At 42.8% G+C, this 72,089-nt stretch overlaps 1 protein-coding gene across 1 annotated transcript; it reads right to left on the bottom strand.

Annotated features, from left to right (window-relative positions):
- Positions 1-29,867: 29,867 nt before the first annotated feature.
- Positions 29,868-68,567, bottom strand: LOC119967409 (transcription factor GATA-4-like). The gene is made up of 6 exons (XM_038799930.1): positions 67,384-68,567; positions 54,604-54,770; positions 50,488-50,613; positions 37,036-37,123; positions 32,019-32,143; positions 29,868-30,498 (listed from the first exon to the last, which is right to left on the bottom strand). Exons 1-6 carry the CDS (start codon positions 67,892-67,894, stop codon positions 30,361-30,363), a joined length of 1,155 nt encoding a protein of 384 aa, XP_038655858.1. The 5' UTR covers positions 67,895-68,567; the 3' UTR covers positions 29,868-30,360.
- Between the last annotated feature and the right edge of the window lie 3,522 nt (positions 68,568-72,089).

Genomic DNA, 72,089 nt, shown 5'->3' with positions numbered 1-72,089 from the left:
GCTGGTGGTGTTGGTGTTGGCGGTGTTGGTGCTGGCCAGTAGCTGGATGACTCCGGGAGCGTGCCAAAATCTTCCTCGTCATCTAGCGGGGGCAGGGGAAGGAGGGATAGACCTGGTGGGGCTGGTGTTGGGAGCGCAGGTGGCACGTGGGTGGGGAGGTGTGTGGGAGTGGAATTGGCACCCGAGGGAGCCAGGTCCCTGAGCGAGACCGTATCCTGGCGGCCGTCGGGGAACTCCACGTAGGCATACTGGGGGTTTGCGTGGAGCAGGCGTACCCTGTCCACCACCGCCTTGTGGAGTCGGACATGCCTACGCAGTAGAACCGGTCCTGGAGCTGCGAGCCAAGTCGGGGGCGACGCCCCGGATGTGAACTTCCTACGGAAGGTAAAAACACGTTCATGGGGTGTGTTATTCGTGGCAGTGCACAGTAGAGACCGGATGGAGTGCAATGCATCCGGGAGGACCTGCTGCCAGTGAGCAGCTGGGAGATTCCTGGACCGTAGGGCCAGCTGGACGGCCCTCCATACCGTCCTGTTCTCCCTCTCTACCTGCCCGTTTCCCCGGGGGTTGTAGCTGGTCGTCCTGCTAGAGGCGATACCCCTGCTGAGCAGGAACTGACGCAGCTCATCACTCATGAACGAGGATCCTCTGTCACTGTGGATGTAGTCGGGGAAACCGAACAGAGCGAATATGGAATCGAGGGCTTTGATGACGGTGGCAGACGTCATATCCGGGCATGGGATGACGAATGGGAACCTAAAGAATTCATCGACCACACTAAGGATATATGTGTTGCCAGTGGAGGGGAGGGGCCCTTTGAAATCCACACTGAGGCGTTCAAAGGGGCGGGGCGCTTTCACCATCCGCGCACGGTCTGGCCGGAAGAAGTGCGGCTTGCACTCCGCACAGACCTGGCAGTCTCTGGTTACTGTCCGTACTTCCTCGACGGAGTAGGGCAGATTGCGGGCTTTGATGAGGTGGTACAACCGAGTGACCCCCGGGTGGAAAAGGCTGTCGTGCAGGGCACGAAGCTGGTTTACTTGTACGCTGGCACATGTACCTCGAGAGAGGGCATCTGGGGGCTCGTTGAGTTTGCCGGGGCGATACAAAATCTCGTAGTTATAGGTGGAGAGCTCGATTCTCCAGCTCAAGATTTTATCATTTTTGATCTTGCCCCGCTGCGTGTTGTTGAACATGAAGGCTACCGACCATTGATCAGTGAGGAGTGTGAATCTCCTGCCGGCCAGGTAATGCCTCCAGTGCCGCACCGCTTCAACGATCGCCTGGGCCTCCTTTTCTACAGACGAATGTTGAATTTCGGAGGCATGGGGGGTGCAGGAAAAGAATGCCACGGGTCTGTCTGCCTGGTTTAGAGTAGCGGCAAGGGCGACATCTGAAGCGTCGCTCTCTACTTGGAAGGGCAGTGTCTCGTCCACTGCGTGCATCCCGGCCTTGGCTATGTCAAAGTGAATACGGGCGAAGGCTTGTTGTGCCTCGGCCGTGAGGGGAAATTGCGTGGACTGGATCAGTGGGTGGGCCTTGTCCGCATATTGTGGGACCCACTGGGCGTAGTAGGAGAAGAACCCCAAGCATCGTTTGAGGGCCTTGGGGTAGTGGGGAAGGGGTAGCTCCATGAGGGGATGCATGCGGTCGGAATCGGGCCCCAGGAGTCCGTTTTGGACTTCGTAGCCGAGGATGGCCAAGCGGTTAGTGCTGAACACGCACTTCTCCTTGTTGTAAGTGAGGTTGAGGAGAGATGCGGTGTGGAGAAATTTGGCAAGGTTGGCATCGTGGTCCTGCTGGTCATGGCCGCAGATGGTGACATTATCTAAGTACGGAAATGTGGCCCGCAGTCCGTACCGGTCAACCATTCGGTCCATTTCTCTTTGGAATGCCGAGACACCGTTAGTGACGCCGAAGGGAACCCTAAGAAATTGATAGAGGCGACCGTCCGCCTCGAAGGCAGTGTAGGGACGGTCCGATTTACAGATGGGGAGCTGGTGGTAGGCGGATTTAAGGTCAATCATCGAGAAGACCCGGGGTACTGTGCAATCTGATTGACCATCTCAGATATGCGAAGGAGAGGGTACGCGTTGAGCTGCGTGTACCGATTGATGGTCTGACTGTAGTCCACGACTATCCTGTGTTTCTCCCCAGTTTTAACCACTACCACTTGGGCTCTCCAGGGGCTATTGCTGCCTCGATAATACCCTCCCGAAGCAGCCGCTGGACCTCGGACCTGATGAAGGTCCTGTCCTGGGTGCTGTACCGTCTGCTCCTGGTGGCGACGGGCTTGCAATCTGCAGTCAGATTGGCAAAGAGGGATGGAGGGTCAACCTTGAGGGTCGTGAGGCCGCAAACGGTGAGGAGGGGTAGGGGCCTGCCGAATTTGAGGGTGAGGCTCTGAAGGTTACATTGAAAATCCAGGCCCAGTAATAGTGTAGCACAGAGATTGGGGAGAACGTACAGGCAGAAACCACTGAATTCAATGCCTTGCACGGTGAGGTTGACCACACAGAAACCCCGGATCGGGACAGAGTGGGATCCGGAGGCCAGGGAGATCCGCTGGTTGGCGGGATGGACCGCGAGGGAGCAGCGCCTTACCGTGTCCGGGTGGATGAAGCTATTGGTGCTCCCGGAGTTCGCAGGAGGTCGCGTGGCCGTTGATTAGCACCGTCGTCGAAGCGGTAGCCAGGTTGTGAGGACGGGACTGGTCCAGCCTCATGGAGGCGAGCAGCGGGCGATCGTCCGAGGAGTCCGATGAGGAGTGGCAGCGACCCGGGTCCAGCGATCCAGTCCTGAGGGGGGGACAAAATGGCATTGTCTGCAGGACCTGTGGGGGAGAAGATGGCGGCGCCCATGCAGTGCACGTTGCGGGCGCGGGGCAAGATGGCGGCGCCCATGGTGCGCACGTTGTGGGGGGGGCGGGGCAAGATGGTGGTGCCCACTGGCTGCACGTGGACCTGGGGGGTGAAGATGGCGCCGCTCATGGTGCGCACGTTGTGGGGGCGGCGCAAAATGGCGGCGCCCACGGGCCGCACGTGGACCTGGGGGGAAAAGATGGCGGCGCCCACAGGTCGCACACGGTCCCGGAAGCAAAGAATTGCGGCGCCCATTGTGCGATCGGCTGAGGGAAGGGAGAGTAATCGGGCGCGATAGCGGCAACTGCGCGGGCCTGGCACACCGCCGCAAAGCGGCCCTTCTTGCCGCAGGATTTGCAGGTGGCGGCGCAGGCTGGGCAGAGCTGGCGGGGGTGCTTCTGTTGGTCGCAGAAGTAGCTGCGGGGACCCCAGAGTGCACGGTGTGGCGGGCAGCGCCGGCATATTGTGCAGGAGCGGCCCCAGTCGGGGGGGTCGGTTGCGGGGTCCACGAGGGGTAGGATGGGCGGGCCGTGTGGCGAGTGGGGTAGGACTGTACATTACAAGAAGCGACCGTCATTGAGACCATCATGTATACCTTTAAGGGCCCCGACCTCACCTTCAGGGGCTAGGCCCGCGCCGGAGTGGTTCCCGTCCTGCTAGCTGGCGTGAAAGGCCTTTGGCGCCACGCCAGCCGGGGCCGAAGGGACTTCGCTGGCCGGCGGAAGTCCGCGCATGCGCCGGAGCGTCAGCAGCTGCTGACGTCATCCCCGCGCATGCGCAGGGGAGGGGATCACTTCCGCCTCCGCCATGGTGAAGACCATGGCGACGGCGGAAGGAGAAGAGTGCCCCCATGGCATAGGCCCGCCCGACGATTGGTGGGCCCCGAGTTTGGGCCAGGCCACCGTAGGGGCACGCCCCGGGGCCAGATCGCCCCGCGCCCCCCCCAGGACCCTGGAGCCCGCCCGCGCCGCCTGCTCCCGCCGGTAAGGTAGGTGGTTTGATCCACGCCAGTGGGAGAGAGTTGACAGCGGCGGGACTTCGGCCCATCGAGGGCCGGAGAATCGCCGGGGGGTGGGGCCTGCCGACTGGCGCGGTGTGATTCCCACCCCCGCCGAATCTCTGGTGGCGAAGAATGCGGGACACGGCGGGGACGGGATTGACGCCGGCCCCCAGTGATTCTCCGACCCGGCGGGGGGTCTGAGAATCCCGCCCACTATCCTGGAATCCCAGTGGCGGTAGCCCAGGAAAAGACAGCACTTCTCTCCTCACAAAATCCTGAACCTGCAGGTACATAAAACCGTTCCCCCTGGGCAACTCAAACCTTTCCCCAGGTCCTCCAACTTCACAAAACTGCCCCTATAAACAGGTCTCTGAATCGCTCGCTCCCTGCCCGCCGTCACTCCCGTAACCTCGCATCCAGCCCCCTCACGGTGAAACCTATGGTTGTGACAAATTGGTGCTCGCACTGAGGCACCCTCCAGTCCCAAATATGCCTCCACTGCCCCCACACCCTCAAGGCCGACACCACCTCTGGGCTCATGGAGTACCTGGCCAGTGAGGATGGCAGAGGTGCTGGGAACAGCGCCCCTGAGCTCATTCCCCTACAAAAAGCCGCCTCCAAGCCGACCCCTCCCCCACTACCCCACTACCCATTTCCTAACCATGGCAATGTTCGCCACCCAGGAGTAGTTCATGACACCCCCCCCCCATCGCCTCCCGCTCCACAAAAGCCCTCCTGACTCGCGGGGTCTCACCCTCCCACTCAAACCCAGAAATCAGCACATTGAACTTTTTAAAGAGCGCCTTCGGGACAAAGATTGGGAGGTTCCGAAATACGAACAGAAACCTTGACAGTACCGTCATTTACTGTTTCCACCTGTCCTGCCAGGGTCAATGCATGCACGTCCCACCTCTTAAAGTCCCCCTTCCTCTGCTCCACCAACCAGGTCGAATTCAACTTGTGCAACTTCACCCAACCTCACGTCACCTGCATGGCCACGTATCTAAAGCTCATCCCCACTACCTTAAACATCAGTTCCTCTCCTGCCATCTAGCCTCAATCAGGAACACCTCCCTCTTTCCCATGTGCAACTTGTACCCAGAGAATCAAAATCCCCTAAAATCCCCATAATGCCCCAATACAACCCAGTGGGTCTGAAATGTATAACAGTAGGTCATCCGGGTACAGCGAGACCCTGTGCTCGCCCCCCCTCCCCAACCCCGCACAATCCCTCTCCAAGCCCTCGACGCCTTAAGCACCATTGTCAGCGGCTCTATTGCCAAGGCAAGGAGCAACGGGGAGAGCGGGCACCCCTGCCTAGTCCCCCGATGCAGCCCAAAATATCCTGAACTCACTCAGTTACTCCTTACCGCCAACAATCCCACATCCAACCTCCACTGTGGGCACTGAGACCACCCCCGGTACACTCACAGATCCACCCAATGCGGCCCGTGTTCTGAAACCACGATTGCCGAATACACCGAACCAACCACCCACACCTTATCGAGCACAAAAAGGCGTTCCGGGAGTACACCTGGCGCACATGGGTGAAGTATGATAAGTCCTTCGCCCTCCCAAACCTACAAGGATCCAACCCCCCCCCCCCCCCCCCCACCAATGTGCTCCATGAATCCCTTCAGCTCCTATGCTGCTGCCAACACCTTCATCGACCTTGGGGTCGACCTGCCAAACTCGGCTCCATAATCGTGTTAAAATCACCTCCCCATGATCAATCGGTGCGAGTCCAGGTGAGGGATCTTCCCCAGCACCCACCTCGTGAAATCGACATCAACCCAGTGTGAGACATAAACGTTTACCAGGACCACCGGCATCCCCTCCAGCTTCCCACTAACCAACACAAACCTCCCCCCCCCCCCCCCCCCCCCCCCCCGCATCTGCCATAATGTTCCCCACCTTGAACGCCACCCACTTATTCACCAGCTGCTCCATTGACCAAGGGCGGGCTTTTTCCACCCCCTTTAAATCAAAGGGCTCTGGCACAATAAAAAGTATAACATTAAAAATAAGTTAACAGTAACAGCCAATACGTCAGACGCTTCGGAGGCCATCGTTCTCTGTGTGGTTGTCGGCGAACCTCAGACCTTTTAGTGCTTGCTGTAACCTGTGGTATCTTTGGCTTGGTTTGGACGTCGTCCGGGGTTGCCTTAACTGGAGTCATCGCAGTGTTCTGAGGTTGACTCGGTGTCTGGTTCTCAAGGAGGTACTGCTTTCCCCAAATAGTTCAATGGATGGCAGGTTCTCAGAAGGCCCAGGTCGTCTCTTGGCACAGCTTGATTTGGACTCTGTCAGTTCTGTCTCTAGCAGATTGGTTCTTATCGGCAAATGTTGATCTGCATGTCTTCTCCATATTATTTCATCTCAGCTTCGAATGGTGTAGATCGGAGATAAGTCCTGTCCATGCTAAAATGGCGGCAGGTATCCACTTTTCACTTGTTGTATCGCTCCTTACCAGAACTTCTTGACCCTGGCGAAAAGCACAACTGGCGCTATTCTCCCGAAAGGGAACAAAGTCCCTGAGCAAATGCGTTTAGCCACGTGTTTCCCGGTGCTCGCAGTGCTGAGAAACACATGGCTATTCAACGTGATTGGCGTTGTATAAGGGGTCTGAGCAGGGAACGTACGGCCAAGGCCGCACACAGCCCTGTTTTGTACAGTGCAGAGTTCTGTGGAACTTTATTAGAAGATTTACTACATGCTGTAATGTTAGACTGCCCATTTTCCCACGCAAATGACCGATGATGACATTTGCTTGATCGGTCCCTTAAAGTGCCCCTGTTCCATTGCAAGACCGCTAGTTAGGAAACACTAGAAATGCCATCAAAACACCATCCTTTATGAAAAACGTAAGAATACTTTTTTATAATAAATTTAGAGTACCCAATTATTTTTTTCCAATTAAGGGGCAATTTAGCGTGGCCAATTCACCTACCCTGCACATCTTTGGGTTGTGGGGTGAAACCCGCGCAGACACGGGGAGAATGTGCAAACTCCACACGGACAGTGACCCGGGGCCGACGATCGCCATAGGCAGTGGTGCTAACCACTGTGCCACCGTGCTGCCCAAAACGTAACAATACTGCAGTAAATATTCCAATTCCTGTCAGAATTAAACCTCCGGGCCGTCTAAAATTTGTGTGGGTTTTTGGCAATACGGCAGGATTTTTACAGTAGAGGTTAGGATCATACTGGGCAATGCACATTTAATATTGACAGTAGAACCTCATCTTTCTTCATTTTAGAGAGCTTGAGTCACTCATGTTAAGAGCCTAAAACAGAGATCAGCTCCTCATTGAAATGCTGATCCTTTATTTATTTATATGTTTTCATATTCTGTTATCAGTGCTACTGTAGGACATTGAATGAATAGTGTACTTTTTGCTAACTAGCATTAACACCTTTTTGTAAAGCAGCCCCAGGACCTCAATTTGCACAGATTACTTCTTCATTGGCTTGTTGATCTTCCATATTTGTACAGCTAACAGTTTTATACTCTCTCATTACTTGTTACACTAAAGACTGGGAAATAAGAAATGTGTTAGTTTATCTAAGGAGCTCTCAGCTAACAGCTGCTGCTGGGAATTGATCTTATTCTCACGGCCTGGTGACTTAGATTGGGCCCAGGCCTCGTATCTAGTCAGGTTTCAATTCAATCTTCAATGAATGTTCCAGGCATTCCTGCTGGCAATTGGAAGGATTACTCACTAATTCCTCATTGGAGTTCTGCTGCTGCTGCTGTACGATAAATGAAATGAAAACATAGCGCTTGGATGTTGTAATGTGGTTTTTTTGTGGATATTTCTTTCTTTTTGTAAAATAGATCAGTGTGAGCCTTTCAGCCATTAGTGTGTTCACTGCCGTAGAATGTGAGACTGAAAATAATCTCATCCTCTGGAATTTATGGAAAATTACAAATAGATTTCTTTCTCCACACTTTGTACCCTCCGTTTATAGATATCTTTATCTGTGTGCTCCTATGAGTGGAAAGCTACCAAATTGTTGTGTATAAAATTATGCGGTTCTTGAACTTGAGTTTTGATGATTCAGGAGCTCTTTCACGGCGAAGGAAGATGATGCAGTTGCTGATGCAGAAGACAAGGTGATTCTGGTTTTACAACATTTACTGATGTGGCTTCTCCTTGAGCTCTACTCAAATGGTCCCTATTAAGAGGAAGAACATCAAATAATGGAAGGAGGTGGAGGACATGTTTGACTGAAATCACTAACCGAAGAGGAAGGAAAATCATATCCACTCTGTGACGGGAGGGTGGAGGATACAGAGAGTATTATCTTGGCCTTACTGATTGCGAAAGGCTGAATTCAGGGCAGTAATTGAAGGTGATGTGCATACCATGTACTTAATGTTAAATACCAGTTACATACATTAGTGATGATATTTTACTTCATAGACTGTTCCTCAGTAGTTTTTAGTTGCATTATTTAAAATAACTTTGCTAAGTCAGATTTCCGAGATGCTTTTCCAGACTTTACCATGCAGATGAATACATTTTAAACGAGAGCTGATTTGATGCCTGGTAATGAATGATATTGAAAGCTAAATACAGATAGGGAAGCCTTGTGGAACGTTAATGTTGCTGAAGTGCTGCAGTCTTGGCACTGTCATAACAAGGAAGGCAATGGCCAACACTGAACACTGTAATGTGTAAAGTTAGTTGTGCTGGAATTTTGCTTGATATCTATTTGGAAATGGATTTTATAACAAGAATAATTGTTCATGATCTCTGGTGAGACAGGCTTGATTTTCTGCTTTCTTTTCTTGCTAAATACTAGGGAGTTATGGTTTCAGCATTTTTCTCACAATTTCTTCCTGCTGCACTAATAGACCTACTAGATCAGATATGACCATTCATTGGAAATGGCTGTCTTAAGTCCACTGCATTACATGAAGGCCATTTTCTGTTCATACCAAGGATCACTACACAGACTTCATCAATGGTAACGTTGTCTGAATTTCCCTTCTTTTACCAGAACATTAAGGCCAAATGCAGTGCCCATACGACAGTGTGGTGAGGAAGTTAATGCAGAGGCATCTAGTTTATGATTACCTGAGATCTCCTGTGATATGAAGGACAGGGGTTTGCGCACTGAGAACATTTCTTAATAGACAATACGCATTTCCAATAAATATCCATCAGGAAGTTATTTTAATCTTCTGTTGATGGTTTAGAGGGTAATCCTAATTTGTTACAGGTAATCCTAATTTGTTAGTCCAGATAATTCTGGATTATCTCTGGTTGAAAACAAAATAAGAAAGACTTTTTTATTCATTCATGGGATGCAGACATCACTGGCTGGGCCAGCAGAGATTGCCTCTCCCTAACTGGGCTGAACTGAGTAACTTACTAGGCCATTTAAGAGTCAACCATATTGCTGTGTATTTGGGGTCACATGTAGAATAGGTAAGGACGGCAGATTTCCTTCCCTGAAGGACATTAGCGAACCAGATGGGTTTTTAATGACAATCGGCAATGGTTTCATGGTTACCATTAGAATTCCAGGTTTTTATTGAATTCAAATTTCAAATCTGCCGCCGTGGGATTCGAACCCAGAGCATTACTGTGGGTCACTGGATTACTAGTCCAGTGACAATACCACCACACCATTGCCTCCCCAAAAATCACATTTACACAAAACCCTTCATGGTCTCAGCACATCTCAAAGTGTTTTACAGAGAATGAAGTGCTTTTGAAATGTAGTCACTGTTGTTAAGCAGATCTTGAGGGATCCTTGCTTTTCAAGAGGGCTAGTTGTTCATTAGATCTATTTTAGTTCAGGCTATAACCAAGGTCTTTACAATTTTTGCCTGTATTGAATGATAGTCTGAGTTGCATGAATACAGTTGAAATGAAGAAATAGCTTGAGCTGAAGATCTCCCGTTAGTCATCGGCAATTATACTCGAAGAGACCCATTCTTAGAATTGCCTCCAGATCAGCTGCTGGCACTTCACAATGTTTACCATGTTGTAAAGAGTCAATGATGTTTCTGCAGTCATGGCCAGGTTTAGTTTTTCAAAAGTTTGAATCAAATTGATACACTCACTGAAAACCGCATGACTCCACTGCCTGTCATTTTTTTCTGTGATTTGTCACTATTTTAAGGGTGATGTTTTCTACAATGTACTGATACAACAAGTATATAAGCACGGAAGCATAGGAAAAAAAAAGAGGCCAGATGGTTGACTTGAGCCTGTCTGAGCCCAGCATGTTGTAGCACCATCCCACCATGCACCCATGTAAATAATCACAAGGGGTGAAGCAAGCATACAGAGGACTAATGATAAATGGAGGGAAAACCTGGAAAGAATTCTTCCCTGACCCACATTTAGGTTAGCGGCTGGAGATGATGGTGACTGGCGAAACTAGTCCCCTTGGCACATTTACAAATCGCCCAATGGGCGAACACTCAGGCTCCCTTTTGAATCCACAAATGTAAGTTATTGTTACTCTTTGTTGATGAGTTCTCATTAAAAGGAACATCAAAAACACATCCAAAAAATCCCTTATATTTCTAAAGATATTTCATTTAAAGTAGTTGGATTGTATTTATTTACTCAGGCTCCAACAGTTGATTGACTGATTGCACCTAATGCCTGGCTGGTGCACACCAATTATTTTCCTCATTGATTCTGGGTGTAAATCTATATAAATCTCTGTAAATCTCCACCTATTATTGTAATATTCCACACCCTGATCATCTCAGTCATCAATCATCTCATTTTCAAACACAGATTGTTATTGAATACCTATATATGTTCAGTTCATGCAGCACACAGTTGACATGACAGCGGTGGCTTTACAAACTGTCAGATAAATAGCAGAAAGATTTAATAAACTATCCAGTAGTTACCACATCAGAGAAAAGTAAGCACGATGTGTAATGCATGCAATTATCTAGGGAATTGCCACTGCATTAGATTTCTTTAGGTCGTCTCAAGTCCACAGACTGGAATTGTCTTTCAGAAGTTAATTAGCAATATTTTCTTAGTATGTTTTCAAATGCATACTACAATCAGAAATAAGTGGAGGCCGAGCCAAAGAAGGAAATATTAGGAAGAATGACTAAAAGCTTGGTCGAGGAGCTGTAAGGAGGTTCTAACAAAAAGAAGAGTGATGGGGAGACAGTGAGGGCAATGTCAGGCAATTTCATAGACGGTTGACGGCACAACTGCCAACATTCAACTAAATTGAGAGGGGTGGGCTGTAACGCCAGAGCCAGAGGAACATAGGGTTTGGGGTTAGGGGCTGTTAGGTTAAATTAATAGAGATGGGGAGCGGTTAAAATACAAGGGTGAAAAATTTAAACGGGCATTCCTGAGAGACCTGAAGTCAATGTAGGTCATCAGAAGCAGCGGTAATAGGAGATACTTTATGCAGGAGGGGGTTCGAGCAGGAGGGTTTTGAAGGAACTGGTTTATCAGGGGGAATGGGAGGTCAGAAAACATTATGGAATAATCCTGGCGGGAGATCACAAAGGCACGAAGGAGGGTTTCAGTGGTGGATGACACAAGGCACAGGCAGAAGTAGACAAGGTTTTGGAGGTGGAAGTAGGTAGTCTTTGTGATAGGCAGGAAAGAATCCAAAGTTTAATTCAATCGAATGGAAAGCCAAAGTTGCAAATAGTTATGTTCAGCCTGAAGGGGGTGGAATCAGTGTATGTCACTTGTTTTGACAACATTATTTTCAGTTCAAGAACTGAGGATGTTCTGGGTTTGATCGTTTGATCTTCTTTCTGGGGTTGTTATCAAGTTTCATTTAGTCAGATATGATGAAGTATGCTATATTGCTGCCACTATAATTTTGTTAAAACATGTTTTGATTACATTGCGCTGAAAGCAAAACACTAAGATTAACTTCATTTCATTTCTATCATTCCGTGGCTTGGTAAGCACTGCGTTCTGGTTGTTGTGAGGTTGTCTGTACATCTTGCTTATTAATGATCAATTTCCTTGTGTCTTATGAACTATTTTGAACTGCACCTATTCCATTCAAAGAGAGTAGAATTTGTTCAAACCAAAAAGAATCTCAAAAGTAACCGAGTGCGGTGAACTAAAAGTCTGGGATCCATAAAATCAGCTCTTTGTCTTTTGCTTTGGATACTGCCATGAGAATTTACTAGGCTCTTCTTTATCTACTCCTCATACTACTTTAAAAAAAGACCTGAATCATATTTCTCCCTACTCTTCAATCATTTTTAAAAGAATTGTCGTGAACTGATACAATGTCCTTGGACATAAACTCCAAACATCTGGCACTCTAATGGACTCTAATCTCAGTGTCTTTTACTAATCAGCATTTCACCCTGCCGAGACAGTGCCAAAGACAGGCCCTTAGATCCTTTGCTCCACCTTCCAAAACTTACAATTATTCATCTTGGAGTCAGAATAAATACATTTGCACCTATTTGTATCACCTCCATTAATTCACATAAAATGCCACTTACTATTTACAAGCCCAAAAAGTCTGATCTCTGCATTTCTTTGAACACTATCTGCATCCTGTATTAAGCCGTCCTCCCACACGGAGTTATGCTACCAGCAAACTTGGATATATGATGCCTTAACTCCCTTTCTCTAGGTCATTTTATGAACACTGGGAATAGTCAAGATCCAGCGACTGTAGTCATTATGTTGCACTCCCTAGCTCAAACAGTACCCATTTACAATTAAACTCTGTTTCCAATTACTCAAAAATGTTTTAATTTGTTTCACTGCTTCTCCCTACTTCCATGAATTCTCCCATTCTTCACCAGTCTTTTGTGAGGTATCTTTCAAAAGTATCCACTTAATTACATGCTTTAACAAGTCCATGAATCGGAAAACTGTGAGATGCTGCTCACAAACATTCATTAATCATTTTTTTTTTGATATGTGATCCTACAGTGTATTTCATGTTAGCTGACCATTCATTTTAGTCGCTGTCTGTGGGATCTTGCTGTGTACCGATCGCTTGCTGCATGTGTCTGCACAACAATCACCGCACTTCAGAGTATGCAAGGCAAATTGGGAAGTTTCTGACAATCTACAATATAAAAGCCTTTCTTTCAACTGTGCGTGTGCAACATTCTTCGGGCTTTTTTCACTGTTGCCGACATTTAAGTCTTTATTTTTTATTTCCTTTTGACTTGGCGTTGAAATCTAAAGCCTACGAGCCACGTTGAGCAATTGGACCTCTATCATTTCTGTCGATTTGCTAAACGTTTCTGCCCAAGATTTCTTTAATTAACTTTCCAGCATTAAATACCCCATAGATATAGATATAAATTAAAAACCACGGAGGAGGTCCAGTGTTCAAAGGGTTAATGCAATCTTTTGTTACCTTTGCTTGAGTTAGAGTAATGTATTTTCACTGTGATACATGAAGCAATACAGACACTTTTATCATTAGACACAGTACAGACACTCTGTCATTTGGTCTTATCAGTCCTCTGAGAACAGAGACAGAATGTTTTTACAGAAAGTCACAGACTTGATCTGTTTTTCAAACATGATAGTGACAAGCAAATTAACCATCTTGTGATGCTGTCGGGTTTAACTGTATGTCATAATATGTCACAGTGGATTGGAAAGTATTCCACATGTGTGGTCAGTCCTATTGTAAACTGCCAAACAAGTGAAAGATTTTCTACTATTGTAGAAAATTGTAACCTTGTTGACAAAGGTATATGGTGACCAATTTACATTAGCAATGAGAAGATGTAATGGATTAAAATCACAATTTGGAAAAACATCATCATATCTAATTGTAAAAAGCACAGTTGATTCAGTTTTCTGACAGCAGCCTGGCAGCTGTATGTCAGTTTGACAGAGAAATCAAACAGCAACAATTTAAATATTTATTTGTTGCCATAACTTTTAAGAGAACATGTTTATTCTGGTTTCCATTGGATTGGCCCAGGTTTCTGGCCCGTTTTTCACTTATCCCTAGCCTCGAGAGTCCAGTCAATTTATTTGCATGGGTACTGGACTTTCCTAACATGGGATAGAGCATCAGCCTTGTTTTCATCAGTTGCCATTAAGAAGAACACTGTTCTTGAGAATGTATCATAGCAACTTAAAACACTGCATGAAACAGCTACTGTACCAACTTTATTTACCCCTAAGCCACTCAATTGAATAGTAACGTATGGCATTATTTAATTCCATAACATTCACTTCCGCAAGTTTTCCTCCCATGGGACGTACAGCTAACAGGCCATTCAGCTGAACTTCTCTATTCTGGCCTTTACATATCATATGACCCTCCTCCCACACTACTTCATCTAACTCTATCAGCAGATCCTTCTATTCTTTTCTTCCTCGCACTTATCTAGCTTCCTGGATAATACATCTATAATATGTGGTAGCAAGCTCCACATTCTAACCACTCCCTGCGAGATAGTTCTTCTGAATTCCTTGCTGGATTTATTAGCTGCTATCTTATGATCCTAGTTTTGACTCCGTTACAAGTGGAAACATCTTCTCTATGTTTATCTTATCAGAGCTGTTCATAATATGGAAGCCCTTATTTCACACCTCAGCCTTCCCTTTCCGAGAGAAAAAAAATTCCCAGCCTGTGCCGTCTTCTCTGATAGTTATAGCCTCTCAGTTTTAAGATCATCCTTTCTGCATTTTGTTGTACATCTTCAGCATGAAGGGAAATCAGTGGGAGAGCATTTTAGTTGCACTGATGATAATTCAGCTAGATTGATAGTAGTTATGGAAACGGGTAAAGGCAGACCAAGAGTAGACCTTTTACACTGGGGAAAGGCCTATTTTACTAAACTGCCATGTGTTAATGGGGGAAAAATAACACTTGACGATAAATCAGTATCATTCAAGACAGAACTAAAGTAGGTTCAGAACACATACATTTCCACAAAGAGAAAGGGTGAGACAGGTGCATCTTGACCTCCATGGATATCAAGAGCGCACATTGAAGGACGAGGCAAAAGAAAGAACGCTTATCTATATAGAACCCCAAAAGTGCAGAAGAAGACCATTCAGCCCATTGGATCTGCACTGACTCTCCAAAAGAGCACTCTACCTAGGCCCACTCCCCCGCCCTATCCCCATTACCCCACAATTGATCGTGGCCAATCCACCTCACCTGCACATCTTTGGACTATGGGACAAGTGACCTCAAAAAATCCACCACAGACAAGGGGGAATGGATTTTGGCACTCGAGGCCGAGGTGACAAGACTGATCAAAACACAGAAAGGGCTGAAAGACAAGGTCAATGATCGAGAAAACTGATTGCACCGACAAAACGTAAGAATTGTTGGGGTGCCGGAAGGAACGCAGGTGTGAAACCCCACAAAATACATCACAGTGATTTTGGGATGCTGGTCAGCATGGAGGGCTTCACCAAGCCCCTGGAGGTCGACCCACCCACAGCTTGCTTTGGCCGTGACCCAGGGCTGGGGAGCCACCACGGGCGACAGTCATGAAGCTCCACAGGTACCATGATAAAGGTCAAATCCTGAGGCGGGCAAAGAGTCTAAAAGGGTGCAGGTGGGAAGAAAGTTCCATCCACTTGCACTAGGATATTGGTGCAGATCTGGCCCAGAGTTGGGCCAAATTCAATGGGGCCCCAACTCCACGCTGTACAAAAGTGGGGTGTGGTTTGGCATGCTCTACCCTGCCGAACTGTTGGTCACATACCAGGGCAAAGAACCATACTTTGACAATCCAGAGTAAGCCAACGGGTTCATCCATAAAAATGGACTGGGAAAGCAAAAATAGAGGGCAATGGCCAGAGCGTGGGTGGTATGAAGCTGAGATAAAACAGGGGAGACCACAAGCTGGAGTGCAGGGGGGGAGGGGGGCAAGGGGGAGAGAGGTAGAGTGGCTTAAATAGGGCAACTGAAGGATAGGGAGGCTGCTACACTAGTGAACAAGCTGGTGTATGGAGATACAGCAGAGGAAGAGGTCACTGCACACTTGCTGGGAGGGAGGGAGCACCTAGCAGGAGGAGAAGGAAAACAGAATCCCAGGGAAACGAAGGGCAAGAAAGGACGGATCGGGGGATACAGTGGAGTACAAAACCAAGGGGGATGAGGGACCAGGAGGGAGAAGAACAAGGGCAGGGGGTACAGGGGCAGAAGCAGAGGGGCGGTAGGGGGTAAAGGGGGGAGCATAGAGCGCTGCTGCAATGGGATGCATATGGAGACATTGAAAAAAGAGAAGTAGTCAGTGGCCATCTTGAATGACCCGTGAACAAGGGTCAGGCCCACAGGGAGAGGGTGGTTGACCCCACAAGAGGAAGGGGCAGCCCTCTCCCATCCGGCTAGCAACATGAAATGTGAGAGGCCTCAACAGGCCAGTGAAAAGGTCCAGAGTCCGCACCCATTTTAAGAGTCTGAGGGTGGACGTAGCCTTCCTACAGGAGACAAACCTAAGACAGAGGAACTAAGTGCAGGTAAGGAAAGGCTGGGTGGGACAAACTTTTCAAGCATGTTAGGGCAAGAGGCGTAACCATTCCAGTAAACAGGACAGTTTTATTCATGGCGACGAGCAAAGTGACGGACCCAGGGGGGCAATTTGTAATGGTAAACGGGACTCTGGAAGGGGCCCCGGTAGTTCTGGTAAATATATACATCCCAAACTGGGATGATGCAGAGTTCATCAAAAAGACAATGGCAGAGATCCCTGACCTTGGCATGCACGGATTCATCATGGAGGGAGGGACTTTAGCTGCGTACAGGACCAGAAAAAGGACAGATCCAACCCTTGGGCAGGAATCGTGTCAGGTATGGCATGGGAATTAAAAGCCTTTATTGAGCAGATTAGGGATGCAGCCATGGAGGTTCAATCACCCAAAAGAAAGAGAATTCTCCTTCTTCTGCGACGTGCACAAGGCCTATTCATGCATAGACTTCTTTGTCGTTGGGAAAACGGTGCTTCCAGGGGTAACATAGGCGGAATACTCCGCAATTATAGTCTCCGCCCATGCACCACATTACATGGATGTGAGGTTGGAGAAGGGACAGGTCCAACACCCTCATGGAGGCTGGATACAGCTCTCCTCGCCGATAAGGAATTCTGTATGAAGATATACCAAGCCATCGACGGTTATGCAACCTGCAACCAGAACGGGGCGGTCTCACCCTCCACATTCTGCGAGGGACTGAAGGCAGTGATCAGGGAGAAATCATTGCTTATAGGGCCCTTAAGAACAGGAAAGAAAGGGCAGCCAAACAGCGGCTGATCGACTCCATACTGAAGGTGGATTGGCGGTACTCCACTGCCCCAACTGTGGATCTGCTGATGGAGCGGAAAAAGATCCAGGTGGAATTTGACCTGCTGTCCACAAGGAAAGCAGCTCACCTGCAGTCCATTAGGCATGGGTGGCCTTTTACGAACATGAAGACAAAGCCAGTTGCATGCTCACCAGTTGAGAAAACAGCGTTGGGACTGGATGGGTTCCCGGTGGACTTTTACAAGAAATTTATGGCAGCACTGGCCCCACATTTGTGGGAGATGTTCAAAGACTCACTGTCGAAGTGGGCCCTGCCACCCACACTGGCCCAGGCCTCGATCTCACTGATTCCCAAAAAGGATGAAGACCCAACAGCGTGTGGATCATGCAGACCCATCTCTCTCTTAAACACGGATGCAAACATCCTGGCGAAAGCTCTGGCGAGACGCCTGGAGAGCTGCCTGCCAGGTGCGATCAGGGAAGATCAGACCGGGTTTGTTAAGGATAGACAACCATCGGCAAACATCAGATGCCTGTTGAACGTAATAATGACCCGATCTGGGGAGAAGAAACTTGAGGTGATCGTCTCCCTAATCGCTGAGAAAGCCTTCGGCTTTCGGGTTGGGTTTGGGGCAGGATTCACCATGTGGGTGAAGCACCTATACAGTGCCCGCATGGCGAGCATATGGACAAATGCCACCAGCTCTGAATACTTTCGGCTGCAGAGGGACACGAGGCAGGGATGCCCATTATCCTTGCTCCTATCCACACTGGCAATCAAGCCACTGGCCAACGCTCTCAGATTGGCAAAGTGGTGAACAGGCATTCAGAGCAAGGAGTCTCACTATGCAGATGATCTGCTCCTCGATGTATCACATCCCCTGGCCAGAGTGAAATCTTCCTGGAGGGAGAAGCGGAGCTGGAAGGACTACCTTTTACAGTTACCCAAACCAAGTTCAGGTACCTGGGGATCCAAGTGGCCCACACCTGGACTATGTCCACAAATGGAACTTCTCCAGCCTGGTGGAGGAGGTAAAGAGGGACCCGCAAAGATTCCTGGGAGCAAGAAGGGTACAGACTGTCAAAATGAACGTGCTGCCAAGGTTCCTCTTTGTACTCAAATCACTCCCGATCTTCATCCCCAGATCCTGCGTTACCAGGGTCGACAAATTGTTGCTTTACAGTGTCAGGGACCTGTGTTCGATTCCCGGCATGGGTCACTGTCTGTGCGGAGTCGGCACGTTCTTCCCATGTCTGCGTGGATTTCCTCCGGGTGCTCCGGTTTCCTCCCACAAGTCCCGAAAGATGTGCTGTTAGGTGAATTAGACGTTCTGAATTCTCCCTCAGTGCACGCGAACAGGTGCCGGAATGTGGCGACTAGGGGCTTTTCACAATAACTTCATTGCCGTGTTAATGTAAGCCTACTTGTGACACTAATAAAGATTATATTTGAACAAAGCTCAGGTATCTGCAGCTCTGCAACTTTCTCCGCAAGGTGACAAAATCGGTCCCCAGCTACCCGGATACATGTTTTTTAGACACAATGGTTGGGCTGGACTGGGTAGGGGAGGACAAGTGTGGCATCATTTACGGGAAGCTTACAGAAAAGGTCAATACCCCACTGGATGAGTCCAGATGAAAATGGGGGAAAGGAGATGGGTATGGAGAAAGGGGCTGGACTCTGGTGCTGCACAGGATCAACTCCGCCACCTGATGCGCCGCATTGAGACTGATGCAGGTGAAAGTAATGGATAGAGCGCACCGTACAAAGATATGCTCCAAAAATAATACTGTAAAGATTACCCACAGAGGTCATGGACAAAGCTGTTTCAGATAACAGACTTTTGAAAAATGTTCTAAAAGATTTTGACTTAAAGCAGAGAATTGCTTTGTAAATATAAGAATCAACTTTGCCTGTCTACGTAAGTGGAAAGAGAGCTGTTGTTTAGAGTGATGTTTAATGGGAACTAACTTGTGTTAAGGTTAAGAAACTGCATGTAATCTCTTAGTGTTAGAACTGTGAAGCAATTGTTTATTTTAAAGTATAATTTTAAATAATATTTTTGCATCTGTTTTCACAAAAGTAAGGGTAAAGCGAACATTGTGGTTAAGGAACAGGAGTGTGAAATATTGGATGTGATAATCATGGCTATTTAGCATGCCTGAGAGCAGGCCCAGATGTGTTCCCCCTGCTGCTAAGGGCGGCAAGGGAAGAAATTGTGGAGGCTCTCACCATTATTTTCCAACCCTCTCTGGTTACAGGGGCGGGATTCTCTGACCCCCCCGCCAGGCCGGAGAATTGCTGGGGGTTGGCGTGAATCCCGCCCCTGCCATCCTCCGAATTCTCCGCCCCCCCCCCAAAAAATCACCCTGGCGTGAATCGCGCCGCTCGCCTCAGAGAATGGCGGGGACCGGCGCGACTCAATGGGCTTCGGGGCCGCCCGAATTCTCCGGGCCGCGATGATCCAAAGTCCCGCCCATTTAATGAGGGTCCCGCCGGCGTAAATCAAGGTAGGTCCCTACTGGCGGGACCCAGCTCCGTGGGCGGCCTCCTGGGTTCTTGGAGGCGCGCGGGGGGATCTGGCTCCGGGAGGTGCCCCCAAGGTGGCCTGGCCCGCGATCGGAGCCCACCGATCCGTGGGCAGGACTGTGCCATGGGGGCACTCTATTATTCCGCACCGGCGGCTGTAGCAGTTCACCATTGCCGGTGCGGAAACAAAGCCGTCTGTGCATGCACGGGGATGATGCCAGCATACGCTGGTGCTGCCGTGCATGCGCCAACTTGCGTCGGCTGGCAGAGGCCCTTCGGCGTCGGTTGACACTGGCACCAAGCCCCTTTCCTGCCCGCCGGCGGGGCACAAACCACTCTGGGGTGGGCCTAGCCCCTGAAGGTGCGGAGGATTCCGCACCTTTGGGTCGGCCCGACGCCGGAGTGGCTCACTCCACTCCATCCCACCGGAGTTGCCCACCCCGCCGATTATGGCCGAATCCCACCCCTGGTGTGATGCCGGAGGACTGGAGGACTGCCAATGTTGTACCACTGTTTGAAAAGAGAGGAAGAGATGGTTCAAGTAATTACAAATCAGTCAGCCTCATTTCAATGTTGGGCAAAGTATTTAAAAAGTACTGAGAGACAATATAAATCGTCATTTAGAGAGGCACGTATTAATTGAGGACTGTAAAGCATGGATTCGTGAAAGGAAAGTCATGTCTGACTAACCTGACTGAATTTTTAAATAATGCAATAAGGAGAGATGATATGGTAGCATGTTTAAGATAGTCTATGTAGATTTTAGCAAGATTTTTGAGGAGGACACGCATTTCCGACTGGTTAGAAGATTAAATGCTCATGGGATCCAATGGGCATTTGGCCAGTTTGATTCAAATTCAGTTCAGTGGTATGAATCAAAGGGTTATAGTCAATGGCTATTTATGTGACTTGTAGGCTGTTTCCAGTTGCATCCTTCAGGGTTCAGTACTAGGTCCTTTGCAAGACCTGGTATATGTCAATGATTTAGACGTGCATTTTGGGGCATGATTAGGAAGTTTGCAGATGATACAAAAACTGACTGTGAGGAAGAAAATTGCAGAAAGGTATCATTGAATTGATCAGATGGACAGAAAAGTTAAAAATGCAATTCAATCTCAAAATGCTTGATGATGCATTTGGGGTGGATAAAGAAAGCAAGGAAATGCATAAAAAAAGGTAGGATTTTAAGAAGTGTAGAAGAAAAGAGGTACTTGGAGTGTATACAAGATTGCAGGACAGGAAGATAATCTCTTCAAAAAGCATCAGGAATACTTTACAAGAGCAGTGAGACTGTGCTGAAACTGTGTAAAACACTAGCTAGACTGCAGCTGGAGTACTGTATGCAGTTTTGGTCTTCACACTATGGGTAGAATCACTATAAAGAGGAAATTAATGAGGATGTTGCCAGAAATGAGAATTATGGCCTCAAGGAAAGATTAGATAGGCTGACGCTGTTCTCATTGAACCAGAGGAGACTGAGGGGAAATTTAATTATGGTGTATAAAATTGTGAGAGGCCGAGACAGAATGGTTACGATGGACCTAATTTCATTGGCAGAGAGGTCAATAATCAGGGGGCATTGCTTTAAAGTAATTTGTAGAAGGATTAAAGGGGGGGGGAGGTGGTTGAGGGGGTAATGTTTACAATCAGAGGGCGATGGGAATCTGGAATTCACTGCCTGAAAGGGTGGTAGATGCAGAAACCCTCATACAATTAAAAACTTGGATATGCACTTGAGTTGCTATCGCCCAGAAAGCTATGCAATGAGACCTGGGAGGTGGAGGGAGACTGGATTGGACTTGTACAGCCATCACAGACACAGTGGGCTGAATGGCCTTCTGCGCCATAACTTGTTCCATATTTTTATATTTCAACTATCTCTCATTTGTATTTATTTTTTTCTCGTGTTAACAACGTTTTTCTGAATTTAATTTTAAACATTTGATAATGACATAAACTACAACGTGCAATGTGTTACTCATGCAACTTTATAACAAAGTGTATCAGAAGTTTGAAATCAGAACTGAAACCTTACGTAGTTTAGAAGAGCACAACATTCATAAAGCAAGGCTTGTGGGGAGGAAAAGTGCAGTAGAACAAGTAGCTTTTCATTCATTTACTGCAAACATTTTTAAGGAGCACTGCTTTTATCGCAATGTGTTTAGCATAAGTATATTTCTGTTGGTTTGGGAAAAGGCAAAGTTAATTGTCGCCTTCATTTTGAATATATCACGTGCAATGACCTGATGATGTGGTGCGTGTTTGCAAAAACCAATGAGATTAAAGTTTGAAACGACAATTTTAATGAAGGCAGTCTTTCTTTAATGAATTAACTGGTTGACTCATTAGTTGTTCTTTGTGTACATAAGAGCCATAACCCTGGAAGCATTATGTTACAATAAATCAACTGCAACTTGGTTAATCAGCTAAGAAGATTAAGATAGAGCAGTAAAAGATTTAGATCGATTATGCAATTGGGCACACATACGGCAAATTATGTTTAAGATTGCAAAAGGATTGAGAAAAATAGAGGACCTAAGTCGACAATGAAAAATTAAATCATCACAAGGAGACTTAGGCTGTTTTATTTCAGATCCCATGAGACATTGAACTGGCTCGCAATGTCTACATTACAAAATTAAAATTTCTTATCCTGGCAACGAACTCATCTGCGACTACAGGTCAAATGGAGGGATAAGGGAACAAACTTATGGGCAGTGGTCTCCTGAAATATGATTTTAAACAATGCCACTCTAAAAACAGCTTTGAAAAGGGTTGCTTGGTTGTTTTCTATTATCCTTGAACCTACCTAGAGCACCTACACAGCTCTCATCATGCCATATTGCTCTGAATGTGGCTGACTCCCTCTCAGTTGTTCATTGCCACTCATGTTATATTGGTTGACATGCTTCAAGCTGGTTGGTCTTCAGTTATCTTACATTGCAGAATGCGCAAAGTGTTTTAAACCCTACTTCAGTCTGAATTATTAGTGTGATAAAAATCTTTAAATACAATTAAAATATAACTTTTACTTGGCCACCTTAAATTTCAATCTGCTTATTCCACTTCAAGTTTCAAATTAATTTACTGATTTATCTATTGAATGCATATTATTCTTTCAAGGTACAAATGTGTTCCAGAGTCCGCCATGCTGCCTTGAGTATCCTAGTAATCGTTTTCCACTCGTAGATTGAATAGCAACATGAAGACTCTACTTACTTTATTATTTTGGATTGGATTGGATTGGATTTGTTTATTGTCACGTGTACCGAGGTACAGTGAAAAGTATTTTTCTGCAAGTATTTTTGGTATCTGGTATTTGGTATTTTGGTATATTTGGTATATTTGGTATTTGGTATTTTTGGTATCAAGTGTGCGTTGGTTAGTCTTTACATTTGCCCAAAATAACATATTAATAATCTTTATATTGGCACAAATAGGCTTATATTAACACTGCAATGAGGTTACTGTGAAAATTCCCTAGCCGCCACACTCCAGCGCCTGTTCAGGTACACAGAGGGAGAATTCAGAATGCCCAAATTACCTAACAGCACGTATTTCAGGACTTGTGGGAGGAAACCGGAGCACCGAAGGAAATTCATGCAGACACAGGGAGAACGTGCAGACTCCGCACAGACAGTGAGTGACTCAAGCGGGAATCGAACCCGGGTCCCTGCCGCTGTGAGGCAACAGTGCTAGCCTCTGTGCTAATGTGACTTGACTCAAGCTATTTACTTTGTAATACTGGCAATCCCAATGATTGTCTTTTCCTTCTGAAAGGAAAGCAAATGCAGTCAACATGGTGTAAACTGTCCTGAACTTTATCATGTATTTAGCAATAGATACCGTCTTTAGACATACAGCTTCCATGAGAATTGCAAAAATCGAATTAATCCCTTGGATTTTTAATCTACAAAAATGTACTGTGCAGGTCACTGAACAATTAATAAAATAACTTCTTCCCGAGAAAAAAAAAATCTCACCAAACAGTCCTTGAATAAGAAGCAAAGAACTTTTGGCCTCTTTGGATTCTCACAGGTTTCAAACTACTGCAAGGGTTGGGTCAGAAAAATACACCAAATTGTAAATTAGGTCCAAAATCATCAGTCCAGGACATTACCATCCAAGTTTAAGATGCCAGTACTGACAGGAGTTCCTGTCATTATCATTTGTTTGTGTAATTTCCTGATAACACTAGTGGTTTTCAGTGGAGTGACTAAAATAACACATGGGAAATTCTTCATAAATATCCCAATTTTTAAAACTGGTATAAGTCAGTGAATCGGCTAGGTTTTGACAGGGATTGGAGATTTATTGAACAGAGATTTCTTGGGAACTGTTAACTGGAATTAACTTATCCTATTACTGTTGAATAAAAGGCTGGTTATTGGTGCAATAACACAGGTCAGTTACAATATTCATAGTGAATAGTGTACTAACCTGAAATTAATTCAATGACATGCAACTAAGAAGCTTTAAGTACTTGAAATGGCTGATACATCAATAGATAGGAGGGAGAGGAAGAGATATCTCTATGCTTTGACTAAGTATAACAGAACTGGAAGCATGTAGAAATAACACATTTACAATTCGCTGTAGTTACCAAATAATGGACACTTCCCAGCGAATGAGTAATAAATGAGACAGTGAGTGTATATTCAGAGCTTTACTCCCCCAGTGCCTGCTTTGGCAATAAAGGGCTACATTGGACTTTATTGTTACCTTCAGGTCTTGTGTTGAATATCAACCATTTTTCGAAATAATCAATCTCCTACGATGCTGCTGCTGGTAATACAGATAATATGCAGCTTTATAGGGACATGCATTCCATGTGCTGCATAATGTGTTAAAGTGCTCAAGAAATGTATTTTTAAGCCCACAGAGTCTAATTGTTGTTAAGTAAATCAGGCATTTAATTGTTGTTTAATCAAAAACTTTGCAGATTGGAATGTATGTGTTGCCGCTCAGAAGCAGACAACATCGTCAGATTAATTTGCACCTAACACACAGTGCGACACTGATGCACCATTATTAATATCTTACAAAGATCACTTAAACACAACAAATGAATTCTGATTTAATGCGAGCAGGGAACAGAGATACAATTACAGTTTGTGTACCGGTCTAAAAAATACTTCTGTAGAGGCACCAAAAGCACAATGCAAATCCTAAAATCAACAGTCCAAGAATACTGCGATTTATTACATTGCACATTACAGGGTTCTTATTGATCCCACAATCTCTGGAGAGGGAAATCCTGTGTTCTGTTCCTGCTGCTCAGATACCTTCAGTGTCTTGGCATGATTGTATCAGCACTGCAATGGGTTCAGTCGCCAATGCAAATATAGTAACTGAGATAGTGAGAACCACTGGTGGCTCCATTTACACAGAATAAAGTCTGGTAATCACATTCCATTAGCAAACACTGGTGCCTCTCAAATCCTCATAACGTATTCTTAAAGTATGAGAAGTAGTTCCTGAAACTTTCTGAGCAGAACATGAAAAACTTTATCCAGCTGAAGTTTGTGTCAAAAAGGCACCAGTGCTAGTATCATTTTGCCATCAGCAGATTGTTGAATATTGCATCAGATAAGAAAATGCAACTTATTGTGTATTATTTTAGACCATTTAAACATGTGAAAGAGTACAGTCACTTTTTTACTGATTTTGAAATACCCTTTTCTTCAATTCAAGGCCCAGATTTTGCTGTCAGCAGCAATTAACTACTCACCATTGACCTTAGAAAAACTTGCCCAAAATGATCAAACAATTATAATAATAATCTTTATTAGTGTCATAAGTAGGCTTACTTTAACACTACAATGAAGTTACTGTGAAAATCCCCTCATCACCACATTCCGGCGCTTGTTTGGGTACACAGAGGGAGAATTCAGAATGTCCAAATTATCTAACAGCACGTCTTTCAGGACTTGTGGGAGGAAACCGGAGTACCTGGAAGAAACCCACGCAGACGTGGGGAGAACATGCAGACTCCACACAGACAGTGACCCAAGCTGGGAATCGAACCTGGGACCCAACTAACTGTGCTGTGGAGTTCCTGGCATCAATTTCATTCTAGCACCAACCATAGGACATCTCCGGTGTGCAGCAACAGTGATGTCATAAAGCAAGCTGAGCAACATTGAAGGATTCTCATAGACAGCAAAGCAAGAGTAAAATGTACTAATTATCCTTCACTTTCTGACAATTTAACATAAATAAAATAAGCTGAAATATCATAAACTAATTTGGAAATATATACCCTTATTATTTATTTAAAAACTATGTTTTATTTTAATGGGAAGAAATTTTGCATCCCACAAACATCAAATTAATTTTTCAGGGCTAAAGTGGATTGTTCACCAATAATTGTGAACTTGCTATACAGTCACAATTCCGGTTGCATGTTCTTAGAAAGATGTAGCATTTCAAGGATTTTAACAGACAAGTTAATTGCATAAAGTTCATGTCAATTCAAGTGATTTGTAAAGATTTCTATCCGTGGAGTAGCAAAGAAGCATTGACAGCAATTTCTGGATTTAACAGCTTATGGGCAGGCGCCTCAACGCTTCACCCTCATTACAACGGCAAAATCTGGGTTGATATTCACTTCTTATAAAGGCCTGAAGCTTAAATTTACAAAGGATTCAATTATCTTTGTCCTTTCCTTGTAGCACTTCCTCTATTTGTCCTGAAGGTGCTCATTGCTGCAGAGATATCAAATCTCGTCCAAAGTCTTTCTCAAAATGCTCATTCTTCAGGTGTGAATATTATATTAGTGTCAGTGGGTGATTTAGCTGGAGGGAGTCTCCTAGGCTTGCCTTTGCCTAAAAAGTGTTGCCTGAGCTGAGACAAGGAAACACATAACCACGGCCACACACCTACACCTCTATCCACCTTTATCAAGAATCACCTGATGGAGATTAGGTACTGGCAGATTTTTCTTTTCCGCACCCAAAGTTTTATAACCAATTTTGGCTTCACATTTCTGTTCCTATTTTCAAAAGAAGAGTATAGAAGCTACATGATGAGCAGATGGCTCTAGTTGAAAAGTGGGAACTAGCACAGGCCTGAAAGTTCTGTGCAATGGTTCCACAATTCTACCGCTAACCCCAGCTGACATAAGATACATATCAAACATCAAACTCTTTGCTTCATCTGGCTTTGTCCTACAATAGGTAGACCCATTATCTGCTGAGGCTTACAGAAGATTTTTGATCTGTGTTGCAATGTACTCAATGTTATCTGCCAAGTGATGATTAACAAGCCTCTATTCCGCTTACATCATTGGCTTGGATTATGCAATCAGCAGCTTCAGAATTGCATACGCCATTGATTACACTTACAAAGAACAAAGAACACAGCACCGGAACTGGCCCTTCGGCCCTCCAAGCCTGTACCGGTCATGATACTAACCTTGGCCAAAACCCTCAGCACTTCCTTGTGCCGTATCCATCTACATCCATCCTATCCATGTACTTGTCAAGCTGCCTTTTGAATGGCGTTAATGTACCTGCTTCCACAACCTCCCCTGGCAACGCATTCCAGGCACTCACAATCCTCTGCATAAAAAAACACCTCACACATCTCCTCAAAACTTTGCCCCACAGACCTTAAACCTATGCCCCTGGTGACTGACCTCTCCACTCTGGGAAAAAGTGGCCGTCCATCCACTCTATCCATTTGCCAATTCTCTGTCCAAGTCAGCAACCTATCTGTGTCCTGCTGTATCCTCTGACAATCCTCAACACTGTCTGCCACTCCACCAACCTTGGTGTCAGTCGTGAACTTACTAATCAGGCCTGCTACATTTTCCTCCAAATCGTTTGTGTACACTACAAACAACAGAGGCCCCAGCACAGATCCCTGTGGATCGTTGCTAGTCACAACCTTCCATTCAGAAAAACATCCTTCTACTGCTACCCTTTGCCTTCTGTGACCAAGCCAGTTCTGTATCCATCTTACCACCTCATCTCCAATCCCGTGTGACTTCACCTTTTGTACCAGTCTGCCATGAGGCACCTTGTCAAAGGCTTTATTGAAGTCCATGTAAACATCCACAGCCGTCCCCTTATCAATCATCTTTGGCATCTACTCAAAAAACTCGATCAAGTTAGTGAGGCACGACCTCCCCTTCACAAAACCATGCTGTCTATCGCTAATGAGTCCATTTGTTTCCAAATGGGTATAAATCCTGTCCCTGAGAACTCTCTCCAATAATTTACCTATTACCGACATGAGGCTCACCAGCCTATAGTTTCCAGAATTATCCCTGCTAGCTTTCTTAAACAGTGGTACCACATTAGCTATTCTCCAGTCCTCTGGGATTTCACCTGTAGCCAATGAGGATACAAAGATGCCAGTCAAGGCCCCCTAGCAATTTCTTTCTTTCCTTGCTTCCCTCAGTATTCTGGGTAAATCTCAACAAGCCAAGGAGACATTTCATAGAATTTACATGCAGAAAGAGGCCATTCGGCCCATCAGGTCTGCACCGGCCCTTGGAAAGAGCACCTCACTTAAGCTCACCCCTCCACCCCATCTATCCCCGCAACCCAGTAACTTCACCTAACCTTTTTTGGGCACTAAGGGCTATTTATCATGACCAATCCACCTAATCTGCACATCTTTGGACTGTGGGAGGAAACCGGATCACCTGGAGGAAACCCAAGCAAATACCGGGAGAACGTGCAGACTCCGCACAGTGACCCAAGCGCGGAATTGAACCTGGGGCACTGGAGCTGTGAAGCAACTGTGTTAACCACTGTGCTGCCATGCTTCCCTTATACCCCTTAATATTTTTAAAAGACCCAATACCTCCTCCTTTTCAATATCAACATGACCCAGGCTGTCCACACACCCTATCCAAGAATTATCTTCCACAAATCCTTTTACATTTGCTTGCAGACCTTTGCATTGAGATTTGTGGTCATTAGAGATTCAAAACAGCACTACAACCTCCAGCTGGGATCTGTATGAACTGTGTAGGTAAAGGCCTTTTATTTACCTATTCAGATTGAAAAATCCTTACTGAAACGCACAGACTCTAAATCAGGAAGCATAAGTTAGAAAATTTAATTTGATGCCAAATCATGCACAGAAAGTCAAATAATGTGAGCAAAATAAAGAAAGAAACGAAAGAGACGGAGTGAACAAAGTAGCTATCCAATTGTAGTTAATATCTAAAGGCCAGCGGGATCTTCCTTCCCACTGAAGGCAATCCCCATAGTGTGTTCCCCAATGGGCAACCCATGCAAAATACCATAGACACCAACGAGACTGCCAGCCAATGACTAGTCGCTTCCACTGCCAGAAAGCATGCAGAGGGTGGGAAATCCCAACCGACGGGATGAGACTCTACATTTGTAAAATTAAAATTTCAGTGCCTATAATAAACACATATAGTTCAGTCAATAAAGCTCTTCCCAGCAATGTAAAGATGGTGTGTGACCCTATATGTAATCTCTTCTCAATGTATGCCTGTTGGTAGATATGTCTTGCTCCCTGGGAGAATCTATTACCTTCATTCCATATGTTACATCAGATTATCACACTTCAATTTAGTTTCTAGACTATCCTGCTTCACTTTTCTTTTGGCAAATTATAACAGGCTGTCTGGGAGACTCAAAAATGAACCATTGTGTGCAGTATCGTTTTGTCAATAAGTGAGCTGTGAAATGCAACAAAATGACATTTCCGGAAACTGCGTTGTTAATTATATAAAATATAATAGACGCCTAACCAGTCCATCCCAGCTGTGCAAAACAGGCTTATAGCAAAATCAGCAGTCAATTTTTTTTTACTGTATGGGATTCTCCTTCCCATTGATTTGGAAACTATTGCCAAGGTTTTAATTTTTTCAAGCTAAGTGAAAACAACAATGAAACTAAGAAAATGCGCCTCCAAAATAACCTAATATTCTGCAATTGTCAATAGAAAGACGATCAGACAAGATGAAAAAATGGCTACCGATTTACTACAAGCCTGTTTAGCACTGCTGGATTAATCAGTTTCATCCCTTAAACACGGACCACAGCACATGTATACACACACACACACACACACGCATATGTATGCCTGAACACACATACACACAAACAAATAAACTAATGGTATCATTATATGCTCCAATATTCTTTCAGTAGTAAATACTGCAAAAGCTGTGGGAAATAGAATGGAAAGGTTTGCACACAAGGAAATTATTCAGTGGCAGACGATTCATACCCAACTGTAGGAATGACACCAATAGCTGGGAGATCATCTGAATTTTTAACAAATCGCTTTTATTTTAAGCCTGAACCATCCATATAGAACTATTACACTAAGAAAAAATAATTTCTCTATGAAACACGGTTGTATTTTTACCCAAGGCAAGGTCTGTTTAAACTGTTCCATATCTGCAACTGTCCAGGGAGTACACTCCAAAATATCCATTTTCAAGTGGAAAGTTAGAGACACACAGCAAGTGGTGGTCCAAAAAAAGGCACTTAATTACTAATAATGTTAGATCAGAAATGTACCAAGGCCGCCTACAGTGAATTTAGGTGGTGTTAAGCCTCGGTAGTAAGACATCATTTTTGTAACACTCACTTTAAAAAAAATTTAGAACATGATATGATCCAGCATTCCATTTGATTTCGCTTCCTGTCATTCTTTTATCTTCTTTTTAAAAAAAATCATTTCCAGTTTTCATTCAGATAAAACGAATTTCAGCTGCAAACTCCATCTGTGTAGTTTTCGGAGGTCTCTTTGGTGTCAGACTAGTTCCATGCTGCTCCAGGGGTAAGGTTTTCCCACCTTGGAATCTCGACTTGTGGCTGCTTCACTAGTGTTTGTCAGTTTCAGAGCTGGAAGGCTGAAGCGAAGGCTATTGCCACCTACCATTGATGTGTCCTGGAAGAAAAGGATATGGTAGCTGTTAAAGCAGAGTCTGCATAGCGGTTGGCAAATTTAAGTTATGCTTGGAGTGTCTCAGAGTATTACCAGTATCTCAGAGTATTAACATCTTGACCCAAATAAATGTGGCAGTAATCTCTTAACCTGTGCTATTTTGCCAAGAAGTGTTCTGGGTTTTTATTTCCATGGATCGGAATTCATATGCAGTGGAGAATTCAGCCAATTTTCAAGCTTTTCTAATATATATTTTTTTTTTAATTATTTTTTTAAATAAATTTAGATTAGCCAATTATTTTTTCCAATTAAGGGGCAATTTAACGTGGCCAATCCACCTACTTTGCACATTTTTGGGTTGTGGGGGCGAAACCCACGCAGACACGGGGAGAATGTGCAAACTCCACACGGACAGTGACCCAGAGCCGGGATCGAACCTGGGACCTCAGCGCCGTGAGGCGGTTGTGCTAACCACTAGGCCACCATGCTGCCCTGCTTTTCTAATATATGAGGGGGATTTACCACTGTGGATGGTTGGGGCTGGGGTTGAATGGGAAGGTAAACATTTTAAAGTTCTAAATTCTGAACACAACTCACTCTCCACCGGTGTTACTGGACGAGGGTCATGGTCAGGAATGGGTGTGGTGAGAGTTGGTGGGCAATCATGCCACTCTCAGGAGGCGGGTAGATCACTAAAATATCTTATAAAGAAAACGGTGCGCCTCAGTTTTAACTATTTTTAAAAACAATTTTAAACTCAAGGAAGCCTGCCTTGACATTCCTCGCAGACAACAAGGATCATGAGGGACTGGATCAGTTAGAAAAGTACTTTTATTGTGCTGCTTGTGGGCCAGGAGAAACAATGGTGTTTGTCCCTGGACCAAAAAAGCTCACATCCACATGATCGGACCCATACAATTGGTTGATGCCCACACTCAACGCCCCTATTGATTGGGATTCCCCACCCACAAAGTCCAATCCCACTCCTCCCCATGTTGTCAGCTTCATCCCCATAATATCAGGTCCACTGTGCTGCAATGTCCAAATCTGCTAGCTCTCTTCCCTGCCACTTCCACTCGTCCCCTACTGATATATCTTCTCCAAGGCATATTTCCAGCCAAACAAAACAGGCAGCTTGTCAAGCAGGCTGGCCATTGGTGGGAAATATTTGGCGAGGCTTTGCGGTTACATTCAGCAGGGTGTGTGGAAAGCCCATATGCCAAGGTCAACCCTATCTACGAGTGGCAGTTTCACTTCCGGCAATGAGTGAGATGCCCAGTTGTGCTACTACGGAGACAGATGCCTTTCCTCAATATGAAGGTGATCCTCCTGTGTCTAGAATTTGGAACTGTTCATGGCATAACCAAAGCACGGGTGGAAGTTATAACTCACTGCCAGCATTTTTACCTTTTAGTTGCTTGTAGCATGACACCATTTTTATAATGAATGTATCGATTGAGACGCCTTTTCATGAATACATTGGATAAAGGGAAAGCACAACAAGGTCTATTCACTGATCCTACCTGTGAGCTGACCGTCTGGACTCTACATGCAGATGAGTAAAGGCCTGGCTCAGTCTTTGGTGTGATAAGTTCTAATGCACCAGCAGCAGTGCTACTGGGGGTGGATGGCAGACTCGAGAAAGGTGCTAAACAACAAAAAGAGAAGCATTCAAGTTTTACAATCATCACAGCAACCCTAACAAATAAATACATTTCATCAGTAGGTTCAATTTAAATGTTTCTTACAACATGGCTTTTGAAAGGAGACAACATTGAGAAAAAGAGCAGTTGAGGAGACGGGAGCAGAGAAATATTGTCACTGACCTCGTAACCCAGAGGACAAGGCAATGATCTGGGGACATGGGTTCAAATCCCACCATGCAGCTGGTGGAATTTAAATTCAATTTAACAAATGGCTGGAATTGAAAGCTAGTCTCAGTAATGGTGACCATGATTGTTGTAAAAACCTATCTCCTTCACTGATGTCCTTCAGGGAAGGAAATCTGCTGTTATTACCTGGTCTGGTCGTAATCTCTAGACCCACAGCAATGTTGTCGATTGACCTCGGAAATGGCCTGATAAGCCACTCAGTTCAAGAGCAAATAGTTTTTTTGAAAAGTGCTTCATATCAGTAAAGGTAACAAAATGCTGTGATACATTCTGAAATAACTGCCTAATATTTGGAGATTATGCTTATTCTGCAGATTATTAAACTGATAGGTGTGATGCTGAAACCTTAATATGCATTAACATGATGATAAGTTTTCAACCAAGTTATTCAATAGATTAAAGAGCCAACTAAACCAAAAATAAACAAAATTTGTAAATTAAAATGGCAAATTAGCATTTTGGGTTCAAGACCCTTTCTCAGAATTAAGTACTAGACTCTGTTGTTCCCTGAATTTGTCCAATAAGTTTAATCTGTATTGAATTCTATCGAATTCAACAACTTCAGATGATCAGCTCTACCCCATCTCGACACATTTGTTTTCATCCCATTTCATTTTAACTGTCCTTTACCATTTCTTTCTTTCTTGTATTTCTTTATATATATTTACCCCCCCCCATCTTAACCACCTTTCCTTACCCTTTCTCCCATTTGCTTCCCCCTTCCCCTCCCCCCAACATCTACATCTGTCACAGTTTACCCTTGCATGTTAGTTTCTCTGCTGTTTGACATTTCACATCTTTTGTTCTCTCTGGGGACTGCACTCTTTCCCCTTGGTTTCTATGGCTGTTAGCAACCCGTGTCCCTGGGTTACTATGGCTATGACTCCTCTTTCATTCTCACTCCACAGTATAAATATTTCCCACTTTCTCTGTCTTTTAGCTTTGACAAAGATCATCTGGACTCAAAACGTTAGCTCTTTTCTCTCCCTACAGGTGCTGCCAGGCCTGCTGAGATTTTCCAGCATTTTCTCTTTGGTTTCAGATTCCAGTATCCGCAGTAATTTTCTTTTATCCAAGGTTAATCTGTATGAATGACAATGCTGGAAGATGATTTTATTTAAATATATAATCTAAACTATGGTAAGAAAATAACTCTCTCCAACCGTGCATGTGCACATGCACACATGCATGTGTGGAGTACGAAAAGATGCTAAAAAAAGCACAAAGTTAAGGGGCTGGTTTAGCACAGAGCTAAATAGCTGGCTTTGAAAGCAGACCAAGGCAGGCCAGCAGCACGGATATATTCCCGTACCAGCCTCCCCGAACAGGCGCCAGAATGTGGCGACTAGGGGCTTTTCACAGTAACTTCATTTGAAGCCTACTTGTGACAATAAGCGTTTTCAATTCAAAGTTGCTCTGGCATTGCTGCAATCTGAACCATTGCGTTCTCCTACTATGTGAGCAAAGTAGCACACATCATAGAAAATCAGTTTTAAAACAGTGTTTTGTGGGATACTAAGGAAATTATTAAAGTCCTTATCCATTAGGCTGTCAGAGATGCTGGGCGGAATTCTCCGCTCCCGGGAAAAATCGGGAGGGCCGCCGTGAACTCGGCCGAGTTTCACGACGGCCTGGGAGGCCGCTCCTTGCCCCCTATTCTCCCCTCCCGGCGGGGCTAGGAGCGGCGCTCCATAAATCTCGGCCGCGGGGGCGTCGCGCCGAGAATCACGCAGCCGGCGCACCTAATGACGTCAGCCGCGCATGCGCAGGTTGTCCGGCTCCAACTCGCGCATGCGCGGCTGACGTCATGACGCTGACGGCACGAACCCGCGCATGCGCGGTGGCCGTCTTTCCCCACAGCCGTCCCGCAAGACGTGTCGGCTTGATCTTGCGGGGCGGTGGAGGGGTAATAGTGCGACCGATTTGGACGCCGGCCCGACGATCGGTGGGCACCGATGGCGGGCCTGTCCCCTCCTGAGCACAGTCATGGTGCTCTTTCCTTTCTAGGCCACCTACAAGCCCCAAACGGGCTTCTCACTCCCGTTTCACGACGGCAGCGACCAGGTGTGTTTGCCGCCATCGTGAAACAGCCGCGAATGGCAGGCCGCTCGGCCCATCCGGGTCGGAGAATCGCCGTTCGCCGTGAAAAACGGCGAGCGGCGATTCTTCCGATCGGGGGGTGGGGGTGGGGGGGGATTTTGTCAGGGGCCCCTCCCGCGATTCTCCCGCGTGGGGAGTGGAAAATCCCGCGCTGTCTTTCAGATGTGATGATAAACCGAGGCCCTACGTACCAGAAATGTTGGGGAACACATAGTTTAGAGAGAGGGAGGACTGGAAGGAAATCAGTATTAGTAGGGAAATTATGTTGAGGAAATTGATCGGTTTGAAGGCTGATAAATCCCCAGGGCCTGATAATCTACATCCCAGAGTATTTAAGGAAGTGGCTCTAAAAGTAGTGGAAGCATTGGCGGTCATCTTCCAAGATTCTATAGACTCTGGAACAGTTCTTGGAGATTGTAACCACACTGTTTAAAAAGGGTGGTAGAGAGAAAACAGAGAATTTTAGACTAGTCAGCATGACATCAATAGTGGAGAAAATGCTCGAGGCCATTTTCAAAGGTTTAATAGCAGAGCAGTGATGGGATCTGACAGTAAGCATGGATTTACGAAAGAGAAATCATGCATGACAAATCCACAGGAATTCTTCGAGGATGTAACCAGTAGAGTTGATGAGGAGGAGCCAGTGGTGTGGTTTATTTGGACTTTCAGGAGGCTTTCGACAAAGTCTCACATAGGAGGCTAGCGTGTAAAATTAAAATGGCTAGGACCGGGGGTAATGTATCGAGGTGGATAGAAAACTGCTTAGCAGACAGGAAACAAAGTAGGAATAAATGGGCCTTTTTCCAAATGGCAAGCAGTGACTAGTGGGGTACTGCAGGGATCAGTGCCAGGTCCGCAACTGTTCACAACATATCTAATTACTTAATTGAGGGAAGGGAACTAAGTGCAATATCTCCAAATTTGCAGATGACACCAATCTGAATGAGAGGATGAGCTGTGAGGAGGATGCAGAGATACTTCAGTGTGATTTGAACAAGTTGAGTGAGTGGGCAGATGCAGTACAATGTGGATAAATGGGAGGCTATCCATTTTGTAGCAAAAACAGGAAGGCAGATAATCTGAATGGCTACAGATTGAAAGTGAAATGTGCAACGAGACCTGGGTGTCCTTGTACACCTGTCACTGAAGTTAAGCATGCAGGTGCAGCAATGGTAAAGAAGGAAAATGATATGTTGGCCTTCACAGGAAGCGGATTTGAGTACAGGAGCAAGGACGCCTTGCTACAATTATACAGGGCCTTGATGAGACTGCACCTGGAATATTGGACGCGATCCAACAGCCATGCTGCACTGGAAAAACAGCTCACCTAAGCGCAAAGTGCCCATTGAAAAGCAGGAAACCCAGCTCTTGGGATTTGACCAGCTCTCAATGCCTCGTGAGATTCAATGCAATGCGAATCCCTCCCACAATGGGCAGGATCACTTCTGGCAAATCTGTATATTAAAGCAAGATAGTAAGACTTGTTCTAATGTGCAGGTTCCTGAGATACCTGAGGCTTTGGGATTCAACCCCTTCGCAGGTTGGTGCCCTGGGACTGCTGGTGCCACCTGTCTCTCTTACCCTGCTTGGCTGAATAGCTCATTGGAAATAGAAGCAGGAGTAGGCCATTCGGTCCATTGAGCCCATTCAATTAGATTATGGCTAATCAGTTACTACACCACCACTTTCCCACCTAGCTCCATATCCCATGATATTACTAGTATCCAGGAATCAATTTGATCTGTCTTGAACGTGCTCAACGATTGAGCTTCCAGATATTTAAAATATGAACAACCCTCCCCTAACATGGACATACTGTTTTCAACCCATTTTAGCCCATTTAAGAGTCAGAGAAAGCATATAAGTATAGATTCATATACAAGGCCTTTAGAAAATTAACTCTGTAACAGCCACTAATCTGTCTGGGGCAGTTAGCACTACTGCCTCACAGCGCCAGGGACCCGGGTTCAATTCCGGCCTTGGGTGACTGTGTGGAGTTTGCACTTTATCCCCGTGGTGTGGGTTTCCTCCGGGTGCTCTGGTTTCCTCCCACAGTACAAAGATGTGCAGATTAGGTGGATTGGCCATGCCAAATGGCTTATTGGTGTCCAAAAAAAAGTTAGGTGGGTTTACAAGGATAGGGTCAGGGTGTGGGCCTAGGCAGGATACTCTTTCCAAGTGTCAGTCCAGACTCGATGGGCCAAAAGGCCTCCTTCTGCACTGTAGAGATTCTATGAAAAGAAGTACCCTCTGATTTAATTAAATGATCTGTGCCAACATCTGTTCTTTCCGTTTAAGTATTTGTAGACTTTGAATCACGTAAGTCACGAAAGACTTCCTCACACTTGCCCACAGTGACGAATTGCTGCGTGAAATGCCTTTAAGGAACAAGTTGTTTAAAAAAATAATATGCAATGAAAGCTCCCTGCTGGTTGACACATTTTACCAGTGCATTTTCACAGATGACTCTACGGACTCTCAATGACTTAGCAGAAAAGCTGAAAAGATTGCATAATAAAAGCCATCCGCACTGGAGACTATTGTACACCTGCAGGAGGAGTGTCTTTGTTCACGATCTTTGGTTTCCGTTTCCTGGTCTGAATTCCCTCTTTTTTCATTGCTAAAGGTCGCGGTATCTGCCAAATGAAATGAGAGCTTGATAAGCAAAACTATATATTAGATCCATATGTAAACATACATTCACACACACACATTAATAGTGATATATATATATATATTTTTTATCCCTCACATGTACAGTGATTTTACAAACACACACACATGCACAATGATTATATACACAAAAGTACAGTGATTATACATATATACACACACACACAGGGAGTATTCACACACACACAAGTACATATACACACACAGCCACACACATGTACAATGATTATAATATATATATTATATACATACACCATGTAGAGTGATTTTATATTCACTGTATATATATATAAATATATATATATATATATATATACACATTCAGTGAAGATACACACAAGCACATACAGTGAATATATACACATGCACAGTGAATATATATATACACACACACAGGTACAGTGAATGTATATATATGCATACACACACATGTACAGTGAATGTATACACACACACACATGTACAGTGAATATATATATATACATGCATATACAGTGAATATATATATATACATACATACAGTGAATATATATAGACACACATACAGTGAAAATATACACACACACACACGTACAGTGAATATATATACATACACACACATACAGTGAATATATATATATACACACACGCACAGTGAATATATACACACACACACACGCACAGTGAATATATATACACACACACACACGCATTAATGCACAGTGATATACATATACCCATTCATACACACACACGGGTACAGTGAATATATATATATATACACACACACACATGTACAGCGAATATATATATACACAAAACAGTGAATTTATATATATATATACACAGGTACAGTGAATATATATGTATTTACACACATGTACAGTGAATATAATGCACACGCACAGTGTGTATGACACTTACACATACACACATCATAGAATTTACAGTGCAGAAGGAGACCACTCGGCCCATCGAGTCTGCATCGGCTCTTGGAAAGAGCACCCTACCCGAGGTCAACACCTCCACCCTATCCCCATAAACCAGTAACCCCACACAACACATGTACAGTGAATATATATATATATACACACACGCGTACAGTGAATATATATACACACACGAACAGTGAATGTATATATATATATACACACACGTACAGTGAATATATATATATATACATACAGACACATTCAGTATATATATATATATACATACACAGACACGTAGAATATATATATATATATATATATACACACACATACAGTAAATATATATATACGCACACACGTAGTGAATATATTTATATTCACACATGTACAGTGAATGTATATATAAACACACACATACAGTGAATATATATACACACATACAGTGAATGTATATATATATATATATATACACACACACACATGCAGTCAATGTATATACACACACGTACAGTGAATATATATACGCACACACATGTACAGTAAATATATATATACACACACATGTAGTGAATATATTTATATACACACACGTACAGTGAATATATTTATATACACACACAGACAGTGAATATATATATACACACACACGTACAGTGAATATATACACACACACACATGCAGTGAATATATATATATATATATAAACACACACACACACTCAGGTACAGTGAATATATATACACACACACATAGTGAATATATACATACACACACACACGTACAGTGAATATATATATGCACACACACGTACAGTGAATATATATATATACATACACATACAGTGAATATATATACACACACGCATACAGTGAATATATATATATACACACGTACAGTGAATAAATATATATATATATAAATACATACACATGTACAGTGAATGTATATATACACACATGTACAGTGAATATACACATACACACATGTACTGTGAATATATATATACACATATGTGTACTGTAAATATATATACACACATGTACGGTGAATATATATATTTATATATACACACGTACAGTGAATATATGAACACATGTACAGTGTACATGTACAGTGTGTATATATATACACATGTACACATACAGTGAATATATATATGTATACACACACACATACAGTGAATATATTTATATACACACACACATACAGTAAATATATATATATATATATACACACACACACATGTACAGTGAATATATATACACACACACACATGCAGTGAATATATATATATATACAGTAGCAGCAGGGGCATATACAGTAGCAGCATATGGGGCAGCAGGGTAGCATGGTGGGGGCAGCAGGGTAGCATGGTGGTTAGCATAAATGCTTCACAGCTCCAGGGTCCCAGGTTCGATTCCCGGCTGGGTCACTGTCTGTGTGGAGTCTGCACGTCCTCCCCCTGTGTGCGTGGGTTTCCTCCGGGTGCTCCGGTTTCCTCCCACAGTCCAAAGATGTGTGGGTTAGGTGGTTTGGCCATGCTAAATTGCCCGTAGTGTCCTAATAGTAAGGTTAAGGGGGGGAGTTGTTGGGTTACGGGTATAGGGTGGATACGTGGGTTTGAGTAGGGTGATCATGGCTCGGCACAACATTGAGGGCCGAAGGGCCTGTTCTGTGCTGTACTGTTCTATGTTCTATGTTCTATATATATACACACACACACAGGTACAGTGAATATATATATATACACACACACATAGTGAATATCTACATATACACACACACGTACAGTGAATATATATATATATGCACACACACGTACAGTGAATATATATGTACACATGTACAGTGAATATATATATATACATACACACACATAGTGAATATATATACACACACGCATACAGTGAATATATATATATACACACATGTACAGTGAATAAAGGTATATATAGATACACACACACACATGTACAGTGAATTTATATATATACACACAAACGTATAGTGAATATATAATAACACACACGTACAGTGAATATATATATTCATATATACACATGTACAGTGAATATATGCATACATGTACAGTGTACATGTACAGTGTGTATATATACACACGGACACATACAGTGAAGATATATATATATGTACAGTGAATGTATATATATACACACACACACATGTGCAGTAAATGTATATATAAACACACACACACATACAGTGAATATATATACACACACACATACAGTGAATGTATATACAGACACACACACACGTACAGTGAATATATATACAGACACGTACGGTAGATATATATACACACACACATGCAGTGAATATATATAAATATAAACACACACACAGACAGGTACAGTGAATATATATACACACACACGTAGTGAATATATACATATACACACACACGTACAGTGAATATATATATATGCACACACGTACAGTGAATATATATATATATACATACACACATGTAGTGAATATATATACACACACGCATACAGTGAATATACATACACACGTACAGTGAGTATATATATATATATATACACACACACACGTACAGTGAATATACACACACACACACGTACTGTGAACACACATATATATATACACAAATACGTACTGTAAATATATATACACACATGTACAGTGAATATATATGTTTATATATACACACATACAGTGAATATATGCACACGTGTACAGTGTACATGTAGATGTACAGTGTGTAAATATATATATATATACACACATGTACACAAACAGTGAAGATATATATATACACACACACGTACAGTGAATATATATACACACACACATGTACAGTGAATGTATACACACACACGTACAGTGAATATATAAATGCGCGCACACGTACAGTGAATATATATACACACAAACAGTGAATATATATATACACACACACATGTACAGTGAATATATATATACATACATACACAGACACGTTCAGTAAATATATATATATACATACACACACACGTACAGTAAATATATATATATATATATATACACACACACATACAGTAAATATATATATATTAACACACACGTAGTGAATATATTTATATACACACACGTACAGTGAATATATTTATATACACACACGTACAGCGAATATATATACACACACACGTACGGTAGATATAAATACACACACACAGGCAGTGAATATATATATATATAAACACACACACAGACAGGTACAGTGAATATATATACACACACACGTAGTGAATATATACATATACACACACACGTACAGTGAATATATATATATGCACACACGTACAGTGAATATATATATATACATACACACATGTAGTGAATATATATACACACACGCATACAGTGAATATACATACACACGTACAGTGAGTATATATATATATACACACACACGTACAGTGAATATACACACACACACACGTACTGTGAACACATATATATACACAAATACGTACTGTAAATATATATACACTCATGTACAGTGAATATATATGTTTATATATACACACATACAGTGAATATATGCACACATGTACAGTGTACATGTAGATGTACAGTGTGTAAATATATATATATACACACATGTACACAAACAGTGAAGATATATATATACACACACACGTACAGTGAATATATATATATACACACACATGTACAGTGAATGTATACACACACACACATACAGTGAATATATAAATGCGCGCACACGTACAGTGAATATATATACACACACACAAACAGTGAATATATATATACACACACACACATGTACAGTGAATATATATATACATACATACACAGACACGTTCAGTAAATATATATATATACATACACACACACGTACAGTAAATATATATATATACACACACACATACAGTAAATATATATATATATACACACACACGTAGTGAATATATTTATATACACACACGTACAGTGAATATATTTATATACACACACGTACAGCGAATATATATATATATACACACACACACACGTACGGTAGATATATATACACACACACAGGCAGTGAATATATATATACATATAAACACACACACAGACAGGTACAGTGAATATATATACACACACACGTAGTGAATATATACATATACACACACACGTACAGTGAATATATATATATGCACACACGTACAGTGAATATATATATATACATACACACATGTAGTGAATATATACACACACGCATACAGTGAATATACATACACACGTACAGTGAGTATATATATATATATATATACACGCACACACACGTACAGTGAATATACACACACACAAACGCACTGTGAACATATATATATATATACACAAATGCGTACTGTAAATATATATACACACATGTACAGTGAATATATATGTTTATATATACACACATACAGTGAATATATGCACATATGTACAGTGTACATGTAGATGCACAGTGTGTATATATATATATATACACACACATGTACACAAACAGTGAAGATATATATAAACACACACACGTACAGTGAATATATATATACACACACATGTACAGTGAATGTATACACACACACACGTACAGTGTATATATAAATGCGCGCACACGTACAGTGAATATATATACACACACACACGAACAGTGAATATATATATATACACACACATGTACAGTGAATATATATATATATACATACATACACAGACACGTTCAGTAAATTATATATATACATACACACGTACAGTAAATATATATATATATATATATACACACACACACACACATACAGTAAATATATATATATATATATACACACACACACGTAGTGAATATATTTATATACACACACGTACAGTGAATATATTTATATACACACACGTACAGTGAATATATATATATACACACACACACGTACAGTGAATATATATACACACACATGCAGTGAATATATATATATATATATAGACACACGTACAGTGAATATATATACACACACATAGTGAATATCTACATATACACACACATGAACAGTGAATATATATATTTATATATACACATGTACAGTGAATATATATACACACACATGCAGTGAATATATATATATATATATATATATAGACACACAGGTACAGTGAATATATATACACACACACACATAGTGAATATCTACATATATACACACATGAACAGTGAATATATATATTTATATATACACACATACAGTGAATATATATATATACACACACACACACACGTACAGTGAATATATACACACACATGCAGTGTATATATATATTGACACACAGGTACAGTGAATATATATACACACACACACGCATAGTGAATATCTACATATACATACACATGAAGAGTGAATATATATATTTATATATACACATGTACAGTGAATATATATACACACACATGCAGTGAATATATATATATATATATAGACACACAGGTACAGTGAATACAGTGAACACACACACACATAGTGAATATCTACATATATACACACATGAACAGTGAATATATATATTTATATATACACACATACAGTGATTATATGCACACATGTACAGTGTACATGTAGATGTACAGTGAATATATACACACACACATGCAGTGAATATATATATATATATATATATATATATAGACACACAGGTACAGTGAATATATATATACACACACACATAGTGAATATCTACATATATACACACATGAACAGTGAATATATATATTTATATATACACACATACAGTGAATATATATATATATACACACACACACACACACACGTACAGTGAATATATATACACACACATGCAGTGTATATATATATAGACACACAGGTACAGTGAATACATATACACGCACACACACATAGTGAATATCTACATATACATACACATGAAGAGTGAATATATATATTTATATATACACATGTACAGTGAATATATATACACACACATGCAGTGAATATATATATATATATATATATATAGACACACAGGTACAGTGAATACAGTGAACACACACACACATAGTGAATATCTACATATATACACACATGAACAGTGAATATATATATTTATATATACACACATACAGTGATTATATGCACACATGTACAGTGTACATGTAGATGTACAGTGTATATATATACACACATGTACACATACAGTGAAGATATATATATATAAACACACACACAGTGAATATATATATACACACACATGTACAGTGAATGTATACACACACACACACGCACAGTGAATATATATACACACACATGTACAGTGAATATATATATATATACATACACAGACACGTTCAGTAAATATATATATATACACACACACACATACAGTAAATATATATATACACACACACGTAGTGAATATATTTATATACACACACATACGGTGAATATATTTATATACACACATGTACAGTGAATATATATATATATATACGCACACTAGTACAGTGAATATATATACACTCACATGCAGTGACTATATATACACACACACACACACGTGCAGTAAATGTACATATAAACACACACACACACACACAGTGAATATATATGTACACACACATACAGTATATACAGTATATATATATAAACACACACACAGACAGGTACAGTGAATATATATACAAACACACGTAGTGAATGTATACATACACACACACGTACAGTGAATATATATATATGCACACACGTACAGTGAATATATATATATATACACATACATACACACACATAGTGAATAAATATACACAAACGCATACAGTGAATATATATACACACGTACAGTGAGTAAATATATATATGTATACACACACTCGTACAGTGAATATACACACACACGTACTGTGAACATATATATATATATATACACACATGCGTACTGTAAATATATATACACACATGTACAGTGAATATATATATTTATATATACACACGTCCAGTGAATATATGCACACATGTACAGTGTACATGTAGGTGTATAGTGTGTGTATATATACACACATGTACACATACAGTGAAGATATATATACACACACACACACATACAGTGAATATATATATACACACATATGTATAGCGAATGCATACACACACACGTACAGTGAATATATAAATGCGCACACATGTACAGTGAATATATATACACACACACGAACAGTGAATATATATATATACACACATGTACAGTGAATATATATATACATACACAGACACGTTCAGTAAATATATATATATATACATAAACACACATGTACAGTAAATATATATATATATACACACACACATACAGTAAATATATATATACACACACACATATAGTGAATATATTTATATACACACACGTACAGTGAATATATTTATATACACACATGTACAGTGAATATATATATAAATACACACACACACGTACAGTGAATATATATACACACACATGGAGTGTATATATATATATATACACACATGGGTACAGTGAATATATATACACACACACAGTGAATATCTACATATACACACACACGAACAGTGAATATATATATTTATATATACACATGTACAGTGAATATGTTCACACATGTACACTGTACATGTAGATGTACAGTGTGTATATATATATATATACACATGTACACATACAGTGAAGATATATATGTATATACACACACGTACAGTGAATATATAAATGCACACACACGTACAGTGAATATATATACACACACATGAACAGTGAATATATATATACACGCACAGACACGTTCAGTAAATATATATATATACATACATACACACACACGTACAGTAAATATATATATATACACACAGACACGTTCAGTAAATATATATACACACACACACGTAGTGAATATATTTATATACACACACATACGGTGAATATATTTATATACACACATGTACAGTGAATATATATATATATATACGCACACTAGTACAGTGAATATATATACACTCACATGCAGTGACTATATATACACACACACACACGTGCAGTAAATGTACATATAAACACACACACACAGTGAATATATATGTACACACACATACAGTATATACAGTATATATATATAAACACACACACAGACAGGTACAGTGAATATATATACAAACACACGTAGTAAATGTATACATACACACACACGTACAGTGAATATATATACACACGTACAGTGAGTAAATATATATATGTAGACACACACTCGTACAGTGAATATACACACACACGTACTGTGAACATATATATATATATATATACACACACATGCGTACTGTAAATATATATACACACATGTACAGTGAATATATATATTTATATATACACACGTCCAGTGAATATATGCACACATGTACAGTGTACATGTAGGTGTATAGTGTGTGTATATATACACACATGTACACATACAGTGAAGATATATATACACACACACACATACAATGAATATATATATACACACATATGTATAGTGAATGTATACACACACACACACGTACAGTGAATATATAAATGCGCACACATGTACAGTGAATATATATACACACACACGAACAGTGAATATATATATATATACACACATGTACAGTGAATATATATATACATACACAGACACGTTCAGTAAATATATATATACACACACACATATAGTGAATATATTTATATACACACACGTACAGTGAATATATATATATAAATACACACACACACACGTACAGTGAATATATATACACACACATGCAGTGTATATATATATATATACACACATGGGTACAGTGAATATATATACACACACACAGTGAATATCTACATATACACACACACGAACAGTGAATATATATATTTATATATACACACGTACAGTGAATATGTTCACACACGTACACTGTACATGTAGATGTACAGTGTATATATATATATATACACATGTACACATACAGTGAAGATATATATGTATATACACACACGTACAGTGAATATATATATACACACACATGTACAGTGAATGTATACACACGTACAGTGAATATATAAATGCGCACACACGTACAGTGAATATATATACACACACATGACCAGTGAATATATATATACACACACAGACACGTTCAGTAAATATATATATATACATACATACACACACACGTACAGTAAATATATATATATACACACAGACACGTACAGTAAATATATATATACACACACACGTAGTGAATATATTTATATACACACAGGTACAGTAAATATATTTATATACACACACGCACAGTGAATATATTTATATACACACACATACAGTGAATATATTTATATACACTCATGTGCAGTGAATATATTTATATACACGCACATACAGTGAATATATTTATATACACACATGTACAGTGAATATATATATATACACATATGTACAGTGAATATATATCCACAGACACATGCAGTGAATATATATATTTACACACACAGGTACAGTGAATATATATAGACACACGCGTAGTGAATATCTACATATACACACACACGTACAGTGAATATATATATATGCACACACACACGTACAGTGAATATATATGTACACACATGTACAGTGAATATATACATACACATACACACACATAGTGAATATATATACACACACGCATGTACAGTGAAGGTATACACACACATACAGTGAATATATAAATGCGCACACACGTACAGTGAATATATATACTCCCACGAACAGTGAATATATATATATATACACACACATGTACAGTGAATATATATATATATACATACATACACAGACACGTTCAGTAAATATATATATACATACACACACACGTACAGTAAATATATATATAGATACACACACACATACAGTAAATATATATATATATACACACACATGTAGTGAATATATTTATATACACACACGTACAGTTAATATATATATATACACACACACGTACAGTGAATGTATATACACACACATGCAGTGAATATATACATATATATAGACACACAGGTACAGTGAATATATATACACACACACACATAGTGAATGTCTACATATACACACACATGAACAGTGAATATATATATATATATGCACACACATGTACAGTGAATATATATGTACACATGTACAGTGAATATATACATATATACACACACATAGTGAATATATATACACACACGCATACAGTGAATATATATATATACACACACAGACGTACAGTGAATAAATATATATACACACACACATGTACAGTGAATGTATATATTTATATATACACATGTACAGTGAATATATGCACACATGTACAGTGTACATGTACATGTACAATGTGTATATATATACACACATGGACACATACAGTGAAGATATATATATATATACACATGTACAGTGAATGTATATATATATACACACACATACAGTGAATGTATATATACACACATGTACAGTGAATATATATACACACACATACAGTGAATATATATATATACACACGTACAGTGGATATATGTATATATACACACACACACATGTACAGTTAATGTATATACACACACGTACAGTGAATATATATACGCACACACATACAGTGAATATATATACACGCACACGTAGCAAATAAGTATATACATAAACACACATACAGTGAATATATATATACACACACTCATACAGTGAATATATATTTTAAAAATACACACACATGTACAGTGAATATATATGTATACACACATGTACAGTGACTATATATACACACACATATACAGTGATTTTACATGTATACACACCAGTACAGTGATTTTACATATGTTATATAACACCCACACATATATATGGAGTGATTTTTAAGGTATGCTGACACATATTTGTACATTATATACACACACTTGGTGATTTTACATATTCACACTTATTTGTAAAGTGAATTTGCACACATATGCAGTGATTGCACACACATGTATGTGCAGTGACGGAAAGAACCATAACAGAAATCAAAGTTCATACCTTCAAAGCATTATTACCTTAAGATGGAAAAATACTCCTGGAAAATCTGGGTCATTTAGTGAGTTATTTGGATGCCTACAGCTTATTAACATGTCACCGATCAGACCGGACTGATGTGACCTTACGGTGTAATATTATTTATGTATTAGGAGGTACCATGTAACTAATATTTTCTGTATCCATTTCGGAACAAAGTGATGTAAATTATATCAGACTGTTGCCTTTGTATTTAAGGGGGGTGGGTTCAGGGCTTGTGAATAAACATCACTTCAAGGAAATGCATCTGTCTGTGCTTTTATAACATGTGCGCAGAAGGACTTAATCCCTGTTTTTAAAATTTGAACTCAGACGGGAAAAGAAAACCTAGATTTTCCCCATCTTGGTTGTATCCACATCAGAATAAGCTTTTGTCAAAGAAAAAACGTACATTTATATTATGCCTTTCATGATCTCAGGACGTCCCAAAGCTCTACTTTTTTTGAGGGTAGTTACTGTTGTCATGCAGGAGTTTCATGTTCAAGCCCCTGGACTGGAATTGAACCTGTAACCTTCTGACTTAGAGAAATGCTGCCAGATGTGTTCATTCAATTAGGATTTTTAGTTGGTAATACCTATACATCTGACGATAAATCTGACATGAAATGAAATGAAATGAAAATCGCTTATTGTCACGAGTAGACTTCAATGAAGTTACTGTGAAAAGCCCCTAGTCGCCACATTCCGGCACCTGTCCGGGGAGGCTGGAACGGGAATCGAACCGTGCTGCTGGCCTGCTTGGTCTGCTTTAAAAGCCAGCGATTTAGCCCAGTGAGCTAAACCAGCCCCATCAATTTAGTAAATAAAATTTCTTAAGAGTTTCTTTGGTTGATTCCACGGATATATCACAGGAGGAGAAAGTATAAGAAACTGATCAATAAACAAAAGAAGTTCTATGTGTTTGGCATTTGAATGTAAAGTTAAAGAACAGTGAATATCCCATTAAAAGGAGAGAGAAAAAAAACATTTTATTCAATTTCTAGTTCCCTCTGTAGACGAAGCGTTTGTTGAATGAATTTCTGGCCAGCAACACTGATTCTTTCTAAGTGGGCTAAATAGCTGGCTTTTAAAGCAGACCCAGGCAGGCCAGCAGCACGGGTTCAATTCCCATATCAGCCTCCCTGAACAGACGCCGGAATGTGGCGACTAGGGGCTTTTCACAGTAACTTCATTTGAAGTGACAATATGCGATTTTCATATTTTTTCATGTGGCGGGGTTACACAGATCTGGGCTCTCTTATGGTTGACACGCTTCTGAAGAGTAAATCTGGCCTTTGCGTCTACTTACCCCATGGAGCTTCATATACAGTCCACAGGCATTACAGACAGGCTCTCCCTCCGCATTACGTCGCCACAAGGTGGTGGTAGTGGTGTGACAGTTCGAGCAGGAGAGCCCTTCTCTCCGAGATGCCGACTACCAGAGAAAAAGCAGCATTACTAACCATAAATAACAAGATTTTATTTTATTTCTAAAACACACAATTGAACCACCATCTCTTCCAGACAGCTGGGGTTTGCGTGTTATGGGTGGTGGAACTTTAATCTCCAGAATGAAGAGCGTTGAATTCACTGTTGTGCAGTCTCTCTGGGAATCTTGCCTTTCTATTGGCTCCTTGGTTAGCAATAACCTTTAGCACCACAGATTGCCTGAGCTCAAGAAACGTTCAAATTGTTTCCTAACGTATTGACAGAATAACAAATTAGACCTTTGCTCTCATCCTTAAATCATTTCGCCTGTCAGTCAGGATAATATACCTTAATATTGACTATTGCTTAATAAGTAAAGACCATGAATAGTGGTTGTTAGCCTTTAATAATGGTTTGGGGCCTTTGTGAAGGATATGTTTTTTTTAACTGGCTATCCACGAGGGTGGAGGATTGCGGGCTGAGGGAGCAGCTATGTTGTCCCAAGGAGGGTTAGCGAAACAGTAATTTATGAAGAAGTTACTGATAGTTGATGCTTCCCCATTGTTGGTCAGTAATAACCAAGTCACATGTGGATTCGGGAGCGGGACCGTTCGTGTCATGTGATTATTGTTGCATTCGTCCCATTTATCAGCTGTCCGAACACAAACTGAAAGATTTGAAAGAATGCAGATGTGATATACATAATTTCAGGAAACGCTTATTCCAGAGGAGAGGGGAAACTTTCAGTCCAAATTGAACTGGTAAATCAATTGTTTAAAACCGAAACAATCTTGGAACTATTTCTCTTCAGCAGACGCGTGCATTTGGTTGAAATATCGGTTAGTTTTCTTTAATAGGAGAGAATAAATTTGTATTATATAAATATTTATATCATCTAAAGCCTTAGATTGTTCCTCTCTCTCAATTCCAACGCAAAATTCCCCCGACAAACCAATCATATTTCCGAAAAAAAATGTAGCTTGCAAATCTCTCATTCAAATAATGGTGTGGAGATTATTAAAATAATAGCTGTTTCTCCCTCTTTAATTTGCTCTCCCCCATGTTGGCCAATCACACTGGGATATCGAATTGGCCCAGTAAGGGATGGCAGTAATTTGCAGATGTTCATCTCATTAGAATTGGGCTTCATGTTGCCTTCTAAACCCGGAAGAGGCCGGGTAGGATGGTAGCCTCTGTGTCCCGTTGCTGATTATCATAACGAAAGAAATAAAATGCATTCGCACGTTTTAAGGGCGGGAGAGGCAATGTGGACTCCCGTTTTCTATACATATAGTGAAAGCGGATTTGTCCTGTCTGAACCAGGACAGGTGGGACAACGCAATCTCACAACTGGGTCGACAATGAATCAATAATTGACTAAATAATATCTTGTTTTCCCATTCAGTGGGTGTGGTCATGGAATCGCACTGTGCACATATTTGAGCTGCGTGTCCGGATCCCTCAACTTGTCGAAGCGGCCGGCGAGAAAGTAACAATATAGGCAAACAGTGAAGTGTTTAATCTCCAGCTTGTTAGCTGGGTGACGGACATGTGGATATTGTACCACTGGTACCACACTAATATGTTGATATCACGCTGAACACACATTCGAGTCAGCAGCCGGACAAGCAAAGCTAGTCCAGATTACATTTCACAGTCATTTTATAAAGGCAGCTATCCAAGCAATAAACCAGAGGCTTAAAACCCTACTTTCAACGTGTGAGTGAAATCCCTGCAGCCTTTTACCAGGGCGACAACTAATGGATAAACTGATGATCTTAAACATTTGCAATCGCCAGTTTAAAATAAGCGCTTTCAGCGAATCCGAATATCAGAGTCATCACGTTATTCAGTTAAATTATATTAATTTACGTTTTTAAAAGGAAAGTGTTTGGCGGAGCTCTGTTGTATCTACCTGCGCTCAAAGACATTGCTGACCAAATCTCCGGGATTTTAAACATTGAGAAGTTAACTCTCTCCAATGCTGTAGTGAACTATCTTTATGACTAGGTTTGCTTTTACTATCCCTCCAAAGCAGGAGCCATATCATCAGATCCTGGTCGAAACTCGGTTTTAAACAAAAGAAAGATTAAAGCTGGATAAAATACCCTCTGAAATGGGGGTAATCGGGGGCGGGCGACTCAGGTCCCACAAAATGTTTTTTTCTTAAAAGGAGATTCCCCTGAGAAGAATTATTTTGTCACGCGTTTTCAATAATGAGCTTTGGGCTAAATATAATATATATTTATATCTGCGATATATTTGGAAAGCTTAAAGGGCATAAATATCTCACAAATTAAAAATCTTAGAATAGTCGATGAAGTCAATGGAAATAGTCCCATAAAAATCCCCACTGAATAATATGGTCTGGTATGTTCACACCGACCACAATAAAATCTCCCACAGCTCTCACACCACAACTTGTGCAACTTTAAAAAAAACTAACAACTTATTGACAAAACGCTCAAAGCTTTAATGTAAGTCTGTGCTGCTCTTGAACTTGTCATCTTGAATTGTTCAATTGGATGACTCCTTCCTGGTTTTCAATTAATTCACGATGCTCCCCGACTCAAACGACAATGTGTATCCGCTTATCAAAATCATCGTGAAGAACATTTAGCCTTTATTCGTCAATGAATGAGGAGCCAAAGAGATGCCATTATGCAGTACTGCGCCCCCTTTATTTGAAATCTATTGACGCCCGCACCGGCACATTAACCTATCTGGGCTGGTTGTCAGAATGCGAACTCCACACAGTCTGCCTTTCCAAGGAAAGAACAAGTAGTTCAACGTAAAAAGCAAATATTGTTCAAGAGCTAACTGGTCGTGAGCGTATATACTCAAATCATTCTCTCAGTTTAAGCTTAATGAGAGAGTGGAAGCTGCCTCAATGGGAACACGTTTGTTTGGACTTCTTAAATGTGATGCTATTTGGGGCTAATAAAATTTGGTGGAGGGGAACGAGGTAGACTGTTGTTAGTTGATGGTTTAGCGACCAATGCGGGCAGATATAATTAAGATACAGAACAGCCATAATCGAACTGAACGGTAGAACAGATTCGAGCTGCTGGACGATCTACTCCTGGTCCTAACCCATTGGCTTAATGTTGGAATTAATGGGTTTCTTATAAATGGCCCAATAAATTGATGGCGAGTTTCATCCAACCACAACGCGACCAGTGAACGTCCTTGGAGAAAATTTTAATTGAAAAAATTTTAAATAGAGGGATAAATCCTCTGAATTCTGATTGGTTACTGCAACCATCATTACACTATACCGCCCAAAGCAAACTAGTAGAGAAAGCAACGGGCCGAATGGTCTCCTCTTGTGCTGGAACTATTCTCTGAAGGAAGTACAGTAATAGAGCTATCGAGAAATGTAAGACCAAATAAAGAGATTTATCCATTTTTTTTGCTCATCACGAACTAACGACATGACATTCTAATATAGCAGTTTCCAAAGTTCTGTGATGTTTAGGGGATTGTTAATAGGAGAATAGTCATTTTAAATGGGAAATTTAAATACTAAAAAAAATAACGAGCCTACCTAACTGTAGTAAAGATTTTGAAGACTGTAAACATAATACAATCATTTATGGGTAAGTAAGACATATTGAAGCAGACATTCTAACATGTTTTCAACTTAAAACGCTATTCAACAATCCAATTGTGTACTAGTTTTTTAAATAAAAACAAATATCTTGAATCTTTTCAGAGATTTTACGTCTTCCAAACAAATCATTCGGCACAACAAGGGCAGCAACGGGAACAAAATGTCTATTCATCAAAAAGCAACTCCCACGCACACTGAATGAGCACCTTAACCGAGTATGTGGGAGCCAGTTATTGACTGCTGGAGACTTTGCTCCAAGATTGTTACTTGGGTAACTTGTGTGCCATAATTTTTAAACAGAATACAGAATGGCCAAGCTGCTTCAGCAGCGCATTCACTAAAAACTTCAACCACGCTAAGCTAAACGGTTCTCCCATATCTTACCAGCCGTTTGAGAGGTTTGATAAGGGGTCGATTAATTCCATTAATTCTGTTATAGAGTCCACATGCATTGCACAGATAGTGACCAGTTCCATCTCTCCGCCATAGGGGCGTGGACATAGCACCGCAATTTACGCATTCCCGGCCTTCAAGGACATCATCAAGTAGTTCTAGGCAGAAAAAAAAAGAATCTAAATCCAGTGTTAAACATACACACAACCACATAGGTTATTCACGCAGTATGGTGTATTACTACAAGTTATGGATATGGATAAGGTTTTGAATCTTGGCCCGCTTCTGCCTACAGCATGAAGGGTGCGGTTATGTTGCAGTCTTTGCAATGCAGTGAACAAGTTAGCAGTACAAAAACTGACAACTGCCTGGAGGCTTACCCGATCAGCAAGGACTGGGGAGCCATGGTTTCCCCCAAATCGCTCCCCCTTCCTAACCTGATGGAATGCAGCAGGCCCAGACCCGCCGGGTGATTTCTGGCTGTCTGGCCTGTCAGTGTGGGTGCGGGTGTCAAACTAAGTTTAAAGGACGCTCGGGAGGCCTCCTGGGCTTTCTGGCATTTTATTCATGTAAACCGGACTCGTTCCGACATTTTCAGACAGTGGACATTCCCATTGTTGCTCCCATGGAGTTTCTAATTTAATATGAGAATATGGAACTCTGCCACATGTAGGTCTCCAGATACCCAGCAATAACAATCTCATTTGAACGCTTCTGATGTCGTCTACCGAATTCCAAATTGCCTGGATTAGGCAATGACTCTTTCATATGGTCAAACATCATTTATTTTATTTTTGGAAGATAAAGGCTGAGGAATTGTCTCCTAGATTGCTCAGCTAGCTATCCTGAAAATGTGTTTAAGCCTTGAAGCTCTAACTTAAAATATACGTTTCTTTAAATAACAACGAGTGTAAAACATCTACACAATGGTTTCCATGGTCAACTTGTATCCTGGACTGAAATTACAACTGAAACATTGCGTATGATCTCCCTGTTTGAGGGTTGTGCCTTCGATTGATTAGAGAGAGGTTATTCAGGAAGGCCCCTCCTTCTCAACCTTACCCCTTGCCTGAGGTGTGGTGATCCTCAGGTTAAACCACCACCAGTCAGCTCTCCGTCTCAAAGGGGAAAGCAGCCTATGGTTATCTGGGACTGTTGCAACTTTACCTTTAGCTTCGATTGATGCATTCACACTCTAGGAATTGCGTGCGGTATGAAATCCATTACATCGCAATGATGCTAACTTCGGAGCGAGGTCAGGTGGTGAAATTCCCCAAGACTGCTTCCGGGAACCTTGGACACTTTGGTTTTGGTGCTAAGCAGGTCGGCCCATAATTCAGGGTTGAAGCTCACTTGCTTTACAACTGCAATCAAGTGCTAAGCGAACGCCACCACCCCACCCGCGCCCCCGTCCGCCCCTTGCACGGACCCTATAGTTACAGTATTGATAACACCACTGACTATATCCTGACAGCTGTAATCACTGCTATTTCCACCACATCTGAAATTTCAGTGGGCCACATTCGGTGTCAATTCACTCCACTACATACTGACAGGCAAGACTTTCAAATGCAACGTGGCATAAAAATTCACAGTCAGGTTTCACCCAGAGGGTGGACTGGGTATGTATCAAGTATAACATTGGCGAAGAAATGAAAATTGTTTATTGTCACGAGTAGGCTTCAATGAAGTTACTGTGAAAAGCCCCTAGTCGCCACATTCTGGTGCTTGTCCGGGGAGGTACGGGAGAACCGTGCTGATGGCCTGCTTAGTCTGCTTTAAAAGCCAGCGATTTAGCCTGGTGAGCTAAACCAGCCGCTCAAGAGGTGTGCGAGGAAGAATATCTGTTGCAGAATTGAGAGAGCAGAGATGCCAACTCTTGTTCTCTAACTATTCAATCAGCCAATGAGCAGGGTGCAATGATAAGGATGAATATAAAGTGAAGAAAGGTATAATATAGTATTTTCTTCGTGTTTCTGGAGGCACTGGGCGGAAAGGTTGGAAATGGAACACCTATTTTAGTTATTTTTGTGTCAGCGTCATTATTCCTAGATCAGGCATAGTTAAAAAAAAAACTCCCTTCTGTCCCAACAATGTTCCCATCTCCTTTATAGAACAATAGTTTCAGTGGCGCCAGTTTTGTCTGAGTTGCTGTCCCTGTTACCTCTTTGATTGCGGGTAGACTACCTGCCATTGGCCAGAGTTCATCTGAAATTGGATTAAGGCTAATCGCAATGAATTTACAGCGGACGGTAAAAGCACATCTTTCCTACCCGTCCAAATTAGATTGAAGACCGGGTACCAAATATAGAAAACAAATCGTTTTCTAAACAAAATAAAACAATGCACATATCCTATTATAGTGAGCGTAGAAATGCGCATCTCCAATTATAGTGAGCGTAGAAATGCACACCTCCTATTGCGTAGAAATGCACAGCTCCTATTATAGTTAGCGTAGAAATGCACAGCTCCTATTATAGTTAGCGTAGAATGCACAGCTCCTATTATAGTTAGCGTAGAAAAGCACAGCTCCTATTATAGCGAGCGTAGAAATGCACAGCTCCTATTATAGTTAGCGTAGAAATGCACAGCTCCTATTATAGTTAGCGTAGAATGCACAGCTCCTATTATAGTTAGCTTAGAATGCACAGCTCCTATTATAGTTAGCGTAGAAAAGCACAGCTCCCATTATAGCGAGCGTAGAAATGCACACCAGTATAGTTAGGGTAGAAATGAACATCTCCCTTATAGTTAATGCAGAAATGCACATCTATTATAGTGAGCGTAGAAATGCACACCTCCTATTATAGTTAGCGTAGAAATGCACAGCTCCTATTATAGTTAGCGTAGAAATGCACAGCTCCTATTATAGTTAGCATAGAAATGCACACCTCCTATTATAGTTAGTGTAGAAATGCACACCTCCTATTATAGTTAGCATAGAAATGCACACCTCCTATTATAGTTAGCGTAGAAATGCACAGCTCCTATTATAGTTAGCGTAGAAATGCACAGCTCCTATTATAGTTAGAGTAGAAATGCACATCTCCTTTATGCATCCCTCTGCATCTTTGATGATTTGATTGCCTGCAGGTGCTCGCATTCCGGGGCATCTCTGACTGTGTCTATATAAACATTTCTGGAACAAGCCTTTCCATTCACCTGAAGAAGGAGCCGTGCTCCGAAAGCTCGTGTTTGAAACAAACCTGTTGGACTTTAACCTGGTGTTGTAAGACTTCTTACTGTGCTCACCCCAGTCCAACGCCGGCATCTCCACATCATCATCTCCTTTATAGCATAGAAATGCACAGCTCCTATTATAGTTAGAGTAGAAATGCACATCTCCTTTATAGCATAGAAATGCACAGCTCCTATTATAGTTAGAGTAGAAATGCACATCTCCTTTATAGCATAGAAATGCACAGCTCCTATTATAGTTAGAGTAGAAATGCACAGCTCCTATTATAGTTAGCATAGAAATGCACAGCTCCTATTATAGTTAGAGTAGAAATGCGCATCTCCAATTATAGTGAGCGTAGAAATGCACACCTCCTATTGCGTAGAAATGCACAGCTCCTATTATAGTTAGCGTAGAAATGCACAGCTCCTATTATAGTTAGCGTAGAATGCACAGCTCCTATTATAGTTAGCGTAGAAAAGCACAGCTCCTATTATAGCGAGCGTAGAAATGCACAGCTCCTATTATAGTTAGCGTAGAAATGCACAGCTCCTATTATAGTTAGCGTAGAATGCACAGCTCCTATTATAGTTAGCTTAGAATGCACAGCTCCTATTATAGTTAGCGTAGAAAAGCACAGCTCCCATTATAGCGAGCGTAGAAATGCACACCAGTATAGTTAGGGTAGAAATGAACATCTCCCTTATAGTTAATGCAGAAATGCACATCTATTATAGTGAGCGTAGAAATGCACACCTCCTATTATAGTTAGCGTAGAAATGCACAGCTCCTATTATAGTTAGCGTAGAAATGCACAGCTCCTATTATAGTTAGCATAGAAATGCACACCTCCTATTATAGTTAGTGTAGAAATGCACACCTCCTATTATAGTTAGCATAGAAATGCACACCTCCTATTATAGTTAGCGTAGAAATGCACAGCTCCTATTATAGTTAGCGTAGAAATGCACAGCTCCTATTATAGTTAGAGTAGAAATGCACATCTCCTTTATAGCATAGAAATGCACAGCTCCTATTATAGTTAGAGTAGAAATGCACATCTCCTTTATAGCATAGAAATGCACAGCTCCTATTATAGTTAGAGTAGAAATGCACATCTCCTTTATAGCATAGAAATGCACAGCTCCTATTATAGTTAGAGTAGAAATGCACAGCTCCTATTATAGTTAGCATAGAAATGCACAGCTCCTATTATAGTTAGAGTAGAAATGCTTAGCTCCGATTATAGTTAGCATAGAAATGCACAGCTCCTATTATAGTTAGCATAGAAATGCACATAGCCTATTATAGTTAGCATAGAAATGCACAGCTTCTATTATAGTTAGCATAGAAATGCACATAGCCTATTATAGTTAGCATAGAAAACTGGCGACGTTAGTGAGGGCTGTAATTCACACAAACTAGAAATGATTTTTTATACTGAACTTAGTCTATCTGTCATACACAACAAAGGGACAAATGCCTCACAACCTAATTCCTGTGCTTTTATTTAAAAACAAAACTACCGTTACGATCATTGTGGGTTTGATTCAGCCAGTTTGGCGGTGCTGACTGAGGGATTTACCGCGGGCCATGGAACAAGATGCAAATGCGCGGCCATTCCAATATCGCGCGGCGAGACTTTAGTCTCTTCCACTGAACTCTTATCAGGGGCAGATTCCCCTCCAAGTTACCAAGCTGCTGTTCCAATAAATCACTCAACTAAATCGAAGTCCTTCATTTAATCGATGACCGATTACAGATCACATCTCCGGTTTCGATTATAACTTGTCAGCTGCTGGTGTATCATGTAACCCACCCTTCCCGCGCCCCCCACCTCCAGACTGCCACTTCTACCAGTTGTGAAAGGGCCCAGAGCCAGGTAACAGAATTGCTTTGTATCCATCTCATTCTCCATTGTATATGTCTCCGTAGCTGGCAGTGAGATATTGCTTACGGAGATCTCAAAAAAATACAACCCCGGCGGCTGTGCGCTTCAGCCCCAGTCTGAACACACGAAGACATTTCAACAAAAGTTTACAATATTTCGCACCAAAATATATTTTTGAGGACTGCATTTACAATCTTTTAAAAGGAACATGGTTTGAAAGCAAACACTCGCACTTTTGAGATGGAACTATTTAACCAATTTTTATATCTAAATTCTACTCATATTATAATTTATGTGTAGATAGGAAACATATATATTTGAATATGCTGCTAGCGATGAACAACATATGGAATAATTCTTCATAAATAATTTGGGGAGTTACAAATCGAAAGCATTGATTTATATATATAGAAATATATGGAATAATTATTCATAAATAATTTGGGGAGTTACAAATCGAAAGCATTGATATAAATATATATATTATATTATGACATTTACCACAATATGTTGGTCAAATTACTCAGTTTGAGCATAAACCGAAAGTGATTTCATTCAATGTATCTTTCAGGTACTGACATTTCATACACAATCTGAGAATTTGTTAAAAAAACAATAACGATTCCTCTGGAAATAAAGTTTAGATCTGAAATCATATCATTTGTAAATTACACAATGTAAGGTCACAGTAATCCAGGATTCCGATACGGATCCAACATGAACCTGTGAGTCATGGGTACTGAAAATGGGGGCCAACTGCTTGTGTGTGGACAAACGGTGCCTGAAAATAGAACACACACACTTGTTCCCGCACATAATCCATCAATTTGCTTAAACAACAACAGCTTGGCAGGAATGGGCAATGTATGGGCAATTAAGTCAGACAAAATAATTGCGCCTTATCTTAAAAAAGATTCATTTTCATCGTTCCACAGTTGAGTATTTAAGGAAAGCAAAAATAAGAGAGAGAGAGCGAGAGCGAGCCCTGCGGCTCGAAGACAGGGGACCCGCTTGAACAAACTTCGAGGTGATGGTTTGCATTGTGCGTGTACTGCAAACTGAGAGCTTGATGTCCTACACAATCCATCCTTCTAAACACAGCGCGATCACATTGTAAACTCTCTCGATCCTCACACATTTCTGTCTGGTCAGACTGTGTGTGAAAAACGCATCTTAATTCAGTTTAATAGACTGCAGCTTTATTCATGTGCCGCCACACATTTACACACTCGGGGTTTCCACAATGCGGAGATCTGACTGCCCGAACTCGGCAGGGGCGATCTCCTGAGCTCATTGAGGCCAGGGATAGGCGTGGATGTGGATTTGTGATATAAAATAAAGGCCGGCTTTAAACAAGATACTCCCCCCCGTTTGCCCGTCTGTCTCTACATTTTCTCCTGCTCCGCTTCCCACCTCTCTCCCCCCTTGTCTTTCACTTGAACCAGCGCCTCATTCTTGTTCAGTCCGCCAGAAGCACACGGCGATTGGGCCTTATTCATTCTCCACCAACCTCTGGCTCTCCATTTCTTGACATAGCCTCACCAAACCCGCAGAACATCATCGACTTCACACTCCCAGAATGTGCCGGCTCATTGTTTCCTAAGGAGCACCTTCTGTCCAGTTGATCCTGTACATATAGATCTCCGCTATCATTTGCAGCAATTTCTGCAGGCCCGTCTTCACTAAAACTTGCTACAATCTCAGTGCCCCGGTGAAGCGGGGGCCATTTCCCCGATATTAATAGTTACACTTAGGGAAAACAGGTAGATTCTGGATGAATGTGCTTTAAGTGAAATGTACCGGCTGACTGCGAGTGGCCACAGTATTAGCGCTCAGGTGTGGGATATTGGGAGATGCCTTAGTGCGAGCTCCCTTTATTCAACAGCACCCCGCTTTGTTTTGTTGCGAGGTAGCCCTCGCCAGTTCGTTCACACCAAGCTGGTCCCGCGGGGTGAACGGGATCCTTGCACATCCCCCAGGCCCCCAGGGCAGCGCTGGAAACGGCAGCCACTCACCCAGGGACCAGAATGAATTCTCCAGGGCATTAATCACTAAACTGTCCCCGACACTTTGATTAATTTCAAAAGCAACTACTTAAACCCCGCAAATATTACAACAGATCATTAGTACAGTCGAGTTCATGTACACAGTCATTTATCATAGTTTTGCTGGCTTGGTTTAATTATTAAAATTTAAATGATTAAAATCAAAGCCTTTCTGAAATGAGGGTAAGAAAAGTGAAGTCTCCTCCCGGAATTGTAATTAATATTTGGACACTGACGCGGTAAAGTAGCGTGATGAAATGCATTTCGTTTTTGGCAATTTATTTGGTATATTCATGATTCAGGGAACAGTATCGCGAATGGCCGCTGTCTCGTTTCAAAGACACGCGTTCGTTTCTCCCCAGCCTAGTTTAGGAAGCTGGAATAACTCACTCCCGTGTCAATACCACCCCATGTGGCTTCCTGCACCACACTCTAACCTGGCAGCTCTGCTTTGTTTGAAGGCAGCCATTTGGAGGATATATTTATGCTGCGCCCGGATCCGGTTGCCAGCGACCCCGGTGTCCAGGCTAAGCTGGCAGGGGTCTGGGCGTCGGAATAAACGACCCCCAACCTCTGCCACACAAGTTGGGCCATTTTCACCATTATTGCCTTTCCGGTAACTTAATGGTTAGTAAAGGATGTTTGAGCTGATAGCGCCTCTCCTCCTCCACTCCCCCCACCCCCCAACTCTCTTCAGCTCCAATATAAGATGCTGCAACCAGTCAGAAAGACTGACACCCTCCACCCGCCCACGTTTCCCAGCCCAACCTTATCCCCCCTGTTGATTTGACCGGCATGCCGTGAATCCTCTTTCTCTCTTATATTCCCATCTCGTTTCTTCTCGGTTAACTGAAGGAAGGAAAGATTCTGCCCAAGTGTGCGACCTGCTGAAACTACGGGGGGGGGGGGGGGGGGATAAACGAGGCAGAACAGACCGGAGGAGCGGTTTCTATCCAAACAATTGGTTCAATTTTGCACAATACACTTACGTGGGACGGGGGCAATTCCACCCCCTCCCAGCCCCAGTACCCCCCACACCACACTTAACCCACCCTCAGGAAATCAAAAACGAGATGCATGTCAAGGTTGAGAACTGTGCAGTCAGCATTAAGCTGGCTGGTCAGAACGCCCAGCAGTGTCCCCGGACAAGACCCAACAATCCAATCTCACTATGTCTGTCTAATGTTTAGTCCTGTCCTCGGCCATGTTGGGGGCATCAGTCGTGTTCTATTCATTAGATGCATGCAGTTTTAACTGACCTTTGAGCTCATGCAGGGTTGGCCACTCCGTTAATACCTGCTCTGATTAATATACTCACTCCCCATCCCCCTCCTTCCCACCACCACCCAGGGAGAGAGATAGTCCACACCGCCGGGGCCACCCTTTGAGAAGGGGAGAGGGGGTCATGTTAGTAAGCATTTGCCCCCTTTAGCTTTCAAGCTGAGGGCATCCTGACGAGATTTGAAGTCACGGAATCCCCGAGGAAGGGACGCAACTCTATCCCCTCCCTCCCCACACCCCAGATTTCACTGTCCGTTTTGGTTAAAGTTGCGGGGGGAGCTAATTAGCCCTTCTTTAAAAACAAAAACCCCAATTAGTTTTCATGCTACAGTAAAACAATTGGCGAATGTCATTAAGGTTAAAATCGGGGCATCATTTTAGAGCGGTGATCTCGCTAATTCTTCACTATTGAGCGACAATCTCGCTAATTCTTCACTATTGAGCGGCAATCTCGCTAATTCTTCACTATTGAGCGGCAATCTCGCTAATTCTTCACTATTGAGCGGCAATCTCGCTAATTCTTCACTATTGAGCGGCAATCTCGCTAATTCTTCACTATTGAGCGGCAATCTCGCTAATTCTTCAGTATTGAGCGGCAATCTCGCTAATTCTTCACTATTGAGCGGCAATCTCGCTAATTCTTCACTATTGAGCGGCAATCTCGCTAATTCTTCACTATTGAGCGTCGATCTCGCTAATTCTTCACTATTGAGCGGCAATCTCGCCAATTCTTCAGTATTGAGCGGCAATCTCGCTAATTCTTCACTATTGAGCGTCGATCTCGCTAATTCTTCACTATTGAGCGGCAATCTCGCTAATTCTTCAGTATTGAGCGGCAATCTCGCTAATTCTTCACTATTGAGCGGCGATCTCGCAAATTCTTCACTATTGAGCTGCGATCTCGCTAATTCTTCTCTATTGAGCGGCGATCTCGCTAATTCCTCCATTGAGCTGCGATCTCGCTAATTCCTCTATTGAGCTGCGATCTCGCTAATTCCTCTATTGAGCTGCGATCTCGCTAATTCTTCACTATTGAGCTGCGATCTCGCTAATATTTCTTTGTTGGCCTCTCGGCCTGATTTTGGACTCCGGGAGAGAACTCGGGCACTTTTGACGGAGCTACTGTGAAATCCTGCACCCTTCCAGAGACACTTTGCACTCCGCTACCACACAGCAGTTGAGGAAATAATCATGGATTCAAATAAATCAGATCTCTGCCCTTGCTCATGGTATTTTGGAAATGTAAATCCACCCTGTGGGGGCAGGACTGTGCCCTGAGTCCTGATCCACCGACGTTCAAACAACAAGCCCGTGTCCATTCGGGGCAAGGCGATTTCATAAACCTGCCACTGGAATTCACTCACTCACTTTCATTCCTCTATCTCTCTGAACACCAAACGAAACCATCTGTCCAAAGTATTCAAAAATAGCCAGAGACATATTGTTTCATTCATATCATATCTCTCCAAGAAAAACGAGAATGGGGTTTGAGTTGAGAAAATGATGACAATGTTTTCGAATGTTGAAGCTGGCGACGGGAGTCCTGGTATTCAGAGGTCTAACCTGCAGACCAGGCATCTCTCTCTCAAATAACCTCCAGTCAGCGTTTATATTTCAACGAACGACATATTTCCAGTTGCAGCATTTCGAGTTGCAAAACATTTCGCTGTCCGCACAATCTAGCAGGTTTTTGCTGTCAAACACATTCTCCGACACCTCCCCCCTCCCTCACTCACAGCCCCACCGTCCAGGCTGTCGGTGGGAAGAGTGGGACTCGGGGCACCGTTCTCCCGTCAAATAAACGCCACTCAATAAAACCCTGGGAAAACCACAGGAGCGCTGGAGCAAACTAACAGGACTGCCGGCAGTGTGATATCACCAGGCCCCCATGCCTGCGTGGGTATGTGTGAACTGTTCTCGGCTTCACATTGTCCTGCCTGCTGCATGCGGCGATTCAGCTCTTTCTCTGTCTCAGATATAAAAAGGTTACAGGACATGAGCAAGTTTGCATATTGGCAACGCTGGACATTGAGCTGAAGTTCATTGTTCCTGTGCTTTCGGTTGTTGACATATCTTTCAAACACAAAAAAAACCCTTGCAGATCCTGCACTCCCAGATACCTGGACAGAGCGGAAAGAGCAGGAAGAGAGTGGACTGTGGCACACTTGCAGCTTCGAAAAGTCTTGTTCCTCTCCATCCACAGAGCCCATTGTCAAGTCGCTGGCAATTGAGCTGCCAGCCATTTCTTCAGCGACACTAGCAAAGACGGGTTTCATTTCCCTGTGAGTCGGAGCCGAGCCGCCGCAAACGATTGTGTTGAGAGCCGGGGGCAGGTAACCCGGTGAAGAATTTCGACGCGACCGAACGAAAATGAAAGAGGGAAAACGAATCTTGGCGGTCGCTCCAAACCGGGGTGCAATTGCAGAGGGGAGAAATCGAGTTTAATTTACCCGATTCATGTGGATTGCAACCTTAGTAAAATAATGACTTTATCATCTCATACCAGTAACATCTGGATATGGATGTGTAGTTAATGAAATGCGATTGAGAGTGAATTCCAATTGTTGGGTGTTCTGTTTCACAGTGTCCTGGGGGTTGTCACTACCCCTGAGAACAGGTTATTTATTCATACTCCGCATGGACCAAAGCAGAGACGGCAGCCTTCCCTCCATAAAGTCACTTGGCGATTCCGGAATGTTTCTCTCACCAAGCTGTGGACTTGAAGCTGTGGCAGAAATTGCGTTTTCACAAAGCATCGAAAACTCGGGGTTCAAACACACACACATCGAAATAAGGCAGGAGGTTTAGAATACCCTCACACCGAGGGTGTGTTAAACATGTTCTCTTATTTTCGCACTGAGTGTTGTGATCCGTTCAGCACAGTGAATCTCAATAACCTGCCTTCTGTCTTTCTGCCCGCTAACTGACCTTGTGTCTTGCTGTATTTTCTGATAATACAATTACTAATGCATTAAATCGCAATGATACAGAGTTCCCTTTCTGCTTGTTCAAAGAAGCTGATCAAACTGATCGAATCTTTGATTCAGCCCTAATAACAATCTCGCCCACATATACACAGCCCTCATACACAGCCGCTAATCTGTCTCCATTTCTACAAGGCCTCAGTTCCGCCTCTTATCCAGCCAGTAATCGGGACAGTCAGCCCAGTTACTTGTGATTCAATACACAATATAAACTCCGTCCTGATATGACAGGATTGACCACATTGAAACCTGTGGCCACTACATTAACAAAGATCCATGTGCCCCAGTGCCTGGGCATTAGGCGGCCATAGCAAACATTTCTTTGTTAGAATTTTCATACCCTGGTTAGCGAGAATTCTACAGTCTGTACTTACAACACAACTATCCCCCACCAATCGTTAAACAGAAAACTCACGAACTGAGTGATTTGTACATGTCTTAATAATTAACGATTTTAACTACAAACATTGCACATTATTAAATATACACTCAGCAAACTGTCCTCTATGACAGTAGTTGCCGCTGGCACATTAAACTCCACATTCCGCTTTATTAGACACCGATCTATTTCCCGGGTATTTAGCTGGGAGCATTTTGTCAAATCTGCTACTTAATTTTCGGGCGATTGGGATTCAGGAAAATTGATTGGGATGGTCAACAGCGGCCAGAGTAACTGTTCAGGGAATGTTCCTGAAAGGTAACTTTAGCAAAACAAATGTACGTTCAGAGCAATCCCCTTCCCCATATTCCTCCTCCCATATTCCCCCTCACCACCCACCCCTCCCCACATCCTCCCTCCCCACCCCCCACACCCCCTCCACATATTCCCCTCCCCACATCCTCCCTCCCCACCCACCCCTCCTCATACCCCCCACATCCTCCCTCTCCACCCACAATTCCCCACACCCCCTCCCCATATTCCCCTCCCCACATCCTCCCTCCCCACCCACCCCCTCCCCACACACCCCCACATCCTCCCTCCCCACCCAACTTCCCATATCCCCCTCCCCACATCCTCCCTCCCCACCCCTCCCACAACCCCCTCCCCACACCTTCCCTCCGCACCTACCCCCTCCCCACATCCTCCCTCCCCACCCAGCCCCTCCCCAGACCCCTCACCCCCTCCCTCCCCACCCACCCCACTCCCCATACCCCCTCCCCACATCCTTCCTCCCCATTCCCTCCCCACACCCCCTCCCCACATCCTCCCTCCCCACACCACTCCCTCCCCACCCCCCTCCCCACCCCCCCTCCCCACATCCTCCCTCCCCACACCCTATCCACACCCCCTCCCCTCTATCTCTGTGCCCCGGTGGCTCTGATATCCTTTGATAAGAACTGCACCCCGCACATTTCCCAATCTCCAGCTGACAGCTCAAAGGGGTTTCTTACCTTCGCCGTGCCTGCGAGGCGGGAGAAAACTGAAGGCTGGATTCTCCAAGGGAGCCGGGTTCCAGGCGCTGGCCGCCTCCGAGCTCACGTACTGCGGGTAGTGGTTGGGGAAGGAGCCGCTGAAGGTCCAGCTGATGCTGACCTGGTCCCGCACGGCGGCGGCGGCGGCATGGGCGGCTGCAGCCGAGATGGAGAGCGGGCTGCTGAAGGCGGTGTCCCGGGGAGCGGACACACTGGGCGGGCTGGAGGTGGAGAAGGAGGCGGGGGAGGAGTGGCGGCTACACGGGGGCTCCTGGCCGCTGGCGGCCGCCGGAGGCCAGGCTGGGTGGGGGGACACCGGGCTGGCCTGCTGCTGCTGCTGCTGCTGCTGCTGGTACGAGGGGAAGGTGCAGAGAGCCGAACTCACCCTGGAGCTGGGCACATACACGGTGGAGCTGTTCGAGTGCAGGAAAGCCCCCACCGGGTCAGGGTGCGCCGTGTAGGGCGGGGGGTTCGCCAAGCCCTGGTACATGGCGGGCACACAGGAGAGACTGTCAGTGCCCCCTACACACCCACCACCCAGGGGGCAGAGCTGCAGCCTGAACCCGATTAGGAGTGAGAGGAACCCAGTCCCACTGATCCACAACAACAACGTGTCCTTTCCAAAGCAACTCCTTTCAATTCCAACCGCTGCCAAATCGCTCGCAGGTCTGAATCCGTCCAAAGCCAGGAGAGCTGAACCGTGCCAGTGACATCTGCCAGCACCCCAGAGAGAGGGACAGAGAGGGAGGGAGAGGGAGAGGGAGAGAGAGGGAGGGGGAGGGAGGGACGTGGGTGAGGCAGGGGGAAGTAAAACAAAGTTTCCAACTGGGAAAGGGTGCGAGAGAGAGAGAGAAAGAGAGAGTGAGAGTTCATAAAGTGGTCAAAGATCGAAGTAAAAGAGCGAGAGGAAATGGAATTCAGATGCTGGGGGAATTTGCCTGGAACCTCCCATTTCTCTGACAGTCTCCCAGTAAATGCATCTCTGCCCCCTGTCAATCTGCCGCTTCATCCTTTTAAAAGGCCGACTGCTGAAGCAGCAACTTAACGCTGCCGTTTGCTTCCCCGCGGTCCCTCCCCCGCCACTGGGAAGGGGCAATTCGAGGCGGCCCAACAGCACCTTTGGCCGCGGAAGCTTCGATAAGTGGTTCGAAGCGGTCGGGTTTGAGACGGATTGGCCCGGGAATAAATGAGCAATAACGAAAGCACCTCAAATCAAATTGCTCAGTTAAGGGCAAGAAGTGTCGTCAAGAGCACAGCATCATAAATAAACCAGTTCTTTTCATAGTGCACTGGATATATCAGGCTCTATCGGTTCTTTGGCCAGTCGGAGTGTTCTAAACTCAGGCACGCTCATCCATCCCTCAGCGTGAACTGCCTCACTCACTCTTGCCATTATTGTCCAATGCAGCGACAGCCTGACTAATGGGACAATTGGGGACGAAGCCCTTTAAACTTCAGAAAATCGCCTATAACAAAAAGCCTGCAAATAGTGGTCCATTAAATAAAACTGGCTAATGTTTCGTTGCAATTTCCTGGTGCGTGAATAATCTCCAAAAAGAGAGTCAGGGCTTGGCAGATGTGGATCAACGCACATCTGCACAGGATTGTTCGATTGGAGGGCAGATGCAAAAAGTCTGCCTTGGCAACATGTTTAGTCTATAATAGAGTTTCACCTCATCCCAGTATCCAGCGCTATCTGTCCTTGCGCCAGTGCAGGGCACATGTTGAAAATACTGAGTTATTCCTAAAGCTGCCCCTCAGCTGGTACAACTGCAATTTTTCCCTGTTCTTACGTATGTCAGATCATGACTTCGTTCCTCAACGAAAATATTTATTCGCTGAGCTGCTGAGATGAAGATATTCAACAAAGGAAATCAGTATTTAAAAATCACGCCCATCACAGCAGCACCGTAATCTCCTTGTGTGTGAGGTGAACGGTATTTTACAATTTGACGCAGACGAAGGATACAGATCAGCAGTTTATAAACTGTCCATCTGTCTAATCTGCTCCGCATTTGAAAGTTTACTACAGATAAAACAATTATTAATCATCTCCTTTGTGCAATTAGCGTTAAAAAAAAGGTTGAGGCTACATAAACACAATGTGAAGTCGCCGAATAGTGTAGGCGAACAGATAGCTTTACAATTTGGCAATCCCTCCCAAAGGCAGGTGCAAAGCCTAACAGCATCATTTTCTTCACAGGATATAGGTTGTGATAAATTGGTGCACAGCCATGAGAGGTCATAGTTGGGGCAGAGTTTGGTGAATCTCATTGTGGAAAGGGGCTATGGAGCGCACACAGGATGGATTCAGCAGGATAATCGGATTGGATTTGTTTTATTGTCACGTGCGCGGAGGTACACTGAAAAGTATTGTTCTGCGTACAGTCCAGACACATCGAAATAACATAGGACCTACATAAGTACACAATGTAAATACATAGGCACAGGCATGAGGTGAGCATACTGAGTGTAGTGCTACTCAGTAGAGAAGATGTGTGAACAGATCCGTTCAGTCCATTAGAGAGTATAATCCCAAGAATGATAAATTATAGTTGTGGAAGACAGACTTTTAAAAAATAAATTTAGAGTACACAATTCTTTTTTTCCAATTAAGGGGCAATTTAGCGTGGCCAATCCACCTAACCTGCACATCTTTGGGTTGCGGGGGCGAAACCCACACAGCACGGGAAGAATGTGCAAACTCCACAAGGACAGTGACCCAGAGCCGGGATCAAAACTGGACCTCAGTGCCATGAGGCAGCAGTGCTAAGCACTGCGCCACCGTGCTGCCCGTGGAAGACAATCACTGTTTGTTAACCAATCACTGTGTGTTAACCAATCACTGCGTGTTAACCAATCACTGTTTGTTAACCAAGCACTGTTTGTCGATATACCATTTGTCAATGTTCCCTGTTGATTATTCTTTTTGTCTACTATATATATACTGTGTACGTTCCCTCGGCCGCAGAAAAATACTTTTCACTGTACTTTGGTGCAAATCAAATCAAATCAACAGACTTGATAAACTGTGACTCTTGCTACTAGAGAAGGGAAAGCTAAAAGGAGAGCTAAGGGAGATGTAAAACAAATAATTATTATGTTTTACCAAAAGGTGAAGCGGAAAGTCAATTTTCTCTGGTTGGAGGTTCATTAATGGAAGTTTATCAATATAATTCATAGAATAATAGAATTTTCAGTGCAGAAGGAGGAAATTTGGCCCATTGGGTCTACACCAGTCCCCTGAAAGAGTACCCTACCTGAGCCCACACCTCCACCCTAACCCCGTAACCCAGCAACCCCACCTACCATTTGGACACTGCAGGGCAATTTAGACCAATTCACCTGACCTGCACATCTTTGGACTGTGGCAGGAAACTGGGGCACCCGGAGGAAACCCGCGCAGACATGGGGAGAACATGCAGACTCTGCACAGACAGTGACCCAAGCCGGGAATCGCACCCGGGTTCCTGGTGCTGTGAAGCAACAGTGCTAATCAGGAGAGATCTTGAGGACACATTATATGGAGATTTACCAATGTGCGGAATAATTTGCAACATGAATATTTGAAGCATGAAATATTAGTTAAACATTTGAAAGGAGTGAGGTTAAGTTTTGATTGTCCTGGCTAGGAAATGGCACAGACACAATGGGCTGAATGGTCATCTGTGCTGCAAACCACCATCACTCTTGCCTAATGCTGTGTATCTTTCTCAAAAATAAGATTGAGCGCCTGGCTAACCTTTAGTGATTCCAAAGGAAAGGGTCCTAGGATATGCTCAAAATGAACTTTGACCTATTGTGATATAAAGAACAAAGAACAAAGAAAAGTACAGCACAGGAATAGGCCCTTCAGCCCTCCAAGCCTGTGCCGACCATGCATCCCGTCCAAACTAAAATCTTCTACACTTCCAGGGTCCGTATCCCTCTATTCCCATCCTATTCATGTATTTGTCAAGATGCCCCTTAAATGGCACAATCGTCCCTGCTTCCACCACCTCCTCCGGCAGCGAGTTCCAGGCACCCACTACCCTCTGTGTAAAAAACTTGCCTCATACATCTCCTCTAAACCTCGCACCTTAAACCTATGCCCCCTAGTAATTGACCCCTCTACCTGGGAAAAAGTCTCTGACTATCCAGTCTGTCTGTGCCCCTAAAGCGGCACTCTAAATTAAATAACCAGTTTCTGGTTACTGCAATACATTGAAATGGAAGTCTTAAGAATTTACTGATGGTGATGAAAATGATTCAATCAGTGCATATTATTAAACTATCAATGTGCGTACTCTTCCCCTTCTATTTTTATGCATGACTGTATTCTTTCAAATATTGTGATGCTATGGAGAGCATGAACAGTCCAGACTACAGGTTTCTGCCTGACTGCCAAAACATGGGCTCGACCGTGATAGATTTCTCTCTTATTGTGAGGGAGCACACATTGTTGTAACATCTATAACTGACAACTAAAGCTGACAGATTTGTGTATCAGGTAGTTTTGATACTCTGCCCCCTGGCCTCTGGAATATGGTGATGTGCTCTTGCTGCAATACAGACTGAGCAGGTTCCAGTATGGAATTCTTGAAAGTGTGCATCTCACAGTGTTTCATATAAGCCAAGAGCCCAGGGTAAAATGCACATTCTTGTGCTCATAATAAACACACTCCCATATATATATTAACCCCAGT

Source organism: Scyliorhinus canicula, chromosome 1 (genome assembly GCF_902713615.1).
Source record: "Scyliorhinus canicula chromosome 1, sScyCan1.1, whole genome shotgun sequence".
Taxonomy (NCBI): domain Eukaryota; kingdom Metazoa; phylum Chordata; class Chondrichthyes; order Carcharhiniformes; family Scyliorhinidae; genus Scyliorhinus; species Scyliorhinus canicula.
This window is presented reverse-complemented; position numbering and strand designations above follow the sequence as displayed.

Coding starts and splice junctions, on each gene's coding strand:
- LOC119967409 (XM_038799930.1), bottom strand. CDS start 67,894: ATGTACCAGGGCTTGGCGAACCCCCCGCCCTACACGGCGCACCCTGAC. Junction 37,124..50,487: donor TGTATATGAAGCTCCATGGG/GTAAGTAGACGC, acceptor TTCATTTGGCAG/ATACCGCGACCTTTAGCAAT. Junction 32,144..37,035: donor CAAAGACACTCCTCCTGCAG/GTGTACAATAGT, acceptor TTTGTTGTTTAG/CACCTTTCTCGAGTCTGCCA.